The sequence below is a fragment of the Tasmannia lanceolata genome, unplaced genomic scaffold (assembly GCF_043159265.1).
Source record: "Tasmannia lanceolata isolate RefF3 unplaced genomic scaffold, GAP_Taslan_0.1 ptg000002l, whole genome shotgun sequence".
Classification (NCBI taxonomy): domain Eukaryota; kingdom Viridiplantae; phylum Streptophyta; class Magnoliopsida; order Canellales; family Winteraceae; genus Tasmannia; species Tasmannia lanceolata.
The window spans coordinates 30405834-30476657 of record NW_027518679.1 but is presented as its reverse complement, the minus strand read 5'-3'; the positions used below and the strand labels follow the sequence as shown (position 1 = coordinate 30476657).

The 70824-nt window shown below is 37.9% G+C and overlaps 5 protein-coding genes, 1 long non-coding RNA gene and 2 other non-coding genes across 9 annotated transcripts; 5 read left to right on the top strand and 3 right to left on the bottom strand.

Annotated features, from left to right (window-relative positions):
* The first annotated feature begins 1825 nt into the window (after window positions 1-1825).
* Window positions 1826-1922, top strand: LOC143845796 (small nucleolar RNA snoR69Y). Its single transcript, XR_013234532.1, has one exon. It is a non-coding gene; the product is annotated as a small nucleolar RNA snoR69Y (small nucleolar RNA).
* A 76-nt stretch (window positions 1923-1998) lies between these two features.
* Window positions 1999-2080, top strand: LOC143845838 (small nucleolar RNA snoR53Y). The gene has a single exon (XR_013234543.1). It is a non-coding gene; the product is annotated as a small nucleolar RNA snoR53Y (small nucleolar RNA).
* An 11129-nt stretch (window positions 2081-13209) lies between these two features.
* On the top strand, window positions 13210-21874 carry LOC143862394 (epoxide hydrolase 1-like). Its single transcript, XM_077373469.1, has 3 exons — window positions 13210-13722; window positions 18634-18872; window positions 21242-21874. Exons 1-3 carry the CDS (start codon window positions 13279-13281, stop codon window positions 21486-21488), a joined length of 930 nt encoding a protein of 309 aa, XP_077229584.1. The 5' UTR covers window positions 13210-13278; the 3' UTR covers window positions 21489-21874.
* Window positions 21875-24471: 2597 nt separating this feature from the next.
* Window positions 24472-30862, top strand: LOC143862311 (epoxide hydrolase 1-like). Its single transcript, XM_077373367.1, has 4 exons — window positions 24472-24672; window positions 25095-25449; window positions 28705-28943; window positions 30322-30862. Exons 1-4 carry the CDS (start codon window positions 24560-24562, stop codon window positions 30566-30568), a joined length of 954 nt encoding a protein of 317 aa, XP_077229482.1. The 5' UTR covers window positions 24472-24559; the 3' UTR covers window positions 30569-30862.
* Window positions 30863-39184: 8322 nt separating this feature from the next.
* LOC143862258 (uncharacterized) lies at window positions 39185-39874 on the bottom strand. The gene is made up of 2 exons (XR_013240245.1): window positions 39567-39874; window positions 39185-39401 (listed from the first exon to the last, which is right to left on the bottom strand). It is a non-coding gene; the product is annotated as an uncharacterized LOC143862258 (long non-coding RNA).
* A 156-nt stretch (window positions 39875-40030) lies between these two features.
* LOC143862024 (epoxide hydrolase 1-like) lies at window positions 40031-50862 on the top strand. Of its 2 annotated transcripts, none has more exons than XM_077373107.1 (4): window positions 40031-40236; window positions 40652-41006; window positions 44173-44411; window positions 50349-50862. In XM_077373107.1, exons 1-4 carry the CDS (start codon window positions 40124-40126, stop codon window positions 50392-50394), a joined length of 753 nt encoding a protein of 250 aa, XP_077229222.1. In that variant the 5' UTR covers window positions 40031-40123; the 3' UTR covers window positions 50395-50862. The 2 variants fall into 2 exon arrangements, with proteins under 2 accessions (XP_077229222.1, XP_077229160.1); XM_077373045.1 differs by lacking the exon at window positions 50349-50862 and adding an exon at window positions 45466-46008.
* LOC143862169 (Fumarylacetoacetate (FAA) hydrolase family) lies at window positions 47248-53646 on the bottom strand. The gene is made up of 7 exons (XM_077373208.1): window positions 53377-53646; window positions 53034-53199; window positions 51028-51080; window positions 48429-48491; window positions 48115-48165; window positions 47882-47999; window positions 47248-47663 (listed from the first exon to the last, which is right to left on the bottom strand). The coding sequence occupies exons 1-7, from the start codon at window positions 53479-53481 to the stop codon at window positions 47548-47550; spliced, it is 672 nt and encodes a 223-aa protein (XP_077229323.1). The 5' UTR covers window positions 53482-53646; the 3' UTR covers window positions 47248-47547.
* Window positions 53647-55196: 1550 nt separating this feature from the next.
* LOC143861947 (large ribosomal subunit protein eL18y-like) lies at window positions 55197-65050 on the bottom strand. The gene is made up of 5 exons (XM_077372949.1): window positions 64926-65050; window positions 64733-64822; window positions 64524-64652; window positions 63733-63915; window positions 55197-55536 (listed from the first exon to the last, which is right to left on the bottom strand). The coding sequence occupies exons 1-5, from the start codon at window positions 64926-64928 to the stop codon at window positions 55381-55383; spliced, it is 561 nt and encodes a 186-aa protein (XP_077229064.1). The 5' UTR covers window positions 64929-65050; the 3' UTR covers window positions 55197-55380.
* Between the last annotated feature and the right edge of the window lie 5774 nt (window positions 65051-70824).

Sequence of the window (70824 nt, the reverse complement as noted above, 5' to 3'; positions counted from 1 at the left end):
TGAGGAAAAGGATTGTGAGCTTGAGCGTTGGAACCTTATGGTGAGCTTGAGCTCTCAAACCAATGAGGCCCACATTGTTAGGATGATCCAAAGCATTCACTAGAAAGGGCCTTACATAGATAGGGTGTGTACAAAAAATCAGCTCCATAGGATCATCCTAACCCATCCATTTGTGGAGGTCAAAATGGACAGACCACAAATCTGCCCATTTTTGCCCTCCACTTTTGGAGGGGTTAGGATGATTCAATGGAGCTGATTTTTGGTACACACCCTATCTATGATAGAGCCTTGCAAATGAATTGTTTGGATCTCACAGAAATTGTGGGACCCATGTGATTGGTGCACTCAAGCGCTCCATTTGATGTTAGAGCTCAAGCGCACGAACATATTCCTCATGTAATATAGCAAAATTTGAATCAAACATTCTTAATTTTCATTATTCTTTTTATAGGATTCTTTTCATTACGGTATCAGAGCAATTATACTATCAACCACACCTCACTAATCTCATTCTCATTCATCATGTGAGCCTGCAAAAAACTAAGAAACAGCCGATCGGATTTTGAGTAAACCTTTTTTGTTTTCCGATATTTTGCCGCTTCTCATCATATGGAGATACTGGTTTCAGCCACTAGTTTCCTGTTTTTGTTTCTTGATTTTCAGCCACTTCACCCTCAACTCCATTTGAAACTGCAGTTTATCAAGGAAAAAAATAAATCATAATCATGGTAGCCAAAAGTGCACTTAAGGAAACAAATTTCCGTTTTTGTCCTGTAATTCAAACATGCCTTAAAAGTTAAAATAAGGTAAATGATAAATTCACACCCCCTGTAGGATAATTCACACCCCTGTAACGTGAATTGACGTTAAAAAAGTTAAAGTCTGCCATATACCCTCCTTTAAAGGCGTGCAAATTATCCTACAGAGGGTGTGAATCTATCATCACCCTAAAATAATTTGTAAACCCTTTTAGCATTTCTTTCACTAATATTTGACATCTCATAACCCAACAACTGGGGGTGCAACTCGGGTCGGGTTGGGTCGGGTTTGGGTCGGGTTGAGGCCAACCCTAACCCAACCTGAGATAGCATTCCCTCAACCCAACCCAAGCCTCGGGTTGAGGAGGGTCAACCCTAACCCAACCCGCCTCCAAATCGGGTCGGGTTGAGGATGGTCAACCCTAACCCAACCCGCCTCCAAATCGGGTCGGGTTGGGTTCAGGTTGAATAGAGTTGGGTTTAGGTTCATCTAAGGCCAAACAGAAAAATACAAGGAAAAAATATAATCCTAAGAAAATCATGAAAAAATTAGGTGACGGAGGTCGGGTTCGGGTTGGGTTGCCAAGGCCCTCAGCCCTAACCCAACCCAATATTAAATCAGGTTGGCTTTTGGCTTTTCCAACCCAACCCGAGCCAAAATCGGGTTGAGCCCGACCCAAGTTGCACCACTACCAACAACCCATTCGTCAAGTTGGCTCACTCGGTAAATTTGTGAAAATCCAAGGACTCTAGTGTAAATAGAAAGAAAGGTTGGAATGCTAGAACCCTAACCCTAGCTTCACTATTAAAACCCTTCAAGGCCTTTTTGTACTCAGACCGAAACAGAGGCCTTTCATCTGCTCGCCCAAGCAGAGGAATCGTCTTCTAACCTGTTAATTTTTATATGGGAAGATTGGTTTTTCCCTCTTACTCCTATTATCTACACCTTGCTTTTTAATTTTTCTAAATTTTTCTGTTTTTTCTTAAGTTGATAAGAAAACAACCCTCTTCTCCCCTTTCTCATTCTCTGTTTATTTTTTCTATTCATTTTTGTTCTGAAATTCTGTTGATTATGCGATGATGATATTGTTAATCCCAGCTCATTATGAGACCTTCCATTCGAAGGTCAGGGAAAAGACTTCATAACACAATATCTGAGTATCAAAACCCCACATTTTCTTTCTGCAAATTACAGAATTACAGATTTAGTAGCTGAAATTTGTATGGGTTTTTTTTTTGGGTTCCCGGTGATGATCATTTTTACCATGCTAATTCTGAGATTCGTCAAAGAATGAATACTTATACGCTATTCTGAGGGAACCCTTTTTTTTTATTCTCTGTTTTTTTTTTTCAAAGTTCCTCTGTATGTGTATTTTCCTTTTTAATTCTATGTTTTGCAAGTTCATATTAAGAAGAAATACCATTTTACAGAAGATAAAGGGGACAAAGATCTGGACTACATTCCTAGTATGCACTTGACATTTCTTGAGCTCCTATTAGTAATGGTGTCAAAAGAATTGATAATGCCAAAAGTGATATTGTGCTTAATAGGAGAGGTCCTTACCAAGCCCCATCATCCTCCTTATCAAAGGCCAAAACACTACTTATTGGATGTTGATGTATCATGGGTGTCATCCAAGTTTCCATCCATTGGAACCAAGCAAAGCATTCCATTAATTATCTTTTTGATTGCACGACATAGACTCATAGAGTAGTAGAATATGTAGTCAATAAGGAGGAGATAAGCACTAGTTTTGGTTAGAGAAAAAAACATCATTACCAATAAATCCACACAAAATTCTACCTTTTTTTTGAATTTTGGCTTGGATATCATAGGAAGGAAACAAGGGTGACACATCACCAAGCATGATATTAGTAGCCAGGGATGCCTCCTGAGATGTATGCTGTATTGGCAACCAAACAAGGGGTTTTGCTGATGTGGCACCCAAATGCCAAGCAAAACCCTTGAGCCCTCCTGGATTTGGTGCAAGCAGACAGACCCCCTAAAGGGATAAGAGATGCCGAGGGCATCTCTGATGAGAGAATCAGAATCTCGAGGCGGTCTCAAGGTTTGCTTAGGAGCTTTGAGAATGTCTTATGACACCACCACCATATCTGACAGGGAGATGATATTTTCACTCCTCATTACGTGCACGCTCCCCTTATAACCTGATTTGACATGAAAAGTGGGCAACTTTATGTCAAATCACGTTATTAGGGGAGCGTGCAAGTTATGCAAGGGGGTGAAAATGTCATCACCCTACCTGAAAACGGCTCTTCTTCCTCTCCCCACTTCTTCGCTGCTTGGGCAGCAAATTTTAACGTAAATTGTAATACCATTAAGGGGCAAGACTCCCTCTCAAGAATTCTAGGTTTCCCGGAACTTCTTTTGATATTAGATTGGGAGGCTTATTGCAAAACACAAACACAAGGTCTGTTCTCTTCACTTTCTCTTCTTCTAAGGTCCATCCTCATTTTCGATTCGTAATTGGAGGACTTTGTTACTGATTTGAACAAGTGCTTCCAGAGCTTCTGTGGAAATTTTTTCTCTGATTGATATCTACATGAACTAAAATTCTTGAGAATTTCGGTTTCTGTTGTCTAGTTCATGGATTTTTGGAGCTGGGGGAGCAAAGGGGAAATAGATTATTTCAGCTTCTACATATTTATGTTGAGTTTGTCGTTTTTTTATATTGGGTCTGGTTTTTCCCTTGTAGAGCTTTGCTCTTCTAGTGTTTGTTTTAGATTCTGTTTGTGGTGATTGGAAGATGTATACTAAATTCAAGTAGGCAATAAAATAAGTGAGGCAGATTGTTCAGGAAGATAATGCAAAAGATTATGTGAACGCACATGAGTGCTTCGGAGTATACTAAAATCCATTTAAAGGATGGGAAGAACTTGAAAATCAAAGATGTAATGACATAGAAATTCACTGAGTATCTAAGGTGGGTGGAGGATATTTGAAACCCTTTGTGAGATTTCATAACAGATTCGGACCCTTGGAGTGCGTGCCTGAGAGAGCCACATGGGGACTCATTCTCGCCAATTTTGGCAATGGTACGGTCCATAATGACCCATTTCATGTCGACTCGTCTATAGGGGCCTTGAGTCTCATCTAGTCCATCGTGGCTTCCTTTCGGCAACCGGCTTTGGCGTACATTTGGAAAGAAGCATCAATCAAGATTGAAGACCTTCTTCATTAGCTTGGTGTGCATTGCACCGCTAAGTGTGTTGGGGACATGTTATTGTAATCAATTTGGAAAATGTTATTGTAAACAAACGTTTATTGATTTTCAATCAATATACCTTTGAGGGGGCGTGTTAAGATTTGTCAGATTAGACCATTGGATTATCTTGGTGTAGATTAGGCAAGTGGGTTGAATGGGAAAGCTAGCTAGATTAGGTAGCTTAATTAAATTAGTAGTTAGGCCAATCTTAGTAGGTAGGATTTTTGTATTTATCTCTTGCCTTGGTTATCTCTTTCTATATTTAACCATTTGAGTGTTCTACATAATAACTCATTGGGCTCTTTGTAATGCATTGAATACATTAGTGAAATCTTCTCTATATTTTACACATATTAGAGAATGAAATCAAATCAGATCAAATATTATGAGATTAGAAGATTTGATTTGATTGGGCTATATTGTTTGGTTGGGTTAGATTAGGCAAGTGAATTAGATTAGGATAATGTCTTTCCACAATTATCTTATTCTCTTGCTATGTTTATCATTTCAGTGTTCTATAAAAACACTCCTTGTCTTCAATGTAAATCATCCAAGAAGTTAGTGGAATCTCTAAATTTTGACATGTAGCTTTATGTTCAATTTTTTCTTTGTATATAGTACAACAGCGGAAATTATACACAATTTACCATTTTCTCATAGTATTTGGACTTTTTTTTTTTCAATGTTTTTCCTTCTTTGAATGTGACAACTACGGCTTCACATTAAGTTGTTCAACTGTTGTGATCATCCTGTGATTGAGATCTTTGAACCAGGCTAATTTGTTGTGGGTACAACATAAATATAGAGCATATTCCAAAACATGACATCAATTATATGATCTTGAACATAGGTTCAGAATAGGGGGCATCAATGGATAGTCATAGTCATGGTGTGGCAAGGGTACCACTATGAAAACGTGTAGTGTAAGATGTGGCAAGGGTGTGGCAAGGGCACCATCACGAAAACGTGAGCTGTAAAATGATGGGCCCCACCCTATGCACAACTCATGTTTTGTATGGGTTTGGGTGGGGATTGTGATCGCCTGGCGAGGGTGCCATCATCGAAGCCCATTACCCATAATAGCAAGTTACGAATAGCTTTAGCCTAACTGTTTAGAGTTGTTATATGTTGTATGCCTAAGGCCCAAAACCCATACATATGAACATTTCTCTATTATGAATTAAACACCCTATCGATGTAGTTTTCTTCTTTAAAATTATAATTATCTAATATTTTAAGTCTTGGCGCTCTCTATTATTGCACCTTATGCTCTCTATTATTGCATCTTATGCTGAGATAGTTCTTTCACACTCTCTCTCTCTCTCTCTCTCTCTCTCTCTCTCTCTCTATATATATATTATATATATATATATATATATATATATATATATATATATATAATTTGGTGAATTATCTGCCTAAAATATCTTTATATATTAAAAAATATTCATTCAATAATAGGCCTTTTGATGTTAAATAACTTCCAATGCTTAACCCCGTGCATCGCACAGTTGGTCCCACTAGTATATATATATATATATATAAGGTAGGATGATTCAATTATGGTGGGACCTTTGGTAATATGTCGGACTCATTTTTTGTACACCAAATCAAAATACTTGATCAATTGTATGTGACACATGGAAAAGACTAAGACCTAACCTATAGGGGCGCCCTTGAAGCTGATTTTTGCAAGGGTGCCCTTCAGTCTATCATTCCTCTCGTATTAAACTCCCGTCCTTTTTTTTTTTTTTTTTTTTTTTTGCCAAATCATGTTTTGCTGACTATGGCTGTGAGATTGGGAAGAAGATTGAGACTTGAGGGAAACATAGGGGTGTCAATGGACCCAGACGGTCCGATGGATAGTTTGAATCCGAACCTTAATAGACAGGATCTAGGCACATTATAAGGATCCATGGATATATTTTGGATCCTCTTCATAAGATCCGAAAAATTTCGGATCGTGATCAAGACATGGCAAAAAAATCTGATGGATAATCACGATCCGAAGTCCTTTTACTAAAATACCCTCAAAATATTTCTTATATTAAATCTTAAAGGAGGGGTATTTTCATAAAAATGAACTAAATATTGCTTAGCTTCTGACTTTCTACTTCCCCCTCAATCCATTTTTCTTCTTGTGAACTTGCCACTCACCCTCAACAAGGATGAGTTACTAGAAAGTTTTATCATCACTCACCTTCGAACGTTGGGGTTCTTTTCAACAATATAATCATAATTTTTATCAAAATCATGGGTTGTTATTAGATATAGTGACTAATTCTTTTCTGAATTGAGGAAGTTTTGGAGTTAATTTCAAATGAAGAAATCTGAGATTTTTTGTTGTTTTGTAAGTAAGGCCTACTAGGACACTCCGATGGATGGTTCGATTTGAAATGGATCGTGACCGTGACACAAGAAGTAGGATCCGAAGAACACTCCGAATCCGATCCAACCGAAAAGGATTTGAATGGATCATGACTAAGACATTGGTGGATCACACCCTAGGGAAACATGAAAAGCTCCTAAAACAATGAAATTAAAAAACCAATTTTTAGTATTTTCTTTTCACTAGTTTTTAAGGATTTTTTATGCCATTTCTACTCCCACCAATTCAATTATCTCCCTCTCCTTCTCATATCCTCTCCCATAGTTGGGCCCACAAATATTCCATGAAATAATTTTTAATTGTTGCCAAACATGTCCTAATTGATTTTCTCAGTTTACAGCTGTACCATTTTTGATGTCTCTACCTTGTCTCCTTGCACGTGTCACCATACTGACAATGAGAAACCCTGTTTTTTTTTTTTTTTACCAAAGTAGTGTTTGCTTGTCAACCTTGTAAAGTAGTAGAAGGGGGTGTCAGTACCGATATAGAGAGAAGAGAGAGAGGGGAGAGAGAGAGAAAAAAACATAATTCCTAAGAAATCCAAGCAAAATCCCTCCTTTTTCTTAGTTTTGGGCTTAAGATACTATTGAGAGGGGACAATTGGACAACGGTGACACATCATGCAATGATTCACCAAAAGACATTGAAGTCTCCAGAGATTTCAATGCTATATTGACAACCAAAAAAACAGGAGACTTTTGCTGGCGTGGCATCCAAATGCCGAGCAAAACCCATATGCCATCCCGACTCTTGTGCAACCAAGCCCAGCTCGGCTCGTTAAGGGTTAGGATCATCCTATGGAAACAATCTTCTAGTGGGACTAACTGTAGACACCCCATTTTGACCGGACCCAAGTTCGCGTTATTTGTTCAAAACCTCATCAAATGAGTGAGTGGGTGCCCCAAATTTAACCATAGTGTAGATTAGGGTCCCTTCCAGATCCTCGCAAAATTTCGTCGAGATCTGAGCCCATTCACCTAGCCAGCGAGTTGAGCGGTGCGCACAATGCAATCCGAAAAGGGGGGATGAATTATCGGCATAAACCGGTTCAAAGCAAAGGGGGGTGAATCAACTCATTCGAGATCAGGCCAAGTTCGCGCGCTTATCATGTTGATGGTGCGCCCATCAATCTGTGGTGTGCCAATATCTCAACCTACATTTGGATATAAAAAAGAAAATCGAAAGAAAAAAAGGAGCGATGAAGGTGCTAGCCCAAGCCCATCCTTAGGGGACTTGCTCAGTCCAAATAGAGCTCCCCTCCCTTTGTATAGTAGACTTTAATAGTCTTTTAGACACCGATAGAAATTAGACCCCTACTAGGAGACATGGTATGTCTCATTAGGCCATGCTCCTTTGGAGACGAGCCTCATTTAGAGCCTACCCTCAGGGAGGTTGCCTTGATTTTGATAGATAATGTATCCATAGGAGGCATGCCTTGCCTCATTTATAGAGCCTCTATTTGGAGACAAATCTTGTCTCATTTAGAGGATTTCCATTTTTAGAAGGCTTACCCAGCCTTATATTAGAGCATCTCATTTTAGAGTCTTTGACTCATTCCTCCTTTAAGTTGTATTATTAGAGAGCCTTTGGCTCATTTGTCTTCGTTAGTGGTTTTTGTTAGAGAGTCGTTGACTCACTAGTCCTTTAGATAGCATTGTTAGAGAGTCGTTGACTCCCTCCTCCTACAGGTAGTGTTGTTAGAGAGTCTTTAACTCAGTTGTCTTTAGGTGGTTATTAGAGAGTCTCTGACTCATTTGTCCTTAGTAGGGAGTCTTTGACTCGGTTATCTTGCTAAGCAGTATTATCGGAGAGCCTTTGACTCATTCATCTTTTCGTGGTGTTATTAAAGAGTCCCTGACTCATTTGCACATCTCTTTAGTGTTATTAGTTAGGAGTTTCTCCTTTAGAGTTGTCATTATTCCACTTTGATTAGAGACTAACTCAGTCTTATTAGCGCTTTGCTTGTTTGAGATCTTAGATTCGTTTTCTCTGTTCTTGGGACACTTCTTTACGTGTTGTGGTTCGTCTCTTTGAGACGCTTGTTGTTTGTTCGAGGTTTCCCCTTTTGATTTAGGGCTTTGCCCTAGTTTGTGGTTATGCTTGCGTGTCCCCTTGAAGGGTGAAAACATTTAAGAATCCAAAAGCATTGGAATATTTTAAAATCCAAAAACATCAGAAATTCGAAACTCAAAAACATTTGAAAACTTTAAAAATGTCAAAAACATTTGAAAAATATTAAAAACCTTAAATCTTTTGGATTGTTAGGTTTTAATTGGGAGAGTTCGTTTCGAACTACATTGGCTTGATTCTCTTCCACGAGGTACGTAGTGCAGCTTGGGATTTATATCCCAAGTCCAGCCAAACTTTTGTAAATAAGATTTTAAATCTTTTTGAATAAGCAACCTTTAAAACCTTGTTTTCAAAAGATCTTCCTCTAGAGTTAGGAGTTTCTCCTAGATAAAGAGTTTTAGAGTTATGAGTTTCTTTTGATAGGTTGTTTAATTATTTGTTTGTTGTGTGCTTGTTTTAGAGTTAGGGGTCTGTCCTAGAGTTATAGGAGCGCCTCCGTCCGGTCAGTCGGCGATCCACATTGCCGAGTGATGACTAGAGTAGGATACACTAGTCCACCCTTTGTTTTCCTTAGGAAACGCAGCCTAGTTACACATAGGTTGTAGGAACCACCTGCATTAGCTTATGACTAATCTGCATTTAGTTAGGGCATATAGGGTGTCCTAAAATCCACAATTCATTAGAATTTAAATAATCGTACAAGAAACTTTAATAACTGGTCCGGTCTTTTAGATTGAGTCGAGGATAGAGGTCTAGGTGTCTTAGGCAGCATAGCTTAGAATAGACGCGAAGAACTACGTTGCCTTGATTCTCGTGGAGGCGGGGATACGTAGGCTTCTTTGGATGAATATCAGACCATCCGAGGACTCGGGCTAATTGTTTAGAGTCTTAGGATTTGTTGTGTTGTTATTGTATATTTTGATGTGTTTTCTTACTTTCCTGTACTGACCCTATACCTTTAGTTGTAGCATGCATGTGTTTGCACATCAGAACTTAGACACTAGTTAGGCATGTCACTCACAACCTAGTTGTCATTAGGTGACACATCTTTTATCTTGCATTATGTGTGCTTATTATTTTATCCCCGAGTCATGCATGATTAGGTAGACGTTCACTCGGGGATATTTATTCCCATTTCACATGATTTTTACCCAAACTTCTTTGGAGTTAATGAAAATGGCATAAGAGACCAAGTGCTTGCACTCGAACGAATTGGGGGTGCTCTTCAGACCTTCCCCATTCGTAATCAGGCACGGACCTTTTATATCTCTGGTTATCCGTTGCAGACAGAGCATTTATTTTGGTTTCATGGTGTATCCATATTTTAGGTATGTCTTGGTTTCGAGCCTTGGCTCCGGATCGAGACATATCTCTTTCTTTTTATATCGCCACTCGTGCTATGCTATGAGGGTGGCAACTGTTTCGAGAGTTCCTTGGCAGAGCTCTCCTTCACACGTGGATGATCCAGAGGGTGTTAGGGACTAGTTCCCTCGCCGCCCTCGGATCGGGGTCCACACTAACAAATGAATGGTTTTGATCATCTAAATAAGTGGGCCCACTGTGTATTCCGTGAAGATACACGCTTAAGGGCACGTTTTATAAATGGGAGATGATTTTTTCACCCCTGTAGGATTATGCGCCCAGTATATGTAGGATTTTGGGGCCCAATTGGCTCATTGATGAGCTTGGTAAGGCTCGCGAGCCTGGCCGAGCTTGAGCCTGGTTCGAGCCCGAGCTTGGGTATTTAGCTTAACGAGCCGAGCCAAGCTTGGCCAAGCCCAGCTCGTTTACACCCCTATCTACATGTTATATATGCATTTTGGTGATGTCCCACCAGTGTGGGTGCCCTTTCATCTTTTGCAAGGAAGACCTTGAGTTTAGCATTCCTCTCCTTTATAATACAACATGGAACAAACAATGGACAAAAATAATTGGAAAATGATCGGGAGATCGAGAGGACTATTAATGGAGAGCCCAACAACATGTGCCATGCGTACAAAAAATAGTTTCACTCTTTTTTGATGTTTGGAGAAAACCCATTTGTTACATCCCCTTTTCGACCCTACTCTTGGTCTCCCTAGTGTTACTCACAATAATTTTATGAAAATAAAGGGAAAAATACAGTTACACCCCCCTTAACTTTCTGACACATTTAACTATAACCCTGACTTTTAAAAGTCACCAACTACACCCCGGGGGTTTTTATTTGTATAGCGTAGACCCCCTCTTTTGAAACACTATCAATGCACCCCTCCAAACCCCATTCCCAAATCCAAACACTACCAAAAACATAGTGGGCCCACATTGTTTGGATGATCCAAAGCATATATTTGATGGGCCCGACATAGATAGGGTGTGCCCAAAAAATCAGCTCCATAGGATCATCCTAACCCTTCAATCTGTGGACGGACCGTCATACAAATTGAAACCTGGGAAGACCCTTGATTCTCCAAAGATGGGATCCGAATGTTTCGATGGAAAGGAAGAAAATATCGGAAGTTTCGATTTGGATCAAACTTCATGGCCTTCACCTAAAGTTCTAGAACTCTCACTGCCTTAGTAGAATAGCTAGTTTGATTGGGAAGCCCCTCTACATGGACACTCAAACGGCTGAATCCTCTAGGCTGAATGATGCTAGAATGTGCGTCTTAGTCAATGCCGAGCAAATTCTCCCTGACTTTATCAAACTTTGTTCTTCCTCGGGAGAGATCACTCAGCCAATAGAGTATGCCTGGAAGTCTAAAGCTTGTGTTCACTGTTTGGATTTCAGCCATGGATCAGATTACTGTCATCTCCAATCGATTCAACCCCAACCCCAACCCCAACCCAATAATGAATGGAGGCCGAAAAGTAAACCCCATAAGGAGACAGTTGTTGGTCCAGTAGATGTCCCTACTCCCCCCCCCCCCACCCCCCCCCCCCCCCCTATCTGCCCATCAACCTGAAAGCCATATAAAAAATCTCACTTCTCAAGCCTCTGTGGCCTTACCTTCAACTCTTCTAGATCAAATCCATCCAAACAAATTTGCAGTTCTAGAGGATGAAATCGAGCATGCTAATGAGAAAGGCAAACAGATTCAATTTGGCCATGATGACCATCCTGACTTTCAGTCCCCTTCGTCGGATCAAGGTGTTTGGCATAAGGTCCAGAGAAAAAAAAACAGATCGACCTTCAGCTTCCTTCCTGCTCCATACGGGCTCCCATCGTTCTCCAAGTTCTCCCTTGGACGAAGCATATGAGATCCCCATGCTGTGGATTTGTCTTTGATGGGCCTATTTGTATGTTTGTTTTGCTTATGTTTGCTTGGTCCTTTTGGTCTGTTTGCTCTAGCTAATGCTGGAGTGATTTCTGGTTTATGTTGTTTTCGTTGCTCTCTGAGCTTGTTGCCTTTTTTTCTGTTTCCCCCTGTGCACTGTGCTAGGGGTGGTCTTTGGGCTTTCATGCTGTATCTTTGTTCCTTGTTTAGTATATCTGGTAGGGGTCCTGCCTAACCCTAGCTTACCTATCAAAAAAAAAATTAAATTAAAACCTGGGTGTAGTCGGTGACTTTTAAAAGTCAGAGTTATGGACCTATGGTTGAGTGTGTCAAAAAGATGAAACGGTGTATCTGTATTTTTCCCCCAAAAAAGAAAGTGGACAAACAAAATATAAAGTAAAGTAAAAGGAATAAGTGTGTTTGGCGTACCGTTTGAAATAGCGTTTAAAACGCCATTTTGCAAAACGGTGTTTTGTCAAACGGTGTTTTCATGTTTGGTTGGCCAGATCAAAACGACATATTAAACGGCAAACGGAGGTATTGTGTGTTTGGTTGCAAATGCCACAAAACAGAGTTTTAGTGGTAAAATGACCAAAAGGGCATTGTTTGGTTGGCCTCAATGTAACTCAACTACTCTCTCATTAGGCCCAATATTAAAAGGTCATTAGGATCTCATTCAAATACTACTAAAATTAAACATCATTGCCAAAAAAATACAAAACAAAAGGTATAGGATATGCTAAAGAGGAGGTGGGGAATCATTTTCAATTCAGGAAAAAACAGACAAGTTTTCTCTTATTTCTCTTTCTTAATACCCTCTTGTTTTTTTTATAAGCACACATTTTCTCTCTATTTTAAGCTTCTTTGATTGGAATTTGCAACTCATTGGGTGGTAAAATCCAATTAAAGAACTACGGTCATGTTTGTATGGCAAGAATTTTGTGGAAAAGTTAGGGAAGGAAAAATATTTCTAAAATTTCTTACTTTTTTTAGGCTTGAAAAAAAGATAATCGGAACAAACCCAATTCAAATTTTGTTTAGAGAGACTTACAATTTATGATAATATCCTTCCAAATTAACCATAATCAGAGATTTTGTATGGTGTAATGTAAGCTCTTCCAAAAAAACAAAGGTGTAAAAATGGGTTTGGTGAGGGTAAACATGTATAAAAAACCCAACACCCAAAAACTCCGTTCAAAACGGCGTTTTGCAAACGGACCTCCCCCCCTCCGTTTGCAAAACGCCGTTTTGAGGGTTTCAAACGGCGTTTCAAACGGTGGCTGCGCACCCAAACACTCCCAAACGGCCGTTTGGCCCCAAAACAGTGTTTCAAACGCCAAACGGTGTTTTAAACGGTACCCCAAACACGCAAGCTATCAATGACAACAAGCAATCTAAGGACAACCTTCGTATTCAAGGTAGATTATCCTCCAATCAAATCCCCAACAATTCTTTCCCCTTCCTTTCAGCAATCTATCAATAAAGACACAAAAATCCCCCCCCCCCCTTTGCAGAGACAGAGAGAGAAAGGTAGAAAAAAAAAAAAAAAAAAATTGGAGGGAGGAATAGAGCATAGGATGGTCAGGGTTAATGGCATAAAAATGCACGTTGCAGAGAAAGGCCAAGGCCCAATAGTCCTCCTCCTCCACGGATTCCCCGACCTCTGGTACTCATGGCGCCACCAAATTATCGGACTCTCGGCCCACGGTTACCGGGCCGTGGCTCCCGACCTCAGGGGCTATGGTGACACAGACTCACCTCCTTCTCAGTCTCGTTACACAGCCTTTCACATATTTGGTGACCTAATTGCCCTAATTGAAACCCTAGGGCAAGATCAGGTGTTTGTTGTGGGCCATGATTGGGGTGCTCTTATTGCTTGGTATCTCTGTCTCTTTAGGCCTGATAAGGTTAAAGCTGTTGTTAATCTCAGTGTTGTATTTTGGCCAAGGAACCCTGAAAGGAAGCCCCTACCCAGCTTAAGGGCGGCCCTTGGTGATGACTATTACATTTGCAGATTCCAGGTTCGAACTTCTTATTCTTTCTCTTTGTTTTGTCTTTAGATTGATAAGTAGAAACATGAATTAGAGACTGATTCTGATTTTTTGTGATTTTTTGGGTGTAAGTCTAAATAGTCTGTACGGCCCACACTATGGGATGATCCAAACCGTCCATTTGATGTGCCATAACAGAAACAAGTTGTGCCCCAAAAATCATTTGCATGGGATTTATAGATGTTTTCATAATATGCAATTTCTCTATAAATGGGAGGGCTGACACTTAGGTTGATCCAAACCGTCCATTTGATGGGCCACATCGTAAATAGGTTGTGCCAAAAAAAAAATAATTCATTTCCATAGGATGGTCCCAACCCTCCAATCTATAGAGGTTTTCATAATATGTAGTTATTCTATAGATGGGCGGGCTAGGATCATCCAATGGAAATGATTTTTTTTTTTGGCACAACATGTTTATGTTGTGGTCCATCCAATGGACAGTTTGGATCATCCTAGGGTGTGGCCCGTACAGTACTTTTTGGGTTTCAATCTTTTATGTGTATAAGATGAGACTGATTCTGATTTTTTTCTTTTACCCTTTCTTTCTTGTTAGGTGTCTATCATGATTTAACTTGATTCAACTATGCATTGCATTGAACCCTTTCTTTCTTTTTAGGTGTCTATCCCTTCTATTATATGTTTTGCCCTTCTCTGTTATTGGATTTCTATCTTTTATGTATATAAAATGAGAAAATTATTTGACACTTTGGGTGGTTGGGAGAGTTTTTATGTTGCTAAGTGTACTGTACTGGAATGAGTTTTGCTTATTTTGTTCGCATTTTGCATATGATTTGGGTATTTTTGTACTTTCCTCAACCCAAAATGCTGTGGGATGTTTGGTGTTCTTGTAGAAGCACGGGTACTCTCCGGAGGCCCACGCACCCTTGTCGGGTGCGTGTCGGGTGCGGGTGCTCTTGGGTACTGTTTGGGTGCGTACCCGGTAAGCACCCAAACAACAAACAAAACGAAAATCCAGTTTAGGGGTTTGGGTACGTGTCGGGTGTGCTTGGGTGCGCACCCGGTTCAACTTAAATTTAAAATTACAGATTTACAATAGAAGGGTTGTCCCAATTAACAAAGGGGGTGAATACATCAAAATATCTATGATATGTGTAGGGAAATGATATCAACACTCCAATGTTTTAAGATCACACTCTATTAGCTTGTCTTTAGTATTTAAAAGGGTGTCAACAGGTTATTACAGTTCCCAAAAAGCTCTCACAAGCCCATTAAATACTAAAAGACAAGCAAGGAGAGCGCGGATATCAAAACAGTGAAGTGCTGATATCATTTCCATATATATATATATATATATATATATATATATATGAGGAAAATGATTGTGAGCTTGAAGCTCATATAGCTTGTACGTGCTTGAGGGCCCAAAAATGGAGGGCAAAATGGACAGACACCGTTTGGCACAAATCTGCCCATTTTTGCCCTCCGCTTTTGGAGGGGTTAGGATGATCCAATGGAGCTGATTTTTGGTACACACCCTATATATATATATATATATATATATATATATATATATATATGTGGAAACTGTTGGTGAGCTTAAGCTCACCAAACTTATGGTGAGCTAGCTTGCCCAATCACATGGGTCCCACATTTTGGGGAGTGATCCAAACCATTCATTTGCAAGGCCTTATCATAGATAGGGGGTGTACCAAAAATCAGCTCCATAGGATCATCCTAACCCCTCCATTTGTGGAGGACAAAAATGGGGCAGATTTGTGTCTGTCCATTTTTGTCCTCCACAAATGGAGGGGTTAGGATGATCCTAGGGAGCTGATTTTTGGTACACCCCCCATCTATGTAAGGGACTTTCAAATGAATGGTTTGGATCATCCTAACAAAGTGGGCCCCCATGTGATTGGGCAAGCTAGCTCACCATAAGTTTGGTGAGCTTAAGCTCACCAACAGTTTCCTCATATATATATATATATATATATATATATATATATATATATATGTATATATAAAGGAAAAGGATTGTACGCTCGACCGTACCTAAAGTTAGGTACGGTAGAGTGCCAAATCACATGGGTCCCCCATTTTTGGTGGGCATCTAAACCATTCATTTGCAAGGCCCCATCATAGATAGGGTGCATACCAAAAATCAGCACCATTGAATCATCCTAACCCCTCCAAAACTGGAGGCCAAAATGGGCAGATTTGTGGACAAACACTGTCTGTCCATTTTGGTCTCCACAAATGGATGGGTTAGGATGATCCTATGGAGCTGATTTTTGGTATGCACCCTATCTATGATGGGGCCTTGCAAATGAATGGTATAGATGCTCACCAAAAATGTGGGACCCATGTGATTTGGCACTCTACCGTACCAAACTTTAGGTACGGTCGAGCGTACAATCTTATTCCTCATATATATATATATATATATATATATATATATATAGAGAGAGAGAGAGAGAGAGAGAGAGAGAGAGGGAAATGATTGTGAGCTTGAAGCTCATATAGCTTATATGAGCTTGAGGGCCCAAACACATGGGTCCCACATTTTTTGTGGTGATCCAAACCATTCATTTGCAAGGCCCCATCATAGATAGGGAGTGTACCAAATATCAGCTCCATTGGATCATCCTAACCCCTCCAAAAGCGGAGGGCAAAAATGGGCAGATTTGTGCCAAACGGTGTCTGTCCATTTTGCCCTCCATTTTTGGATGGGTTAGGATGATCCTATGGAGCTGATTTTTTGTACACACCCTATCTATGTAAGGGCCTTTCAAATGAATGCTTTGGATCATCCTAACAATGTGGGCCCACATGTGTTTCGGCCCTCAAGCTCATAAAAGCTATATGAGCTTCAAGCTCACAATCATTTTCTTTATATATATATCCCGTGAAGTGCTAATATTAGATTTTGGTGAAGTAATATTAGAATTTGGTGATGTTATTGTTATTTGATTGTTCTCCAATTAAATTGTCTGAATTCTTTAACAAAAATATTTAATTTTTTAATTTTTATAAATATATAATAAAATATAAAACATATTATATTCAACGTACCCGTATCCTTTTTTTTTTTAAAATCACGTATCCACGTACCCATATCGTGTCATACCCGCACCCGTATCCGTGCTGGCTTGGAAATTGTTCTTAATCATTGAATGTGAAAAATATGACACCCTTTGCCTGATGGATGATTATGTGCAAGAAGTTTTGGATATTAATATCTTGTAGTCTAGATGGATATTTCTTCGCTGAAATGGTACAATAGATGCATCTTCATAGTTTCATTCTCTTTTTATGAACGGTGGTGTTGTTTTTTAGGGCTCCTCGGTTTTAGCTTGAGTTTGTGAATGCTACTGGACAGTAGGGTTTGTTTCTTTGTTATGTCCATACAGTGGAACCTGTTTGAGGTTAGATATGGGGTGTGTTTATATCCTTCAATCTTTAAAGAACGATATCTATATGGATCAACCTTGTGGTTGTGAATACTCACTTAGCCGAAAATTAGGGCGCAGATCGATGAGTCATCTAATGGAACAAATCAATGCCCAAATGATTCATTTGAGATTATAACGTACCCACTTGGTTCTTGACATGCTCAGAAGATGTCTAGTTAATCAGAGTGTAATGCTAATTTCTAATCCTAGGAGAGAAACATATTGAGAAAGGGGATGATTACTGATTAATCACCTTATATGAGATTAATCTCTATGAAGATATCACAGTAAATGCTCTATGTGAGGTGGTCTTCCGGGCATGTTAAACTTTGAAGCTGGAAGTCAACCTATGAGAACCCCACAAGCCTATAAAATATCCCCAGATCCTTGATACGGCAAAACAACACAACTCCCTTTGTCTCCGGAGCTTAAAATCTTCCATGAGTCTCGAGGCGTTTGAGGTGTTTGTCATCCCTTCAAGCCAATATAAATCTCTGTTCTATCATTGCTGAACTTGCAAGGTGTTTTTCACCAATAGGTTGGCTCTCATGAAGCTCAATTGCTCATTTAGAGAGTTGATATTGCAATTTTCTTCCAACTGGGATTCTCTTTTTGAGGGGTTTGATTTTATTAAACTTGCATGGTGAATAAGAACCCGCTTTATTGAGTTCATTCTAGAAATTCCACTTCTTTATTTTGTCGTTTGAATTGAACAATAAATGAGGGACTGCTTGAATAGAGTCTCGTAGATGTTCTTGGGTAGGATCTTTTCTTGTCGATGATAGAAAAAATAACATGCTTAACATGATTGAGATCAGTTTTGATCACAGCATACGGACTGAAGAAAATCAATAGGCATGATTGATACCATCTGAGGTAAAAAATTCAATGATGTATTTATTGATTACACATGAAGGCCATGTATTGTGTCATAAAGGAGTCAATCAGAAACTCTTTTGACTCGGCTGATTTAGGGAAAGATTGACTCCGCCAGCTATTGACTCCGCATCTATAACCTTCATGGTACAACTCATGTAAATACAAAATAGAGGAGAAAAGGTCCAAAACTTTTGTGTGCAAATCGCATAGAATTTGGTATTATCTAACAACTTTTTTTTGTTGTATGTAGTTTCAGTCTTATAAATATGGATCACTCCAATGAAACAGAAGTTCATTTTTCAGTAGCTACATCCCAACAGAAGTTCATTTTCCAGTAGCTACATCCCATTCCTTCAGTATAGTTCTTTGGTTTTGAATTAGCTAAAGCCATATTTATAAACACTCTCATCTGGCATTAAAAGCCATAAAATATTGAGACTAAGTTGACTAGTTGTGCCATTATGCTTTGTTGCTTCCTTCTAATTCTAATGCCTTTCTATGCTAGTCTCTGTAGGTGATGATTTTCTTTTTCCTCCAATAAACAATGATTTTCTTGCTAACAAATTTTAGTTAAATTATCTTGTAGGAGCCTGGAGAAGCAGAAGCGGAGTTTGCTTCCGTTACTACTGCAGAGGTAATCAAGATATTTCTAACGATTCGCGACCCAAGTCCCTTAATGATGCCTAAAGGAAAGATGAGAGATTTGGCTAGTAAAGAAATCACCTTGCCTTCTTGGTTGTCGGAAGAAGACATTAAATATTATGCCAACAAATTCATCAAGACAGGCTTCACAGGAGCACTTAACTACTACCGTAATCTCGATCCGTATGTTATCTCAACCTTTGATTTATTTGAAAACTAGTGCCTCTGAAACACGACTCAAATAAATAGTAATCCAATTTCTTCCATTTCCTGAATGAAATTCTTTTTATGGAGGAAGTTTGGGGCGCATGTAGTTTGAATAACTAGGTTTTGATTTATTTTCCTTTTAAAAATGTTTTCTTCCATAATTATTAGTGATTGAATTAGTGTACATATAACCATGTCAATTTTCGGGTATAGGTCATAGTTGTTTAAATATGAAAGTAAAGATTATTAGCTTGACATTTTCATCACAAGTTGCCTCGTGCTGAACCAAAAGTCATTGGACAATGGGTGTAAGTAACATATTGAAGGATGAGGCATTAGCATGCTCACTACAAATCAACTGTGTTGTTGAAGATGTGTCAGTGGAGATGATGTTTGAGAAACAAAACATACACTGGGGAGGGATGCCAACTCTCCCAGGGTTTGGGCGTTCAGTTGGACCACCTACCAAGACAAAATCCTCACGGTGGGCCACTTGCACAATCGCCAAATGCTTATCATTGACCACCGCGCTCTGTGTGGAGTCAGGTGAGTCAATGGTTCATATGCTCCTTCATTGTAGGTTTTCTAGAGAGGTATGGAACAAGGATCTCAGGAGATTCGATTTGGTTTGGGTCTTTCTGGATCGGTTAGTTGATCTCTTGGAGTGCTGGTTCTTTATCCCTTGGCGGAAGAAAAGGGAAGATTCTTTGGAATGTTGTTCTGTTGGCCGCTACTTTGACACTGTGGAAGGAAAAAATGGTAGGGTCTTCAAAGGATTGGTTAAGAGTTCATAAATTATCTTTTCGAAGGTGATTATGGGTGAAGATCCTTCCTTCTTTCAGGCTCATTTCTGCCTACGATCTTTGGATTGGGTGGAGAGAGATCTAGCAGCAAGCATGCTGATGCACCTATCCCGGGGTGGTCTACTTCTGGTCCAGGCCAGTTGAAGCTCAAATTTGACGGATCTAGCATGGGTAATCCAGGGCCAACAGGATTTGGTGGCGTTCTTCGAGACGAGAATGATTTGACCAGTTGGGCCTTCTTGGATCCTCTTGGAATCTTCGATTCAAATGAAGCAGGCGTGAAGGCAGTTCTTCGGGGTATCAAGATTATAGAACCGAGACTTGAGTAGATTGATCGTCGAGGGAGACTACATATTATCCGGTGGGTTGATGATTTGATGGTCTACGATGAAGAGAAGGCTTCCATTTCTCTCTAGCACATTAGGGATCGGCTAATTGTGATGCCGGCACAGTAGCTAAGAGGGATTTGGACAGAGATAGATAGAAGAATTTTTTTTCTCCCTTCTTGAGGGCATTCTTTTTCCATTGTTTCGCTACTTCTCCTGTGCATCTTTCTTATGTACCGCTCGGTCATGGGTTTCCTCCTCATTTTCTGTTAATAAAATCATTTTCATCATTAAAAAAAAGAAAGAGATGTCCATCATTCAAAATATAAATGAGAGTTGTTGGAGAGTTGTAGTTGATCAGTCAAAACTTAAGTTAGGGCTGGTGTCAATTGTGCCGTTGAAGATGTGTTACTGGACATGAAGTTTCAATGGAAAAATAGATAATGAGGAGGAGTTCTCCATTTGGTAAAAGTTGAAAAATGTAATGGTAGTTTTGGACGCGTAATCCTTATGTTGAAAGAAATCCTAAAGTAAGAAATTTCCTCAAAAAACTAATGCGAGGAGATGAAGAGCCTCGTAGATTCTAATAACATCAACATGCTGTTGTTTTTTTTATAACTAATGACCTTCATTGGAAGCAGCAAAATGGCTCTCAAGAATACACAAATTTTGGCGTGCCAGAGATTCCTCGGTACAAAGCTATGTTCTTGAGATACCTTAGCGAGAGAGAACCAGCCACCTCAATTTGCCCCTCAGAAGACGGAATCATCATCAGTAACATTAACATCATTTTCATCAAGATACCATTTAGCTTCAATAATGATTTGGTTTTTATACTTCACAACTATTATTAAATCTGTAGTTGTACTGGTTTCAATCTCTCATTCTAAATTTCTAAAATGAGTGTGTTTCACTCCAATGAAAACATGAGCTATAATCAACATATGTAAAAAATAGTGCGAACTAAATCTGAAATAGACGAAAAGGAGACGACAAAACAATAAAATGATTGAATTCTCAATTAGAGTGAGCAAGTTAATTCTGCTATTCACTGAAAATTTGAGTATGCTTTATCTTCATAGAGAATGCTGTATCATAATGATAAATATAGTTCTTCATTTGAAGTTTTGCTCAAGATGATCTCAAGTCCCTCCCATCTTTCCTTTCAGTGTCTCAATCTCGCTAACGACTTTTATTTTTTGTGACTAATGTGCAGAAACTGGGAACTATCAGCTGCATGGACGGGGGCGCAAGTGAAAGTTCCGGCCAAGTTTATTATCGGAGATCTTGACCTTAACTATCATACGTCAGGTGCCAAGGACTATATACACAAGGGGGGTTTCAAAAAATATGTACCTTTTCTGCAGGAGATAGTTGTAATGGAAGGAGTGGCTCACTTCATCAATCAGGAAAGAGCAGATGACATCACCATGCACATTTATGACTTCATTCAAAAGTTCTGATCAGCTTTGCTGATTCTCAGCTCTGTGTTTTGGTAAATTGGCTGTGTAGAATTCAAATAAAATGGTGGGCCCCACCCTATTCATGGGTCTGGTAGAGATAGGGCCTCCACCCAATCAAAACCTATAGTGTGAAATCGTAGGGTCCACCCCATAGAAACATGAAGTGTAAAGCGGTGGCCCACTGGCCCCATCCCATAATAACATGAAGTGTAAAATGGTGGGCCCTACAAGGAAAGAAAACTATGAACTATAACTAATTTTCAATGAGACCAATTTGTGACTTGGTTGGCTATTACAAATTCTGCCTTGTCTGTATAAACGTATAGCATTTCTTCGGTTCTCTTTGGTTGTCTCTTGATGGATGAATAAGGAAGTGATTTTGTTAATTCTTAGTGATTAAAAGTATTTATTCAGTAGACGATTGACTGTTTACATCTTGTATTATAAGATACATAAGTGCTGTTGAGACTCATCGCCGACTCTCCATGGCGTCAGAGGGGTCGGGCGACGCAGTGCAGGCCGGTGCACCTTCACATGGTTTAATGTTGGTAGTTTATAATTTTGTTTAGGAGTATGGTTTCTAATTTGGGTTTTATGATTAGCTAGTTTTTAAAAGATTGGAGTTTAGTTGTTTTAGGAAACTTAAGTGGTTTTCGAGTTTTTTTAGCAACGTAAAATTCCCATGGGAAAATTCCAAATATGACCTGATTGTAAAAACTTTGACATGCTAAATCATATTAGATTACGGGATTTGCTAGGGACCATCGCGGAAGGCATTTCGCGGTTTTGTCTTATTCATTTAATTCTTTTGAGGTGGCTGCTCTCTTTTGCAACAGCCGGTCCGCGAAATGCCTTTGGCAATGGTCCCTAGCAAATCTGTTAGATTACACACGTAAAGCAATGAAAATAAGATTAATATTTTAAGTGGTTCAAAAAGATTACCTACATCTATATAAGAGTTCATAACTTCCTTTATAAAAGAATATACGAAGATTGTAATCAGATTAAACTAAATCCCAAACCCAATCTTCTCCTCCCTAACCCAAAGATCAAACTGTTAGTGATTTTGGATTTTCAAAATCATGTATTAATGTTTTGGAAAAAGTTTTATAAAAAACGTTTGGGAAAAAGAAAATGTTTTCTTGGAAAAATTTGCTTTTACAAAAGGATGTAGAAGTGTAGTTGAAAAGATAGTCCCGTACCGGATGAGAGAAAAGAAAGAGAAGAGCTTATAAAGCACTACACTTTTCTATTACTTGTTTGATTGCACATTGGGTTGAACCCATGGTTGGACCCGCGGGACGGTGCAACGCACCGCGCGGCGTGGGCAATGGGCAATGGGCAATGGGCAATGGGCTATAGGGCGCATAGTGGCGCTTTTTTAGGCGCACTTCGCACGTACGCAACGTCGCAAGGAGCAATTGGAGCCTTTAATTTTTCCAGATTTGATCTGCATCGTTGGATCAAGATGAAGGTGGACCGGTTGGATGGGTGTGGGCCAAATGGTTCGTAAGCCCATCAAGCCGACCGGTTGGGTTGGGCTTTGGTTCGGGCCTAACGGTTGGCCCAACGGGCCCATAACTCCAACGGTCAAAGGGTGTGTTCAAATGGGTTGTGTCCCTTCCCCCAACGGTCAAGTGCCAAGGGGGTGCGATCCACACCATAGATGGTTGATCTAACGATGACTGGGTTGGAGAGAAGTTTTACTCAAACCAACAGTCACATCTAGGATCGAACAGGACCGTTCAATATCAATGGGTGCGATCTAACGGTCAGATTTCAAACATTCTGGAAAGGTGCCCTGTAGAGGTGTTTTTCACAGTGAAAAGACACCAGGTGGTCTATAAAATGTGCAGAATTGGGTCATTTCAAACAGAAATCGAATTGGCAATTCTGACAGACTTTACACTCTCTTCTACACTCCTACAAAAATCCCCAAGTATTTCTACATACTGTTTTTCTTTTGTTTACTGTTCTAGATACTGTTTTTCTGCAGAAACAGAATCTAGAGATTTCTCTAAGGCTTGAAATTTCGGAAGGGTATTTCGGGTTTGATTCCGCTAGTGCTACGCGTCATCAAATATTAGTAAGGCTTCCCTACTAGGCTTCATTGTATCTTGGAGGCAATTCGCGGATCCCCTTTGCACACTACTAGTGGGGGTGAATCTTGTCTTAAGGAAAGTGATATCACGCCTTGAAGCAACAAGTTTCTGTTTTATATCATCAACAGTACCCTCAACAAGTTTTTCCAACAAACCCCATGGTCTACGCAGCGTTTAACTGAATCTCTTTCTACTTCCCAAATATCTTTACTTCAACGAATGGAAATTCAAGGGACTGTTCCTACAAGTCTACAACAACCCAAAGTGGAGGAATGGTCTAGGTTGCCTAAAATTCATGAAAACTCTATTCAGAGAAAGTCAATAAGGATCCTCTTGGAATTTCCTAAGTTCCCTCCACCTTAGGTTCTCCTCCCCATTAATTCAATAACATGGAGGGCATGGACTAGCTCAAAATGAGCATTCCAACAAAAAGCCAACCGAGAGACATTTACCCATGCTTTTGAAAAGCAAGTGGCACTGGGCCTCTTTAGAAATGTAATTCATCCACAAGTAGCAACGTGAGGGACAATTCAAGAGCGTAGGTCTAGGGCCACCGTTCTTAAGAGATGCTGAGTATGTGGACATAAATGTACTCTCTCACAAGCATTTAATTAAACACCAATAAGCTTCACTGGAGGATTTAACTATTACCGTAATTTCGATCCGTATGTTATCTCAACCTTTGATTTATTTGAAAATTAATACCTCTGAAACATGACTCAAATAAACAGTAATGCAATTTTTTGTAGGCCAACGTTCTTCTCAGATTGTGACAACCAATGTCAATGTTGAGGGGCCCATCCAATAATACGAAACATAAAGATTCTTACCCCTTCCTTTCAGTAATCTTTTTTTTTGAAGAAAATTCCTTTCAGTAATCTATCCCCAACAAGACAAAATTCCGCTATGTAGCTTCTACAAAAGCCCATAAACCAAAAAAGATGAACTAACAAAGAGATAGAGAGAAAAATGGGAGGTGGAATAGAGCATAGGATGGTTAAGGTGAATGGCATAAACATGCACGTTGCAGAGAAAGGCCAAGGCCCAATTGTCCTCCTCATCCATGGATTTCCCGAACTCTGGTATTCTTACAATTTTTATAACCAAAGTTTGGTTTGGATTAGCCAAAGATCAGTTCGCCTTATATCTGAATTATATTATTTAAGACCCAGTTCATTTCAGATTATGACAACCGATGATGGGCCTCCAAACTTATTATTGGGCTCAAAATTACATTAATTTTGAGTCCAATAATCAGCCTGGTGCTCAAAATCAGTTATCATAATCTCAAACGAACAGGGCCTTAGTTCGCGATTATATCTGTGTTATATTATTTAGGGCCCTCTTCATTTTAGATTGCAAGAAGTGAGAACTGATGATGAGCCCCCAAACTTATTATTGGACTCAAAATTGATCAGTCTGGGGCTCGCCATCGGTTATCATAATCTCAAATGAACAGGGCCTTAGTTCGTTATTATATCTGAATTATATTATTTTCCAACAGGTATTCATGGCGCCATCAGATCATGGGCCTCGCGGCCCGTGGCTACCGAGCCGTGGCTCCGGACCTTCGGGGCTACGGCGAGACCGATGCACCTCCTACTCAGTCTAGTTACACTGTTTTTCACATAGTTGGTGACCTAGTAGCCCTGATTGAAACCTTAGGGGAAGATCAGGTGTTTGTTGTGGGACATGATTGGGGTGCTTATATGGCTTGGTTTCTCTGCCTCTTTAGGCCTGATAGGGTTAAAGCTCTTGTTAATCTTAGTGTTGTATTCATACCAAGGAACCCTAAATGGAAGCCTGTACAGGGCTTAAGGGCAGTACTTGGTGATGACTATTACATGTGCAGATTTCAGGTTCAAACTTCTTCAACTTCTTCTCTGTTACAGTTGTTTTTTCCTATTTTGCTGATTTCTATTCCCTATTTTGCTTCGGGAAATGTTATCAGCACAGCCATAATTTGATACTTGCGCAATCCCAACAGTCTTTTCTTCTTTAAGTGATTTGTGTGAGCTTTTTGGGAAATGTAATAACCTTTTGACAGCTGTATTAATACTAAAAAGACAAGATGGTTTGTGAAAACAACAAAATATGGTAGTGCTGATATCATTTCCCTTTGCTTTTTCTAATTTCTATGACATTTAGATGGGGCAGTGATAACACACCTTTGCTTTTTCTTCTTCTTCTTCTGTCTCTTTCTTCAATCTTTTATGGAGATTGATAAGCATAAATATGAATTAGAGACTGATTCTGATTTTGTGATTGTTTTCTTTTATAGTTTCTTTTTTGTTAGGTGTCTATCCTTTCTATCTTTTGGCCTTCCCTGTTATTAGGTTTCTATCTTTTCTGGCCGTTTGGATACATGGATTTTATAATCCTGGATTTTGCAACCTAAAACTGAATTTTATAAGTGAGAATCTAGATTTTATAAGCTAAGCTGGGATTGAACATGCGACCTCTAGGTTGAGATACAAAGCCACAACCATTGAGCTACAGATCCAACCCCTAAAACCTAGATTTTACAATCCCGGAAATGCATAAGCCAAGCTTTAACTTATAAAATCCAGATTTTAGCTTGTAAAATCCAGGATTTTACAATCCTAGATTATAGAATCTTTGTTTCCAAATTGCCCCTTTATTTATATAAGATGAGAAAAATTTGACCCTTTGGATGGTTGGGGAGTTCTTATGCCACTAAGACTTAGTCACAATCCATTCAAATCCCTTATCGATTGGATTGGATCTGGAGCGTTCTTCAGATTCCACCACCCGTGTCTCAGTCTAGGTCTTTTTCAAATCGGACCGTCCACCAAAGTGTCCTAGCGGGTCCTTTTTTTAATGGCAGTAGGTGCTTCTTTGTAAGATCTCACATCAGAAAGGGAGGTGGGTCCTTTTTTTAATGGCAGTAAGTGCTTCTTTGTAAGATCTCACATCAGAAAGGGAGGTGGGTCCTTTTTTTAATGGCAGTAGGTGCTTCTTTGTAAGATCTCACATCAGAAAGGGAGGTGGTTCGTAGTGAGTATGGGTACGCCATAGGAAGGGTAGATAGGATATTCTGTCATAAAGCAAATGTAATCTTGACTATATACGAAATACTTATGCAATTGAATATGTGAAAACTACCCTGAGTTATTTGAAGGTCCAATCTCATCCTAATCTACTTGGTTAAAATATGATCTGTGATTTTGTTAAAGATCGTCATTTTGTGCTTTGTATGTTGAGATAATACTGGGTAACAACATTAATTTGCAGAAAACTATGAAGACCCAAGTAAAAAGAAGGTAGTTGAATTTCGGTTAAGGGGGTAGAATGTAAAGACCGACCCGACTTGGGTCTTTACTGTTATTAATTTTTACTTTTTTAGTAAACATTCTACATAAATCCCTCTTGATCGACAGCCCTACATGCCCGATCTAAAATTGGAGCATTTAGGACCGTCGGATCAAGCATGATACGGGAAAACAACACTTCAACTCCACTCTTGGTCTCCATGGCTCAAATTCTTCCATGAGAGTGGAGGCTTTTGAGGGGTTTGTCATCCCTTCAAGCCATTATAAATCTCTGCTCCATATTTGTGAACTTCTGAGGTATTTATCACCTCACCTTCTTCAATATACTGGCCTCTCATGAAGCTCAGTTGCTCATTTAGAGAGTTGATATTACGATTTTCTTCCAATTGGGATTTTCTTTTGAGGTGTTTGATTTTGTTAAACTTGCATGGTGAATAAGAACCCTCTTTCTTGAGTTCATTCTAGAAATTCCACTTCTTTATATTGTTGTCTGAATTGAACAATAAATGAGGGACTGTTTGAATGGATTCTTGTAGATGTTCTTGGATAGGATCTTTGCTTATTGATGATAAAAAAAATATCATATTTAACATGATTGATATCAGTTTTGATCCCAGCATACCATTCAAAAAAAAAAAAAAAGTTTTGATCCCAGCATACCAATTGAAGAAAATCAAAAGTCATGATTGAGGCCAACTGAAGTAAAAAATTCAATGATTTATATCTTGATTACGCTTGAAGGCTTAGTTCATTGCATCATAAAGATCATGCTTCCTGTATTGCATATTGTATCAAAGATGGAGAGGCCAAAAGGTTGAGAGAACAACTCAGAGGCGGAGGTTCCAGCTGCTCACCAGGGTATTAAGCTGTTGGAGAGAGAGAGAGAGTTCTTGGATAAAATTATCATTGAAGGTGATTCCCTAAATGTTATTCGATGGCTCAGGGGGTTCTCACTCCTTTCCTTGGAGATTCACCTCTCTTTTTTGACAAGATACAGGATCTTGTGGGGGACTTCTCTCCATCTTTCAGTCATGTCAGGAGATCGGCCAACAGGAAGCCAATAGTCTTGCTAAGGCAGGGGTCTACAAGGAATCCTTTGAAATGTTACTTTCTTCCCCATTAACTTTTTGTCCTCATATCTTTTCCTCTGCTCCATTGGGAGGAATCTAGGTCGTTTCTGTATCTTTTTCTCTATGTTTTGCATTTTCTTTGTTGTATCGACCATCTCGGTCTTGTTTTTCCTATCAATATAATCTCTTTACCATTCAAAAAAAAAAAAAAAAACTTAAAATGTTGATATGATTCGTTTTAACTTTAATTCAATGGCTGCAGGAAATCTGATCCATTTATCTGCTCTAATGCTAGATGTGCAAGTGTGAGGGGAAAAAATCAATAATTACTTACTAGATAGTGTACAGGATTCCAACGACTGTTTAAAAAATCCCCAAGTCTATCAATGACTTACCAGAGTCGACTTGGTTTTACCTTGGACGAGTACTTGCCCGAGCATCTTTATCATTTATGGTACCACACTTGTTAGTACAAAATAGAGGAGAAAAGTTACAAAAATTTTCTGTGCAAATCACATTGAACTTAGTTTCAGTCTGACAAATAAAACATGGATGTCACTCCAATGAAACAAGAGCTCATTTTTTAGTAGCTACATCCCATCTTTGGTTTTGAATTGGCTAAATCCATATTTATAGGCACTCTCATCTTGCATTAAAAGCCATAAAATATTGAGACTAAGTTAACTAGTTGTGCCATTATACTTTGTTGCTTCCTTCTAATTGTAATTGTTTGCTCTGCTATAACCTGTAGGAGCCTGGAGAAGCAGAAGCTGAGTTTGCTTCCATTAATACTACAGAGGTTATGAAAATATTTCTAACACTTCGCGACCCAAATCCCTTAATGATGCCTAAAGGAAAGATGAGAGATTTGGCTAGTAAAGAAATCACATTGCCTTCTTGGTTGTCGGAAGATGACATTAATTATTATGCCGACAAATTCAACAAGACGGGCTTCACTGGAGGATTTAACTATTACCGTAATTTCGATCCGTATGTTATCTCAACCTTTGATTTATTTGAAAATTAATACCTCTGAAACATGACTCAAATAAACAGTAATGCAATTTCTTCCATTTTATTAATGAAATTCTATTTATGGAGGAAGTTTCCACATGTTGTTTGAAAAATTAGGTTATGATTTATTTTCCTTTTAACATGTTTTCTTTCATTGAGAAAGAAAGCTGTGATACCCGGACAGTAGTGTATGCCCAACTTTTCATGTCATACCTATACTTGTATTAGATACTTCATTGAATCTTTTTTTTTTTTGAACGGTTAACCCCGGACAGTAGTGTATGCCCAACTTGTCATGTCATACCGATACTCGTATGAGATACTTCATTGATACTTATGTTGATTAAAGTAACCGTACCAGAAAGTAACTATCATATTTCAAATACATGGTATTCCATGCCATTCAAAAATAAAAATAAAAAAAAATCGTGTCACCCCATTCCAATTAACTATCACTCCTTTTCTTGTTAGTGTAGCATGTTTTCAATTATAATGGTAAGTCATATCGATGCTACTTCAAATTTATTACTTATTCCATCTAAAGATAAATATAGTTATTTTTTATGGTGTTTATTTACATATGTTTTGAGTCTTGTCTCATAGTATTGGGATATCCATACCCATACCCGTATCAGTGTCCATGGAAAATGTCGATTAACGTCTCAGTTCTAGTGTCTCTGTCTGTATAGTATTCCATATCTGGGTATCATAGAAATAAAGACCTAAGATGGCATAGTGATTAGACAATAAAGAATATTGGGGAGAATGTTTTGCAATGGACAACTAGAAGGAACAATATATTATGGAGAACATGAGATGTGTTGGAGAGTTGGTAGTTGACCAGTTAAAACTTAGTTAAGACTGTTGCGAATTGTGCAGCTGAAGATGTGTTAATGGACATGAAGTTTCAACAGCAAAATAGGTAATGGTGAGTTCTCCATTTCGTAAAACTTGAAGAGTGTAATGGGAGTTCTGGATGCATGATACACGTTGAAAGAAATACAGAAGTAAGATATTCTCTCAAAAACTAATGCTGAGAGATGAATAACCTCATAGATTGTAATAACATCAACATTCTTTTGTTTTTAATAACTAATGGCCTTCATGTTGTCATCCTTAGTTTCATAGTAATCATGGAATTTTGAGTAAAGAGTATGCTTTATCTTTATACACCCATGTTGTATCATAATGATGAATAGAGTTCTTCATTTGAAGTTTTGCTCAAGATGATCTCAGAGCCCCTCCCATCTTTGTTTTTGGTGTCTCAATCTCGCTAATGACTGTTCTTTTCTTCTTCTGGTCTTGTGAGAAGTTTGTTGATCGATCTCAAGTAACTTCTGTGACTAATGTGCAGAAACTGGGAACTATTAGCTGCATGGACTGGGGCACAAGTGAAAGTTCCGGCCAAGTTTATTATCGGAGATCAGGACCTTACCTATCTTATGCCAGGTACTAAGGATTATATACACCAGGGGCGTTTCAAGAAAGATGTTCCTTTTCTGGAGGAGATAGTTGTAATGGAAGGAGTGGCTCACTTCATCAATCAGGAAAAAGCAGATGAAATCACCATGCACATTTATGACTTCATTCAAAAGTTCTAATCAGCTTTGCTGTTTCCCAGCACTGTGTTTTGGTAATTTGGCTGTGTAGGATTCAAATAAAGTAATTGGCTATCCTAACTTTTGGGTAGGATGCTATTGGACAGAAATGGATCTGTGTGCTATTTCTTACTGTGGAAAGGTAGCAGCCTTACTGCTTTCTTCTGGTTCCGTAAAATTTGCCTTGTAGGCATCTGATGAAGGTTTTTCTTGAGTGAGAAATGTAGTAATTGTTTCGCTCTGAACAAAAGCGCTCAGATTTGTTAAAAAATAAGTAAATAAGGCTGTTTCCTTCAACGATTCTTATTGTGTGTTCGAAAAATCAGTGGTTTTAGCCACATGGAATCAAGCCCCTACAGAAACGGGCAGAATGGGCCGAGTTCTGCAAATGTCATTACAATTTATTTCTTTTTAAATCTTTCCATTCTACGCGATGAAGAAGCCACAGAAATGCTGCCCATGAGGGAATCATTGTATGACACTTATTGGGGCGTCTGCCTGTTTGGATGTGCGGCATAGACTCAGAGAGTGGTGGAATAATTAGTCAACAGATAGGAGACAGGCATTAGATTTGCCTGGAACTTAGCTCGGAGAATAGTGGTTAGTGTTTTGTTGTCAACCTTGTAGTGGTAGGGGATTTAATTACCGAGAGAGAGAGAGAGAGAGAGAGAGAGAGAGAGAGAGAGAGAGTACATCATTGCCAAGACATCCATGGAAAATCCCACCTTTTCTGTGGTTTTGGGCCTTGGATAGTATTGAGAGGAGACAGGGTGATCCATCATCAGACATGCCATGTAGGGCTGTTCATTCGGTTAAAACCAAACCGAATTAGCCAAAAGTAACCGAACCAAAATATTTCGGTTAGGGAAAAAAGATAACCGAAACCGAACCGAATTAATTTCTAACCGAACTTGAACCGAAACCGAAAAAAAATTTGGTTCTTCGGTTAGTTCGGTTATAACCAAAATTCCATAACCCAGAAGAGATCAAACTATCAGTCTATCCCCACCCAAATCTCACCCATCTTTAAACCCATCTCCCACACCACCAAGAAAAACCCAATTGAAACCAAAAACCAACAACAAAACCAAAACCCCAAATTCCATAACCCAAAAGAGATCAAACTATCCCCATGCAAATATCACGGATCAATATAAACCCATCTCCCATACCTTCTCTTCCTCTCTCTTCTCTTTTTATTTTCCCTCTCCTTCCATGTGGGTAGCCTACCTGATGATCCCTCGAAGTCATATCTCTCTCTATTCCATCTTTTTTTGATGATTTGGGTTCTTTGAACAAGGGAGAATAGAAGAGGGGTTTTGGATGATTTGGGTTTTTTGCTTCTCTATATTTGCCCTTGCTAGTTTGGGTTTGTTTTTTTGGAAGAAGGGAGAAAAACAGTAGTAGAAAAAATGGGTGTTTTCTTATGCTTCTCTCCCTTCTCTTTCTTTTTGCTGAGAGAGTCTTGCAGGCGACTCACGTGGGTTGTCATAACTTTCTTGGAAGATGTAAAAACAAGCCCATGGTTTTGAATAGACCAGCGGTTTTGGAGAAATGGTATTAGTGCTCGAAAGCTGCCAAAAGGCAAAAAGCATTTTGAATTTCACTAAAAACAAATGGGCAAAGATAAAAAAGGACAAACAAAAGAGCAGATTGAATCTTAACAAAAGCTACTATACGGTTAATCGGGTATAACCGATTTTTTTTAACAAAAACCGAAGCCGAAACCGAAAACCGAAATTGGTACAACTTGTTAACCGAAACCAAACCGAAGCATAAAAAAACCGAACCGAAATAACCGACCAAATTCAGTTCGGTCGGTTATTTCGATTTTTACCGTATAGTGAACAACCCTAATGCCATGCCTAACCAGGGGAATCTCCGGGGATTTTTTATTTATTTTTTGTGGAAAGGTAACAAATGTTTATTCCAAATTAAAAGATGATACAAGGGGGCAGCCCAAGAAGGCAGTACAACGATTCCCGGCACATGAACATAAATAAAAAGTAAAATCAAAAGACAGGAAAATTTCCATGTTTTAATAGCGACGCATTCTCACTTTGTCCTTTATCATATGATATCATATATGTAAAACGGAATCCTGGACGACGTGGGTGCGCCACGTGTCACTCCTTGTATACCACGTTTCCTTTTCTCACAAGATTCTCTGATAGGAAACAATCGATCTCGGATTGGAAAGCTTTGATTTTAGGATTTCGTGTTGATCTATCCAACTAGTATTTGCAAAATCACCAACACTTTGCTTCCTAAAAAATTTCTCATCTAAATCGAAGTAAAAGTTCTCACATTCCTAAAAACTCTCTCAAGAGACTTGCTTATTTGCTTCCTAAAATTTTTCTCATCTAATCCAATCACAGCCGTCCTAAAAGTTATCAACATCCCTAAAAACTCTCTCAAAGAGTCCAAACTATCTGTAATCGCAAATCCTCCTAACTTAATATGGCAATGTTATTGCGGAACAACAATAAAGAGATTTGGTACAATTCATCCTCCATTTCTTAATACGGTATTGTTCCATGTAAGATTATTGATTCAGGAGAAATGAGCACCAAGTTGGAGGTGGTTCTAAGGCGAGATTTGGTGTGGTAAGAGAGGGATTTTACCGATAAAAAAAGGTCTTCTAATTTGCATTCATCTACCTTTCCAATTTTCAAAGTACTTGGTCTCTAAAGTAAGTGGCCTTTGCCATATTTTCATGTATTTTCCATCATTAGGTTATGAATACCCTTCTCTGGTAGCATATATGCATCCAAAACTCATTGTGTGGCTACAAATATTTGATGCATCCTGAAAATGTGACATAAAATTCATCTGATTGACTAATACCAGGCTACATCTGATCGACTGATTTCATACTTCGGTGGTATTCAGGAAACAATTTGGGTCCATTAATAATTGAGGGTGATTCTACGAATGTAGTTGCACGGGCAAAGAATGTATCTCCTGGACCATGGGAACTTCACATAATTATTGTAGAAATTAGGGACCGGATTCGTATGATTTGCCCCAAAATTTCCCATCGAAGGAGGTCGGCAAATAACATAGCTGATCAATTGGCAAAAGAGGGGGCATTCTTGGAATCGACCGCTATAATCATACCCGACTTTCATTTGGAGGATGTTAATGGGTAGTTTTGGATGTATTCTTTTTGTTGTTCTATGCTTCTGATGTAATACTTGATGGTGACAACTTGTTCCTGGCTTGTAATTTTTATCATTAGTATTATACAGTCATCTTTAAAAAAATATATATGTCGCTGAATTTAATTATTTTTTCGTTATTCATGCAAACTTTAACTCTATCAGGCCCTGTTTGTTTTGAATTTTTGATGACCAATTGGGGCAATGGAATTGCAATTTGCACGCAATTACCTTTCTTCATTTTAGATTACAGCTACTGACACATGGTATCACATTACAAGACAAAAATAACATATGAGAGAATGCTCCATACAGGCATAAACATAAGAACATTCGTAAATTTCAACTTAAAAACAAGAAATTAGTGATTCACTTTAACTATCGAAGACCCAGTTCATCACTCAGAACTGGAAAAATAAAATAAAAGTACTGCTCATAGCATTGATCCAATCATTTGATGTTTATTAATTTTGTTTTTATTATTTGCTTCCTTTAGTTTGCAAGGATTATGCCCGGGATACATCATAGTATCTTTTTTTCCTATTCTTTATAAATTGTAAAAAATTTCCTATTTATATGGAACAAGTCTGGCTCTTTATCTTTCTCTTGCTTCACCCAACTCACTTGCATACCTGATAACACAGCTCCACTATCCATTGTCAACTTTTAATGTCTCTCGGTTTCTTTTTAATCTAAAATAACATCCACCACTACGTGAGTGCGCCATGTGGCACCCCAGTTTCCTTTCTCCACAGATTCACGATTAGAAAAAGTAGCTATTTAGATAAGAACAAGAGGAATACGATTAGAATTGGAGACTTAAGAAATGTTTTGTGCTTTAACAGTTTGTCTGAGAGAGTGATTAGCTATAGAGTAAACTAATGAAGCTTTATGACAAAAAAAATTGTAGGAAGTTTAGAGGCTTTTTAGGATGTTAATTGGATTGCTTTTTGGGTTTAACTTCCTCTCCTATGCACCTAAGATTAGAAGTTGGACGCAAGGTAGGCTTGGTATAGAGTTTTAAGGAAAGTTTTTAGGAGGTAGTTGAAAAGTTTGGCAATGTCTAATAGAAAATTTGCATTCATAAGGTTTAAATAAGGTTGGGTCACCCAAAATTTTCCACTTTACATGAGTATAGTTTCTTAAACACCATGTGCATCACACGGGGCTGTAGCTAGTTATTTAAGTAGTTGTCAAACGCTATTACAATTCCCAACAAGCCATCAACAACCAATTAAAAAGGAAAAGACAAGGTAAGTTTTTGTCCTGATCAAAATATCGTAGTGCAAATATCAGTAGCTTTTAATTAATTTATAAGGAAGGACCACTCAATTATGGTGGGACCTATGGCAATAGGTATGACTCAGTTTTGTCCACCAAATCAAAAGACTTGATCAATTATATCCAACATATAATTTAGCAACGTGGAAAATTCCCATGGGAAAATTCCAAATATGACGGGATTTGCTAGGGACCATCTCAGAAGGCATTTCGCGGTTTTGTCTTATTCATTTAATTCTTTTGAGGTGGCTGCTCTCTTTTGCAACAGCCGGTCCGCGAAATGCCTTCGGCAATGGTCCCTAGCAAATCTGTTAGATTACACACGTAAAGCAGTGAAAATAATAAACGCAATTAAGCACAAAAATAAGATTAGTATTTTAAGTGGTTCAACAAGATTACCTACATCTATATAAGAGTTCATAACTTCCTTTATAAAAGAATATACAAAGATTGTAATCAGATTAAACTAAATCCCAAACCCAATCTTCTCCTCCCTAACCCAAAGATCAAACCCCATAGTCTACGCAACGTTTAACTCAATCTCTTTCTACTTCCCAAATATCTTTACTTCTCTCTCCATTTCTCATCTGATCTCACATAAGTTATAAATTGAGTTAGGTTAAAACCATGATTTTAAAAGGTTTGTGGCCGTAAAGTCTCAGTATTGTTCAAAATGTACAGTGGGGTCTGCATCATAGGAAAATCCTACGGAAACCTCTATATCGGAGGGTTAGTATCATTCTATAGAAATGATTTTCCGGGTACAACTTAATTACATCGTGGCTTAACAAATGAACAGTTTGGATCATCCTATGTATGAAGTAGGCCTCACTGTAGGGCTTCACGTGCCACGGAGTATATAAAAAGATGTCTCTTTGATGGATGAATTAGATTTGATTAAAATTGTTGATTGTTGTTAATTCTTGGTGATTAAAAGTATTTATTCAGTAGCCAATAGGCTAACATGCAATTCATGTTTAGATTGTGTATTATACATAAGCACAATTTCAGTGGCTGTGATAGATCGAAATCTCGAAAGTTTCTAGAAAAGAAAGGCGTGGAAACACGAAGCAAGAGAAAAGCAGACATCTGATAATGAGAACTTATATAGTGCCCGACCGTCAAAACATAAAGGTGGAGAGAGAGAACCCCTCCACCCTTGATTTTCAATCCAGCAAAAGCAGCTTTTTTTTACTTTTTGCTGGATCGCAAATCAAGGGCGGGAGGGTTTGTCTCTCTCTGCCCTTTATTTTGACGGTCGGGCATCATATAATTTCTCGCGTAACACGTGAGGAGAAGAGGAAAGCGGTGATTTTTGGACTGTCAGGGGCAAGTAGGCGGTGAAATGACGGGAACTTAAAACATTCTCGCTTTTAGTATAGTAATGATAAGGACAATTTTCATACTAGGGGCAAGTAGGCAGTGAAATGACGGAAACTTAAACATTCTCGCTTTTAGTATAAGTAAGGATAAGTACAATTTTCATATTTGAACGCACTTTTAAAACGGAATCCATGTTAATTGAAAAAGTCCAAATGTCAGAATTTGGGATTAAGCATGTAGCTTATTCAACGAATGGAAATTCAAGGGACTGTTCCTACAAGTCTACAACAACCCAAAGTGGAGGAATGGTCTAGGTTGCCTAAAATTCATGAAAACTCTATTCAGAGAAAGTCAATAAGGATCCTCTTGGAATTTCCTAAGTTCCCTCCACCTTAGGTTCTCCTCCCCATTAATTCAATAACATGGAGGGCATGGACTAGCTCAAAATGAGCATTCCAACAAAAAGCCAACCGAGAGACATTTACCCATGCTTTTGAAAAGCAAGTGGCACTGGGCCTCTTTAGAAATGTAATTCATCCACAAGTAGCAACGTGAGGGACAATTCAAGAGCGTAGGTCTAGGGCCACCGTTCTTAAGAGATGCTGAGTATGTGGACATAAATGTACTCTCTCACAAGCATTTAATTAAACACCAATAAGTTAGCAAAACGTGTTTCGGCAAAAAAAAGGGGACGGCAAAAATTCGAGTGTAATACGGTACCGGTTCAAAAAAAAAAAAAAAAACACGTACTGAAAAAACTGGAAAGTTGCCCAAAAAAAAAGCGTTTAAAACATTTGCCTAACAAAACAGAGTTTTTTTCATCGTAAAAGTTTTAAACGAGTATTAAACGGCACACCAATAACACGAGTTCTTTTTTCAAAACAACGTCGTTTAAAACGGAGTTTTGCTAACTATGGGCTAGACTAATTCAGCTGAAGATCCCCCTTGCTTACACAAATTCAAGGTGTCTTAACACAACGGTAACATTTCAAAGGGTTTGGACATTTGCGATCTAACCATGGAGTACCCTCTTTTTTTTCATCTTCATGATGAACGTACTTGGAGGATGGATTGGCAATGAAAATCGAAGAAACCTGGTAATAGTCGTAGCCAATTTCTTCTTCTAACCCTCTATTACAAATGTAGGTGTCCAGTCTGTGCAATTAATTAGCTACTCCCCAAATGGTTTTCAAATGGTTTTTATACTTAACTTTTTATATCTTTGGAAACCATCAACACACTCAAAAATGTGTTTGAAAACCTATGACTTAAGCCCAAAGACCATGGCCCAAAATTCCTGAATTTGTAAAGTTAAAATGAAATTTTACACAGGGCTGGTCGACCGCGGCAAGGTAGTTGGAAATCCGGCACTTGCAAGAAAAGAGAGGGTTCTCTCGGTCGACCGCAGAAATGGTTCTATGGAATCAGAATCATTCCATCATGGGTTTGGACGGGCGACCACGATAGGGTTTTACGCTTAAATGTTGAGCGGACAGGTAGCCCTTGCCGGGCTACCGCCATGGGGCCGGTCGACCGCGACGGTAAGAAATTTGAAAATTAAAAAGGGCGCCCGATATGGCCGGATGACCACGGTGGCTCGGTCGACCGTGATAGTCGGGCAAACTAGCCGTTGGGGCTTGTGCAGGTTGACTTTTTAAACCCAGTTTTTTATAGTTTTACCCCCAAACGGTCATATTTTCAAATTAGCTATATATACATCATTATAACCTATCTAAACAAGCTTTTGAATATTTTAGAAAGATCAAATCCCATTTTTCTTTGAGCTAAAACCTTCTATCAAAAGCTAAACATCTTTGAACTTGATTTTTTACATTTTATCAAGAGGAACTCCTTAGGCTTTACATTTGTATCTTACCTTGGAGTGTTTGTGAGCAACAAAGTTTGTAATCCGCCTATCAAGAGCAAGAGAGAGTTCTATTTTTATTTTCTTCATTTGTATGAGAGGGTCTTCTCTTCGGCCCGTTAAGAAAGGTGATGACATAGAGATGATCTACTCTTCGGCCCGTTAACAAAGGTGAAGATATTGTAAGAGGGTGTGATCCCCCACCAAGGCTTCGTGTAGAGAGGGTTTGTTCCCTTTAAAGATTGGAGGAGTTGGGTGTACGGCTTCGAGATTTGCCCTTTGAAGAATCTCATTCTTTTAGTGGAGCGCCCCAAGAAGATAAACTTGGAAGAGTGGAGTAGGTCTTGTGATAGACTGAACCACTATAAATCTTGTGCCTTGTAGATGCTTTCTCTCCTCCTTTCCTTTGCACACTGTGGTGATTGGTAAACTTTAACATTTTCTTATATTTATGTTTTATTGAACAAGGGTTATGACAAATAGGCTTAAAGTAACATCTAAACCCTAGCTCTCATTATATTGATTTTTTAAACAAGGGTTAGATTAATTAGTGCTTAATTAGTAAATTAACTTTAATAATCCACCAATTAAGCCTAAAATTTTTAATTAACCAATTCACCTCCCCTCTCTTGGAGTGTCACACCTACATTTCAATTCATTTCCGCTGCAAAACATAGTGTAAAGGACTTGCAGCCGATCAAGAACTTGAGACTCTTATTACTTGAAAGGAAACTACAGTTAACGAACGGAGATTGATGGAACCAAAAACACAGGGTTTCTTTCCAATTGACAGGGCAACTGGATCTTACCGAGTTCTTCAAGATACACAAATAACTACTTACATTGGGGAAGATAAAAGGAGTCCAAGAAGCTGACATTTCACTTGGAAATTTGCTCCTAGAATACTCCAAGATGCACAATCTGCTGGAATTCTGTCCAAGAAGAAAACCCCAATTCTCTAATACAATGTTTTGTAAAAGTCTCCTAAAATGAAAGAAAACCCTCTATTTATACTAACCCTAGCTAACATAAAAGACAAAAACACCCATCATAAGACTATCACTTACATTAGCATTTGTTACAAGTGATAAAAAGAAATATCCCCCCAAAAAGAAATATCCTCCCTCTCCCCCCACAAAATTGCCCATACTCTTTGGCCGGTACCTGCTCGACATCATTTGTCCCCTCTTAACTTTCAAACCAAAGTCTGCAAAAAAAAAAGAAGAAAATGGATTTTGGTTGAAAAATATTGAGAATGATGCTTTTTTCTCTCAGCCTTTCTTCCTTTATCTTCACTCCCTATATCGGTAATAACACTCCTACTTATTCCTATACTTTCCTAATCTATGGTGCACAACCAAACACTACTTACCACTATTCTCAGAGGTAATTCCAGACAAATCCAATGCTCATCTCCTCCCTCTTGACTTCCACTACTCTCCAACCCTATGCCGTGCATCCAAACACACTGAATCTTTGCCTGTCTCCACTGTTCTCCGAATCAACGTATGTCTCTTCAATTCTCCCCCTCTCTTTCCAGCCTTCCTTCTCCACCCATATACTTGGGCTCCTAAATATTCCATGGTTGCCAAACATTTTTTTTCTCCATGGTTGCCAAACATGGCCTGACTAATTTGTTCGGTTTCCATCTCATCCGTAAAACCTGTTTTGATGCCTCTGCCTCGTCTTCTTCTGCAAGTGCCACGATAACTATAATCAGCAACCATGTGTTTTTTTGTAGGCTAACGTTCTTTTCAGATTGTGACAACCAATGTCAATGTTGAGGGGCCCATCCAATAATACGAAACATAAAGATTCTTACCCCTTCCTTTCAGTAATCTATCCCCAACAAGACAAAATTCCGCTATGTAGCTTCTACAAAAGCCCATAAACCAAAAAAGATGAACTAACAAAGAGATAGAGAGAAAAATGGGAGGTGGAATAGAGCATAGGATGGTTAAGGTGAATGGCATAAACATGCACGTTGCAGAGAAAGGCCAAGGCCCAATTGTCCTCCTCATCCATGGATTTCCCGAACTCTGGTATTCTTACAATTTTTTTTAACCAAAGTTTGGTTTGGATTAGCCAAAGATCAGTTTGCCTTATCTCTGAATTATATTATTTATGACCCAGTTCATTTCAGATTATGACAACCGATGATGAGCCTCCAAACTTATTATTGGGCTCAAAATTACATTAATTTTGAGTCCAATAATCAGTCTGGTGCTCATCATCAGTTATCATAATCTCAAACGAACAGGGCCTTAGTTCGCGATTATATCTGTGTTATATTATTTAAGGCCCTCTACATTTCAGATTGCGAGAAGTGAGAAGTGATGATGAGCCCCCAAACTTATTATTGGACTCAAAATTGATGGCTCACCATCGGTTATCATAATCTCAAATGGACAGGGCCTTAGTTCGTTATTATATCTGAATTATATTATTTTCCAACAGGTATTCATGGCGCCATCAGATCATGGGCCTCGCGGCCCATGGCTACCGAGCCGTGGCTCCGGACCTTCGGGGCTACGGCGAGACCGATGCACCTCCTACTCAGTCTAGTTACACTGTCTTTCACATAGTTGGTGACCTACTAGCCCTGATTGAAACCTTAGGGGAAGATCAGGTGTTTGTTGTGGGACATGATTGGGGTGCTTATATGGCTTGGTTTCTCTGCCTCTTTAGGCCTGATAGGGTTAAAGCTCTTGTTAATCTTAGTGTTGTATTCATACCAAGGAACCCTAAATGGAAGCCTGTACAGGGCTTAAGGGCAGTACTTGGTGATGACTATTACATGTGCAGATTTCAGGTTCAAACTTCTTCAACTTCTTCTCTGTTACAGTTGTTTTTTCCTATTTTGCTGATTTCTATTTCCTATTTTGCTTCGGGAAATGTTATCAGCACAGCCATAATTTGATACTTGCGCAATCCCAACAGTCTTTTCTTCTTTAATTGATTTGTGTGAGCTTTTTGGGAAATGTAATAACCTTTTGACAGCTGTATTAATACTAAAAAGACAAGATAGTTTGTGAAAATAACAAAATATGGTAGTGCTGATATCATTTCCCTTTGCTTTTTCTAATTTCTATGACATTCAGATGAGGCAGTGATAACACACCTTTGCTTTTTCTTCTTCTTCTGTCTCTTTCTTCAATCTTTTATGGAGATTGATAAGCATAAATATGAATTAGAGACTGATTCTGATTTTGTGATTGTTTTCTTTTATAGTTTCTTTTTTGTTAGGTGTCTATCCTTTCTATCTTTTGGCCTTCCCTGTTATTAGGTTTCTATCTTTTCTGGCCGTTTGGATACATGGATTTTATAATCCTGGATTTTGCAACCTAAAACTGAATTTTATAAGTGAGAATCTAGATTTTATAAGCTAAGCTGGGATTGAACCTGCGACCTCTAGGTTGAGATACAAAGCCACAACCATTGAGCTACAGATCCAACCCCTAAAACCTAGATTTTACAATCCCGGAAATGCACAAGCCAAGCTTTAAATTATAAAATCCAGATTTTAGCTTGTAAAATCCAGGATTTTACAATCCTAGATTATAGAATCTTTGTTTCCAAATTGCCCCTTTATTTATATAAGATGAGAAAAATTTGACCCTTTGGATGGTTGGGGAGTTCTTAAGCCACTAAGACTTAGTCACAATCCATTCAAATCCCTTATCGATTGGATTGGATCTGGAGCGTTCTTCAGATTCCACCTCCCGTGTCTTAGTCTAGGTCTTTTTCAAATCGGACCGTCCACCAAAGTGTCCTAGCGGGTCCTTTTTTTAATGGCAGTAGGTGCTTCTTTGTAAGATCTCACATCAGAAAGGGAGGTGGGTCCTTTTTTTAATGGCAGTAGGTGCTTCTTTGTAAGATCTCACATCAGAAAGGGAGGTGGTTCGTAGTGAGTATGGGTACGCCATAGGAAGGGTAGATAGGATATTCTGTCATAAAGCAAATGTAATCTTGACTATATACGAAATACTTATGCAATTGAATATGTGAAAACTACCCTGAGTTATTTGAAGGTCCAATCTCATCCTAATCTACTTGGTTAAAATATGATCTGTGATTTTGTTAAAGATAGTCATTTTGTGCTTTGTATGTTGAGATAATACTGGGTAACAACATTCATTTGCAGAAAACTATCAAGACCCAAGTAAAAAGAAGGTTGTTGAATTTCGGTTAAGTGGGTAGAATGTAAAGACCGACCCGACTTGGGTCTTTACTGTTAATAATTTTTAGTAAACATTCTACATAAATCCTTCTTGATCGACAGCCCTACAAGCCTGATCTAAAATTGGAGCATTTAGGACCGTTGGATCAAGCATGATACGGGAAAACAACACTTCAACTCCGTTCTTGGTCTCCATGGCTCAAATTCTTCCATGAGAGTGGAAGCTTTTGAGGGGTTTGTCTTCCCTTCAAGCCATTATAAATCTCTGCTCCATCATTGTTGAACTTCTGAGGTATTTATCACCTCACCTTCTTCAATATACTGGCCTCTCATGAAGCTCAGTTCCGCATTTAGAGAGTTGATATTACGATTTTCTTCCAATTGGGATTTTCTTTTGAGGTGTTTGATTTTGTTAAACTTGCATGGTGAATAAGAACCCTCTTTCTTGAGTTCATTCTAGAAATTCCACTTCTTTATATTGTTGTCTGAATTGAACAATAAATGAGGGACTGTTTGAATGGATTCTTGTAGATGTTCTTGGATAGGATCTTTGCTTATTGATGAAAGAAAAAATATCATATTTAACATGATTGATATCAGTTTTGATCCCAGCATACGATTCAAAAAAAAAAAGATACCAATTGAAGAAAATCAAAAGTCATGATTGAGGCCAACTGAAGTAAAAAATTCAAAGATTTATATCTTGATTACGCTTGAAGGCTTAGTTCATTGCATCATAAAGATCATGCTTCCTGTATTGCATATTGTATCAAAGATGGAGAGGCCAAAAGGTTGAGGGAACAACTCAGAGGTGGAGGTTCCAGCTGCTCACCAGGGTATTAAGCTGTTGGAGAGAGAGAGTTCTTGGATAAAATTATCATTGAAGGTGATTCCCTAAATGTTATTCGATGGCTCAGGGGGTTCTCACTCCTTTCCTTGGAGATTCGCCTCTCTTTTTTGACAAGATACAGGATCTTGTGGGAGACTTCTCTCCATCCTTCAGTCATGTCAGGAGATCGGCCAACAGGAAGCCAATATAGTCTTGCTAAGGGAGGGGTCTACAAGGAATCCTTTGAAATGTTACTTTCTGCCCCATTAACTTTTTGTCCTCATATCTTTTCCTCCGCTCCATTGGGAGGAATCTAGGTCGTTTCTGTATCTTTTTCTCTATGTTTTGCATTTTCTTTGTTGTATCGACCATCTCGGTCTTGTTTTTCCTATCAATATAATCTCTTTACCCTTAAAAAAAAAAAAAAAAAACTTAAAATGTTGATATGATTCGTTTTAACTTTAATTCAATGGCTGCAGGAAATCTGATCCATTTATCTGCTCTAATGCTAGATGTGTAAGTGTGAGGGGAAAAAATCAATAATTTCTTACTAGATAATTGTACAGGATTCCAACGACTGTTTAAAAAATCCCCAAGTCTATCAATGACTTACCAGAGTCGACTTGGTTTTACCTTGGACGAGTACTTGCCCGAGCATCTTTATCATTTATGGTACAACACATATTAATACAAAATAGAGGAGAAAAGTTACAAAAATTTTCTGTGCAAATCACATAGAACTTAGTTTCAGTCTGACAAATAAAACATGGATGTCACTCCAATGAAACAAGAGCTCATTTTTTAGTAGCTACATCCCATCTTTGGTTTTGAATTAGCTAAATCCATATTTATAGGCACTCTCATCTTGCATTAAAAGCCATAAAATATTGAGACTAAGTTAACTAGTTGTGCCATTATGCTTTGTTGCTTCCTTCTAATTGTAATTGTTAGCTCTGCTATTACCTGTAGGAGCCTGGAGAAGCAGAAGCTGAGTTTGCTTCCATTAATACTACAGAGGTTATGAAAATATTTCTCACACTTCGCGACCCAAATCCCTTAATGATGCCTAAAGGAAAGATGAGAGATTTGGCTAGTAAAGAAATCACATTGCCTTCTTGGTTGTCGGAAGATGACATTAATTATTATGCCGACAAATTCAACAAGACGGGCTTCACTGGAGGATTTAACTACTACCGTAATTCCGATCCGTATGTTATCTCAACCTTTGATTTATTTGAAAATTTCCTCTGAAACATGACTCAAATAAATAGTAACACAATTTCTTCCATTTTCTTAATAAAATTCTATTTTATGGAGGGAAAAAAATCACATCACATGTTCCAATTAACTATCACGCCTTTTCTTCGTAGTGTAGCATGTTTTCAATTATAATGGTAAGTCATATAGATGCTGCTTTAAATTTATTACTTATTCCATCTAAAGGTCAATATAGTTATGTTTTATGGTGTTTATTTACATATGTTTTGAGTCTTGTCTCATGGTATTGGGATATCCATACCCATACCCATATCAGTGTCCATGATTTGGGAAAATGTCGATTAACGTCTCAGTTCTAGTGTCTCTGTCCGTATCAGTATTCTGTATCTGGGTATCATAGAAATAAAGACCTAAGATGGCATAGTGATTGCATAATAAAGAATACTGGGGAGGAATGTTTTCCAATGGACAACTAGAAGAAACAATATATGATGCAGAACATGAGATGTGTTGGAGAGTTGGTAGTGGAGCAGTTAAAACTTAGTTAGGACTGTTGCGAATTGTGCAGCTGAAGATGTGTAAATGGACATGAAGTTTCAACAGAAAAATAGGTAATGGTGAGTTCTCGACTTCGTAAAACTTGAAGAGTGCAATGGGAGTTCTGGATGCATGATGCTTACAACGTTGAAAGAAATACATAAGAAATGTGCTCAAAAACTAATGCTGAGAGATGAATAGCCTCGTAGATTGTAATAACATCAACATTCTTTTGTTTTTAATAACTAATGGCCTTCATGTTGTCATCCTTAGTTTCATAGTAATCATGGAATTTTGAGTAAAGAGTATGCTTTATCTTTATACACCCATGTTGTATCATAATGATGAATAGAGTTCTTCATTTGAAGTTTTGCTCAAGATGATCTCAGAGCCCCTCCCATCTTTGTTTTTCGTGTCTCAATCTCGCTAATGACTTTTCTTTTCTTCTTCTGGTCTTGTGAGAAGTTGGTTGATCGATCTCAAGGAACTTCTGTGACTAATGTGCAGAAACTGGGAACTATTAGCTGCATGGACTGGGGCACAAGTGAAAGTTCCGGCCAAGTTTATTATCGGAGATCAGGACCTTACCTATCTTATGCCAGGTACCAAGGACTATATACACCAGGGGGGTTTCAAGAAAGATGTACCTTTTCTGCAGGAGATAGTTGTAATGGAAGGAGTGGCTCACTTCATCAATCAGGAAAAAGCAGATGAAATCACCATGCACATTTACGACTTCATTCAAAAGTTCTAATCAACTTTGCTCACTTTGTTTTCGTAGTTTGCTGTGTAGAATTCAAATAAAGTAATTGGGTATCGTAACTTTTGGGTAGGAAGCTATTGGAAAGAAATGGATCTGTGTGCTGTTCTTACTGTGGAGAGGCAGAAGCCTCATTGTTCCTCTTCTGTTTCTGTAAAATTTGCCATGTTTGCATCTGATGAAGATTTTTCTTGGGTGAGAAATGTGATAATTGTTTTTCTCTCTGAACAAAATCTCTCAGATTTGTTTTTTTTTTTTTTTTAAGTAAATAAAGCTGCTTCCTTCAACAATTCTCATTCTCTGTTTTCGAAAAATCAGTGGTTTTAGCCACAGCGAATCAAGCATCTAGAGAAACGGGCAAGACAGGCCTGGTCTACGAAATGCCATTCTCTTCTTTTACTCCCTATCTTTCCATTCTCCGTAATGAAGTAGGCACAGAAATGCTGCCCAGAAGGGAATCATTGTTCGACACTTATTGGGTTGTCTGCCTATTTGGTTGTGCCTAGAGAGTAGTGTATAATTAGTCTACATGTAGGAGACAAGCATTAGATTTGCCTAGAACTTACCTCGGAGAATAGTAGTACAGTAGTGTTTGGTTGTCAACCTTGTAAGTATGGTAAGGGGTGTCATTGCCAATATAGAGAGAAGAGGAAGAGAGAAATATAGAGAGAGAGAGCATTCCGAAGAATTTCAAGCAAAATTACACCTTTTTTGTGGTATTAGGCTTGGATATTATTGGGAAGGAATAAGGGTGACACATCAACAGACATACAATGATTAACCAAGAGATATATCCCTTAGTCTCCAAGGATCGCAATGCTATATTGGCAACCAAATGCCAATATAGCAAGTAAAACTCCTAAGCCATCCTCGCTTTTGTGCAACCAAACACACTTAAGTCGAGCCAAATGCATTGAGAACACTTTGATTGGATGATCCAAAGCCCTTGATCCCTCAAGCCTCATTTAGAGTTCCATCAAATTGTCGGTTTTGCCTTTTACCATTGATAGTAAAAATGTCTTTTTTAGCTTTTAGGCGTTCTCTCTAGTACATATCTTGTTGTCGGAATAGATTTCATTGAGTTTGAGATGTTGCAAATGATCTGCCTCGGGCGGGTTTCATCTCTTCAGTAGTGTTATGGAGGGGAAGACATAGTTTGGCTATTTGTTAAATAATTCTTTCTAATTGGAAATGATATTTCCACCCCCTTGTCCATCAGTTCATCCCATTTGTGCGTTTTTTTTCTAAAAAATGACTGCATTTCTGCCTCCTAGTTGAGTTCTTGAAAATGGACTTATATGGGAAATGATATTTCCACTCCCTTTCGAACATCTCCACCCTTCTTCCACTCTTTTCACCCCATTTGTTCGTCTTTTTTTTTCTAAAAATGACTGCACTGTTGCCTTTTATTTGTCTTTTCTTGAAAATAAAGGTCATTTTCAAGAAAAAAAAATAAACAAAAGGAGTGGAGTAGAGCCATGGTGGATTGGTTGGTTTATATGTCTGCAGCACTCCTAGAGCAATGCCAATGCAAGAACTTATCTTCATATTCAAGTGACTTGAGATCATAATACATGTAACCGATTACATTTTACTGTAGTTGTGTTCTATTTAGAAACTAGATCAGAAGATCTACAAGCAGAAAAAAGAAACAGATTATTGAGGTTTTATTAAGAGAAGGGTATTTTTCAATGGTCAGTACAGTTCCACATGGTTGTTTCTGGCGTTGAAATGGTGTGGTGTCACTGCAGTCTCTGCCTCTTATTGGTACTAGACAATGGGAACAATGTCTACCAAAACTGTCTTTGCTACAGCTACTTATAAGGATATCAACAACTTACTGGCCTCGAGCGCTTCTGAATGTCAAAGTATACATCAATCAGGCCTGTTATGCCCGCAGTTATCTTCTGCCCTACTCTTACTGGGCCAACTCCCTGCGGAGTACCTGCAAGAAGAACACCAACAGCTCTGTGAGCTATTTTCCTACGGGACGGTGTAATACAGAAACATTTGGATTTAGTCTTTGCTCTTGCTTTTGAAATTTTCGTGTATAATTAATTTCTTTTTACAGCTAAGTTTCATCAAGCCTCAAGATCAAAGGACTTAAAAGGCAAAAACATAAGACAACAAAAGCACCAAAACATAGAGAGGAAAACAACATACCAGTCAGTATGACATCTCCTTCTAGAAGAGTCATGATGGAGCTTATATGGCTTACAAGAAATGGTATCTTAAAAATCATATCCCTGGTTAAACCCTTCTGTCTGATTTCGTCATCGACCTATAGGAAATCATTCAGTTCTTTAATTATTCATGTGAGAAATCACACAGCGTAGATGGAATACCTTGTAACTACTAATAAAGTCAGGTAAGAAAGCAGAGACAATCTAGCGAACCTTTAGCCATAGCTCCAAGTTATCAGGATCCATCACCATTGATTTGGGCAGCTGCAAAGAAAGGATGAATCGGTGAGCGTAGTGCACTTATGCAACAGATAAAAGAAAAAAAATGGAAATCTTTTGAACAGAAAATAAGATTTTAAAGCAATTCAGAGTGGTAGACAACTAGACATACCCTCCAGCTTGTGATGGGGGAGCGGACATATATCCATGTTAAGTATAGAGAATCAAATTGTTATATTTATCTATTTCTTTTTTCATTATAATATAAGTGAAGTAATTAAGCTATCCAGAGATACATATTTTCTTACAACTTGACTAATAGGAGTGAAGGTGTCCTGCCCTTTAGCCACTGTCCATGGAAGACCTGCAGCCTAGTCAATAACACAAGAAAGGCTGTATCAGAATGTGAAGAGCCAAAGAGCATATTAGTACATACATATGATGTGTCCCCCATCAGAAATCAAAGACTACATGTGAATAACCTTTTTCATTGTTCAAATGCCACTGGCTCCAACCAACCTAAGTTGACACCCTCAGCTCTATCAAAGACAGACTTCAACCCATTCTTGGGCTTCAGCTGGCCATGCTGTGGCTCCACAGATTGCCATACTGAACTGTACCAAATCCATCATTTGCAAATAACATAGCTTTTAATGGATTATATTCCATAATGTAAATAAATGCAACGTATCACAAATTTGGAACACATTCTTCCTCATATCTGTTAGGGTCAATCAACTATTGGGCAGTTTACGTCTCAGGTTCATAAATACAGCATCATGATCAGTTTGTGGAGCGATCTCTTAACCATATTGAATCTTCTCATCACCAAGCAGGGAAGTGTTCGTATTAAGAACTGACCCAAGGGATATACCTCTATTCCCATGAGTTGGAAATCACTGCCCACAAGTTGCAAATTGGGAACTTCAAAACTTCAACATTGTTATGTGTGCTTGACCCTATTAAGGTTAGCACCTGAATGAGACAACTGGAATTTCTAGACTGTTCAACTTTGGAGAGTTGCATCTTGCAGAAAAAACCCCTGCTGGAGTTCCATTACATCCAGAGACTGCAAAACGGGTATACCACAAACGTACTCTGACATCTCTCATGTTACACAAACACCTCTAGGATCCTCGGCAAGGAGGGTTAACACCAACCTACTATTGAAGCACATCTTTCTTGGTGTACTGTTTCCAATTGACTATGCCTCCTTTAACACATATTTTCCTCTAATTTACTTTATTTATACATTCAAATTTGCAACTTTTTTTTGGTTAAATGAGGTCGCTAAATCTCTGGATTGCTTTGTGCCGTTTACAAAAATAGGCATCTACTTTGGAGCAAACAGAATCAAATAACCTAAATAATTAAATTTTGTTTCTAAAATTTTTTTGGCTTGTCCATCATTTTCAGTTTAGTTTATATTGTTTCAATAAATTGTTTGGGTTGTTCATCATTTGCACTTTAGTTCATACACAGTATATTTTTATGCTTGTGCTTAGTTATTTATGCATGTAACTGATTATATGCTCCATATATTGAATTCTGTTTTCTTTCTGTCACATCATATTTTGGCTGATAATCCCACTTTATGAAATTGCATTCAGTGCTTGGGAAATAGTTGGTATTGTCAATGTTTTATTTTAATGATAGGTCCATATTTCATATAACACAAGAATGACACCATAATCAAGAGTAAATTGATTTATTTCTCATTCACTAAGCAAGAAAAGATTATCAAGTTAAATATTTGATTTCTTTCTTTCTTTCGTTTTTTGAATGGTTATATATTTGATTTCTATGACGATATGTCGAGAAAAATAATCTAATCTGCCAGCTTTTCAGAACATATGGCTTCTCACACTTCTGTTATGCATTCTGGTTCAAGTCCCCTTCAGAAAACTATGGACAAATCGTTCCCAATTGAATCCTTATTTAAAACTGAGATGTTTATACCAATGTAGTTTAGTTTTCCATCGCCTGTAAACCTAGCCGTGTGGCAAGGATGTTTACAATTGATACATTTTGCATGCAAGTGGGTTTAGGTGCCCATCGCATAGTGAGACTTCTCTCTTCATGCCAAAAGAATCAAACTAAAGATACAATGCATTAAGGTGGCAGAAGCACTTAAGGGATCTGGATCTTCAATTTTGACACTCCATCCTTAGCTGAGACCCTCTATCTTGTTATGTGTCGGTTATATATTGTTATTATCTACGTTTCAGGTTTTCTTTCAGTGTTACAGTCCAAGTGCCAGCTCAAGTACTATGAAAGTGATCCTCGACAGATCAGAAGGACATTTTTCACTTAAATGCCATGTGTCACTCTTTGAAAATCATAACAAATCTGTGACATATATTGATAACGTTAAAGAATTCTTCAAAAGGTTCAGGAATTTCTGCAAGAGATGAAAAGGATACATGTAGAATGATTTGATTGATCAACTGTGCAAAGGCATTGTTTTACTCGTGTATCCCATTCTACATTGGCATATTGCTTCTATGAAGTTCTATGACCATTCTTATCTTTCAACCTCTAGAAGCCAGTCACTCAGCTTAGGCTAGATCACTTGGATGACCATTCTGGAATGACTCGAGAACCGAAGATGGATTACCCTTTGGTTAGAATCATATCATGATATTTATCTTGTCTTGTGAAATTATGTTGACAAAACTTACTTGGAATCTCGACATCATCACATCCCTATACAAAGGTAACATCATAATTTTGTTTTTCTTATATTGTGAGCTAAATTCAGGGATATAAGGCACACAATTTCCGACCAAGAACAAGTACTGTAGCTCATTTACGTTGTAAAATCTCAAAGGGAGGTTCATACTTTACTGGAAAGGTGTCTCAATACATGATTCTTTTTTCTCAAAAGAATATGAAATAAATGCCTACCTTAGCAGAAGATTGGATTTCCCTTGCAGTCATATCCAAGGCAAGTGCATAACCTGGAACATGCACAGCCAGCCAAATGACCATCAATGTCATGGCATTTACATGTGAGATTCAGAGCTGTACTCAAAACTTAAATAGTAAGATTCAGAGCTGTAAACATGCTATATTCATGGCTCTTGTTTGGTCACTACTTTCCCACATATATGCCATCTTCATATAACATTAAAACATTAAAAAGAAAATACCAATTCAGAACACGTAGGGAAATTTGGACAATGATATTTTTTTCAGAAAATGATAGGCAATAAAACCCACTTATATACAATTTATAGCATAAAAGCCGGATATGTTGAATCCTGCAATACCCAAGGTTTTAAATTTCGGCCGAAATCTGAAATTTAGGATTTCAGTGAGGACCGAAACTGAAACGTTCCGAAACCGAAATTTCCGAAATTTACAAAATTTCAGAAATATCGGCGAAATTTTTGCCAAAATATTAATTTTTTATTCCTTTACCAAATTTCAGCCGAAATTACTGAAATTTTGGGATTTCGGTTAAAATTTAGGTTCTGGTTAACCCCGAAATTACCTCCGAAACCAAAATTTAAAACCTTGGCAATACCTACACAGTATACAAAGTTGGAGCTGCAGTATGCTATCAACTACAAAGAGTACAACAGAGTAGACTTAATTTGATTTAGTTCAAAAGCAAGTGACAAAGGATCTTTTGACACTTTAGAACAATGACAAGATGATCTCGTTTAGATACAGGCAACCTGTACAAAATTTTAAAGAAATTCGAAAGAAATCCCATGAAAAAGAAGTACCCACCTAGGTCTCCCAAGACTTTGGAACTTGAACAAGGAATCACACTATTGAATTGACAATTCTACTAATTCATGGTCTTCCTATTGGCATGCCTAAAACTAGTAACTGCAATTCGCTTCACAATCACCATAGACTCTACTAAACCAAGTCATAACTGTCATAGAGGTATATCAGACCACTAAAATCCGATCACTAGAAGAGAGACAGCTTCAATCTAACCATTTAAATTTATTACAATAAGATTAACATCATCTGCCCTGAACAGGTGCTTAATATTTTTTATTTTTTCAATAATAGAAACCATAATTCCAAGTCAGCAGAACAACTCTTCCCTAATCTTGAGGTCACAGTTCATCCATTATGAATAAGATTTGGGTAAGAATAATAAAGAAAAATTGACATAGAGCACCGAATTGAGCCTAACAAGCTTTAAATAGTCCAATTCTGTGATGAATTGGACCATATTAATTTAGAAAACCCAGTGTCATCTTATTCCGTTTGATTATCCTCATCATAAAAACGGAGCATCTCACAAAATTTCTTGCATTTGGTCACAAAGGAGCAAGTTAGATATGATATGTACATGTTATGGGGTATATGATGTAGCTACAAAGTAGTTATTATAGGATTATGCTTCTTAGATTAGTGGGTGTTAGTTACTCATTATGTGTCATGTAAGTGTGTAATTGGGTTGGTGATGTGCCACACGGCCCACACCTTTGTGTTTGTATTTAAGGAGTTGTATCTTAATGAAAATGTAGATAATTTAGCAGCCAAAACAGAAACTTATGTTTCAGGAGTGTCATGGTTCCTCTCGAATTGAACCATTAGGAGGTCCGGTTGCCTCGAACAAGCCCTTCCCATCTTATTTTTTGTTTATTTGTGTTAAGGCCAATTAGACCTGTTTTGGTTGCAAATTCTCTACAATTTCATTAAGATACAACTTCTCAAATACAAACACAAAAGCTTGTCACATCACCAACCATTTACCCACTTACATGACACATAAAGCATCATGGTTCCTCTTGAATTGAACCATTAGGAGGTCCGGTAGCGTCGAACAAACCCTTCAATTCCCTTTTCCCATCCTATTTTTTGTTCAATTGAAATTGTTCTTCAAACAGATTCAGCTAGATTTTTCAAAATAAAAAACACAAAAGAAAGGAATCAAACCATACCTCCAACATAATCCATCGCAGATCCCTCCCCAACATCGCGAGCTTTCTTGCCAATAACAACAGCTAATTCAACTTCATGATCTAATGATTCCAAAGGGTGAGGAACTTCTATAGTTCCTCCATTCTCCAGATAAGATGAAGTAGGCTTTAAGAACAATACAGGCTCCTGAATCAATTAAAAAGCAAATCATTTTAAAGAACAAAAAAAAGCAGAATTCTAATTAGACATTGAACTGGAAAATAGATGATTATGATGATGATGATGATTATAAGATGCAAACAAAGAGCATGGTTGAAAACCCTAACCCTAGATCTGATGGGGAGAAGAAGGGGGAGGGGTAACCTTGGGAACAGCGTTGCCGAGTTCTTTAGCGTGAGCTGCGTAGTTTCTACCCACGGCAACGATCTTAGTTCCTATGCTTATTAGTTTCTGAGATGATGTCGCCATTAATGATGCCCTAATCGAAAAACAGAGACGAGAAGACGAAGAGGAAGAAGAAGAAGAAGCAGAGACAGAGAGAGGAAATGATGGGCAAGGAGTTAGGAGAAATGTCTAAGCAGAAAGCCACTTCCACTTGTACGCAAATTTTGGGTCCCAAAAGGAGAGCAAAATCCACACTGTTGATCTTGTAGAACATCATGAAATTACTCTGATATAATCATATAATGGTCATAAGAATTGGAAAAGTAAATGAAGGTAAAGTTAGTAGGATGCGACTTGATTATAGTGTAATGAGGAATGTCACAACCAAGGTTTTAAATTTCGGTTTCGGGGTTAATTTCGCACCTAGCCGAAACCAAAATTTCCTCCGAAATTCAGTAAAGACACATGAAATGTCAGTTTTTTGGGCCGAAATTTGGTAAAGGAATAAAAAAAAATTTCAAATTTCGCTGAAATTGACCAATATTTCGAAATTTTGTACATTTCGCCAATTTCGGTTTCGGTCCCAAATTTCAGATTTTAGTTGGGACCGAAACCGAAATCACAAAATCCGAAATTTCGGCAAGAGTACCAAATTTCAAAATTTTCAGTAATTTCGGCAGAAATTTAGCGAAAATGTGACTTTTTAAAATTTGTTTACCAAATTTGGTGTGATTTTTTACCAGATTTTGGCCGAAATTGAATTTAAATCCATGGTCACGTCGACATATGGGATCTCGCCTGTGATTGATTTGAACCGTTTGATAGGGTTTGCTTTCGATCGATCTCCTATGCCCCAAAAATTAGACCAACCATATCCTAGGGTAGGGACCATCCCAGAAGGAATTTTTGAGGATGGACTATTATTGCATGTGAGAGCAGCAACACTGTTAGAAGCAGAGTTATGTTACCATTAGAGTCCAGCAATTATGTTAACGTTAGAGTCCAGCCAATAATGAATTGAGTTCAGTTAGTAGTAGTTTAAGAGTCCTAACTTGTAGGGAAGTTGTTATTATGGGTTGAGTCATGGAATGAAGAATCCTGACGTGTAGGGAGTCTGTGAACCCAACCAATAACCTCTGTGTTATTTGAGGCCTGGTTTCCTCTGTTAAACCAGTATTGTAACAGATGGCTAACTAAGGTCCAAGTAAGAAGGGACCTCACTTTACTTTCTGAAGAATAAATGACAAATGGCATGTTTGTTAAAGGGCTGACAAAATAGGGATGGTTCTGAAAATTTAATTTAAGACCACCTCTTGGGGCACTAAGCAGATTCCGGCCTTTTCCCCTTTGGACTCCACCCTCATATCATCTTCACTCCCTGATTCCATTCATCTTTTGAACCAAATGCCGAAATCAGGTGGAATCAGAATAGGATGTCAATTCCAGCACCTGTTTCAGGCAATCCAACTGTGCACCCCTAGTAGTACAGTTCCAATCATGGTTTTAAATTTTGACTGAAATCCGAAGAAACTGAAATCGCCAATACCCAAAACGGCACCGGATGATCCGAAATTTCAAAATTTTATTTCATCCAAAATTTGGAGAAAATCAAGCCAAAAATCTCAAAATTTTTAACCATTCAGAAATTACCAAATTACCAAAATTCTGGAAATTTTGGGCAAAATTTGCTAATAACTAAAATATATTTTTTAATGGGGCACCCTATTTCGGCCGAAATTTCGGTGAGGGCCGAAATGCATTCCTAAACTGAAATTTAAAACCATGGTTCAAATTGAAAATGACAAACCCAAACTGTTCTAAACCTGAACCGGGTGATTAAGGAAAGAAAATCACACAAAGTTCAACAAAAAGACTTGAAAGTAGCAACATTCAAAACCAAAACTGGATGAAAAGGTAGAGTTCAACATATAAACTAGAAAGTAATAGCATAATGGAAAGCACAGTAGGTAAGGTTTTCCGTTCCTAAACTCTGTAGCCTCTGCTGTTCCGGCGGCCACGTGCCCTCTCAAATTTTCTCCCCTTGGAGCGCACGTAAGGTTTGGTATGACTGTGAGGAACACCAGGTGCCTTTCCAAAGTGTTTCAAGGCTTCCCTACTCTTCGGACCACGAAGGAGAACCTGCAAAAGCCCACAAGAATTCAACATCAGAAAATTCACTCTCCCTTCTATCCTTATATTATATATTCTTTCAGAATCATTGACAGTATCAGAAGCATTTCAAAACACAGGTTTAGTGTCCTGCAAGACGCCTCAAAAGTTTGTCCCTTATAGACTGCTGAGCTCGAACAGTAGACAAAAATGGCGAGCTCTTTAAGACATCCAAAGAGTATATCACCAATTTAGGGTGTCCTCAAAGGGTAACCCCTTTCAAGAAATTAAATGGCAATATCCAAATTTAGCAACCACACACTTTCAACTGAATTACACGAATTTAAAACAAAGCATATGCTAGTAAAAAATTAAAAATACCAAGAATGCTCTTAACTGTTCAAAGATTCAGCATTTCATTAAAATTCACGTCAGCATGAGAATAAATGTAAAGATCAACACCACACTGAACTAGCAGTCACCTTACTGATCTCATCAGAAAGATAAAACTCAATATTTTAACATGATCTCAGTAGAGTGAATGCGGGTCAAGCCAACCAAAGCTTAATCTAGATGCCGCAGTACATTGAAGCTAATACAAATTGATATATGTCATGAGAATAGAAGAGTTATGTTCAGTCCTCAATATCACCATAACCCATGGCTACTTGTCAAAAGTAGGGGCTTCACCTATAATGTTTTGTCATCTAAACATCACTATCAGTATAAGCTTATCACGTAAAAGGAGACTCTGAGAAGACAGAAACAATAGGCTTTGTTTGTTGCCTATCAAGAGTCTGACGAATCAACCTGCGTCACAGGTGCCCATAGCCTTTATGGTCATGTTTCACTACCGTTGCCACCGAGGATAGGTTAGTGAGCTGTTAAGTTTGTAGAACCATATTAACTAGACCTTGAATTTTCTTATCAAGGTCAAACATGTCTCAGACCTTGGTTTCCTGACTTAAAAACCCTCTTTCCTCTTCATGGTTTGGAATTTGGACTACTTGCTCAATGAAATTAAGAAAGAAGAATACTTATTCATGCATGCAAGCACGTGTACCAGTATTCTACAATTACTAAGTCAGAAATATAACTAGTAGTGTTGACTGCTAGATTCAGTTGAGACTGTCATTTGAAGTGAATAATGACCCGAGGAAGGGAAGGTTAAGTGTCTGCGGAAGGTGATTATCAGTCAGTAAAAATCTCAGGAAAAGAGGCATGGGAAAGGATAAAGCTATTGAAGGCATGCGCCTAGTTCGGAGGGGCAGAAAAACCATGGAAGGTCGAGGAGATGCATCAATGGGTGACAAAACAATAGAATATCCCATTTCTCCTAGAGCCGATAAAACTGAATGGAGATGAAGTCCTAATCAGTTTGGAATCAGAGACTCAAGCATCAAAAATCCATTATACGGGCGGTCAAGCACTAGGACACAAGTTGGCGATCTTGTCTGCTGCTAAATCTGACAAGGGAACCAATACTGGTGTAGGTCATACAGACTTTGTAAAGAAGAGTTGGCGATCTTGTCTGCTGCTAAATCTGACAAGGAAACTAATACTGGTGTAGGTCCTACAGACATCGTAAAGAAGAGCTGCTTGTTTGAAAAGAGTCGTTTTAAGTTTTACAATTAAGACAGGATGAAATGGCATGTATGAGAATCCATGTGACCGACCAATGAGAGAGTGCTTCAATGAAAGCGTCGGTCAGATCGCTTAGGCCTAGCAGATCTCTTTAAATTTTACGAGAAGTTAAAGAAACTTGAGGATAAAGGAATGGAAAAGGACATCTGATAAAAGAACACAAATCTTAGTAAGGGGGAAATACTAAATTAGATTGAAAGCTTGGATGTCATGGAAGAGGAAGAACATCTTCATGAAGACTTGGCTTTGCAACGGAAAAACCTCGAGATGGACTATGAAAAAATGTTAAAGAGCGGGAATAAGTCAGACAAATATCGAAGGTAACTTAGCTTAAGTAGATAAAAATGTGCCTTTCTTTCACCGATAGCAAGCATGAAAAGAAAAGATGCAATTTATTGCTTAGTACAAGGAGAGAGAGTTGTGTGTGTGTGTGTGTGTGTGTGTGTGGGGGGGGGGGGGGGGGGGGGACCTGACCCAGGTGGTTTCTCCATGGAATTCTACCAAAACTTTTGGGAGGAAATCAAAGATTAACTAATGGAATTCTTTATTGAATTTCCTAAAGGGAAGGTGATGGAGACCATCCAAGGGCTCGTACTCTAATTTTTATATGTCTTTTAGGTGTTTCTAAGTCCTTTAAGCTATAAGATGGGTACCACGGTCTTTTCATTAAGTCCTTTAAGCTATATGATGGATGCCACGGTCTTTTCCCATCAAAATCCCTTATGTTCTTGGAGTTACGAGTGTTTTAAATAGGTCGCACATATTTATTACGAAAATTTTACGACATTAAGTCATTACAAGGTATTTTAGTCCAAGGTATTAGGTTTCTATTTAGGGTTTTAGAACTTTTCTAGTTCTCTTTATTTTATTATTTATATATATATATATATATATATATATATGGTGAAAATGTTTGTGTGCCCGAGCGCACATAAGCTATATGTGCTTGAGTTTTTAAAAAGCTCCCCATTGGCTGAAAAATATGCTCCCAATAGCGTTATCGCAAAAACTTGATCGACTTCTTCTCTGCTACACCTCACTTATTGAGAGAGAGAAAACCCAAAGAGCTTCTCTACTTCGACTCGCTTACCGCGCGAGAAGAAACCTTAAGAGAGAAGGTTTTTCAACATCCACCGCCATGCAGAGGAAGAAAAAGGAGCGTTTTGAGCGTGGTTAAAATCCCAGGTTGGTTTTTTTTGTGATGTATAGTTTTTAAAACCTTTAACGTTTTGTGTTTCTGATTTAGGGTTTCTGACTCTTTTCTTTCTAAAATCGATTAGGATTTTGAGCAAGGAAGCAGGATTCTTCCCTGGGAGCCTTCGATTCCCACATTTAATTCCCGTTTCGATTCCCGCTCTGGCAACCTTGAGCAGGATTCTTCCATGGGAGCCTTCGATTCCCGCTTTTGATTCCCGTTTTGATTCCCGCTTTCGATTCCAGCTTTGGCAACCTTGGTTTTGAGTCTAAATCTGAAACCCTAAATCAGAAACCCTACATCACAAAAAATGGCTATCTGTGAGTGTTTTTTGTTTCTGATTTAGGATTTCTTTTATTCGAATTTCTTTTTTAAATCGATTTAGGGTTTTTGTATCAACGAAGATTTAGATTTAGGGTTTCTGTGAGTATTTGTATAGTGTGAATGGAATCAAATGAGATGTTGGGATCGATATCAGATAGTGTGAATCGAATCAATGGAGATTTAGGGTTTTTGTTAGTGTTTTTTCTAAATTCGATTAGGGGGTTTTGAGAATAAATCGAAAACCCAACATCATAAAAAATGGCTTTTTGTGAGTTTTTTTTTCTCTAATTTAGGATTTTCTTTTTGAAATCGATTTAGGATTTTTATATGTTCTTATAACAACCCAAAATCGATTTCAGATAGGGTGAATGGAATCGATGTATACAATGGATTGGTCTCAAGGTGACTGACTTAGTCAATAGCCTCGGTCATTTGCGAGATCAGAGTAGAATGGACCATGTACATCCAAAATAATCTAGACTTGATGCTGACATAACATTTTTCTTTAGATTAGTTTAGCTCTATAATTGTGTGAGTGTGTTGATTTTGCTTTTCTTTGATCAGCAAAATAGAAAAAAGCCTTGTTTATTTTTTAACTAACATTTGATAAGTTAGCCTTAATACAGCTCAACAATTGCAGTTACTATTTAGAAATTTTATTTTGTATGAATATTTTAGGGTGTCTTATTTTTTAGTAATTGATCCGAGTTTATTTGACATGGAGATAGTTGTCGATGTTTTTGTGGAGGAATGAATCACAAAATTTTCTTTTATTGGCTCATAGGATTGCTTAATTTAAATGGTTAATGTCATTGAGATTTGCTTGCTCTCTTTATTTGAATGATTGAGTGATTTACTTATTACTATTAGTTGGGTGAAGAGATCATTACCTATTTCTTCCGTTCGTTTCTTTTCTTATTAATGCATTTTTATTTTTTTCCTACATGTTAGAGTAACGTAACAAATGGCTTCCTCAAGCAACAATAGTGCTAACTCACGTGGCACACGATCAACCTTCAAATACTGTCAATGTTATTAGTTCTGAAAATTACCTAAAGTGACAAAAATAATAACAAAGGCTCTCGTACTACAGTTGAGGTGAAAACAACATGAGTAAACATTAAATAAATGTTATTTAGTTTGCTAATTTGTCAAAATTTTAACGTTTAAACATGCAGAGCTACAAGTGTAATTTTTTTTATTGGGATGATTTTGAATTAGACGAGATTGAGAGAGGCAAGGACTCAAGATTTAATAATAGATGCGAAAGCAGTAGCGAGAATTGGACGGACCAAGATCGCTTCAAAGCACTCAAGAATGAAATTACCATGCTTAAAGTGTTAGAAATTATAGTGTTTTTATTCTTGTTTTTCTTGTATATTTCTTACATTAGGTGAGTAAAATTCGAAAGAAATTTGATTTACGTAACGTTTGATATGTTTCTTAGATATAAAAGAAATTTAAAAGAAACTTATATCTTTTGAGCTTTGTGAACATATTCAACTCTTCCACAGTAGATGGATCATGTGGATTTGTAAGCTTTGTGTATTTTTATCTCTCTCCATCTATCTCTAAATATCTCTACAAGACTCTTCCACAGTAGATGGATCATGTTGATTTGTAAGCTTTGTGGATTTTTAATTCTCTCCATCTGTCTCTAAAAAAAACTCTTATCAACCAAAGTATCCTTCTTTGTAAGCCCATCCTACCTACAATTATTATTATTATTATTATATTTCATTTGGTTGTTTTTATAATACTTATGTAAGCTATGTGTATTTTTATCTCTCTCCATCTGTCTCTAAATATCTCTATGATACTCTTCCACAGTAGATGGATCATGTGGATTTGTAAACTTCGTATATTTTTACTCACTCCATCAGTCTAATTATCTATACAAGAGTTGTATATTTTCACAAAGCTCAAAAGATGCAAGTTTCTTTCAAATTTCTTTTGTGTCCAATAAACACATCACAGATTACGTAAATCAAATTTCTTTCGAGGTTTACTCACCTGGTGCTAGAAAGATACAAGAAAAAAAGAACAAAAACACTATAATTCCTAACACTTTAAGCATAGTAATTTCATTCTCGAGTCCTTTGAAGCGGTCTTAGCCCGTCCGATTCTCGTCACTGCCTCCGCGTCTATTGTGAAACCTTGAGTCCCTATCTGCCTCGGTCTCATCTAACTCAAAGTCACTCCAACGAAAAAATTTACACCTGTAGCCCTCCATGTTATTTAAACGTTAGAATTCTGACAAGTTGGCAAAAAACTAGATAACATTTATTGAATGTTTACTCGTGTTGTTTCCAGCGCAACTGTAGTGCGGGCGGCCTTTGTTATTATTTCGGTTGCTCTGGGTAATTTTCAGAACTGCTAGCTAATCACAATGACAGAACTCTGCGGTTGGTCGTATGCCACGTGAGTTAGCCTTATTGTTGCTTGAGAAAGCTATTTGTTACGTTCCTCTAACATGCAAAAAAAAAAAACAATATGCATTCACAAGAGAAAATAAATAGAAGAAATAGTTAATGATCTCTACACCCAACTAGCACTAACAAGTAAATCACTTAACCATTCAAATAAGAGAACAGGCAAATCTCAATCAAATTAACCATTCAAATTAAGCAACCCCATAAGCCAAAAAGGATAAGAAAATTTTGTGATTCATTGCTTTACAAATACATTTATAGCCATATGTATGTCAAATAAACCCGGAGGAATTACTAACAAATAAGACACCCTAAAATATTTATCCAAAATAAAATTTCTAAATTGTAACTGCAATTGTTGAGCTATATTATAGCTAACTTATCAAATGTTAGTTAAAAAAACAAAGTTTGTTTGTATTCTGCTGATTAAAGCGAAACAAAATCAACATAAGATAACATACACAATTGTAGAGCTAAACTAATATAAAGAAAATTGTTATGGTAGCATCAAGTCTAGATTAATTTAAATGTGCATGGTCCATTGCAATGTGATCTACCAAATGAGAGAAACTATTGACTCGGTCAGCCACCATGAGACCAATTTACTGCATCCATTCACTATCTGAAATCGATTTAGGGTTGTTGCTATTAGAACAAATAAAAACCCTAAATCGATTTCAAAAAGAAAATCCTCACATAAACCCTTAATCAGAAACAAAAAAAACACTGATGGAAAGCCATTTTTTGTGATGTAGGGTTTTTTATTTATTCTGATTTAGTCTCAAAACCCTAATTGATTTTAAAAAGAAAACACTCACAGAAATTCTAAATCTCCATTGATTCCATTAACTATCTAAAATCGATTTAGGGTTGATATAAAAACCCTAAATTTTCATTGATTCCATTCACACTATACAAGCACTCATAGAAACCCTAAATTTAATTTGAAATGCTTCTTAGGTACTTGTTAAATTTACCTATCAACTCAAGAACCTAATAAGACGATTTGGACAGGGACGCTTAAAGTGCATCTCTGTTTGCCCCTTTTTCTTAAGTATTTGGCAGGAAGACGATGGTAAACCACCTCTGGCAAAGGTATCACACTCAATTGATCCACCGAATGTGGTAGTTTTCACTTTGTCGATATCTGCAAGGAAAATTAACATGCATGAAAATAAAAAGAAGTTTTAACTATCGAGTACGGATGTATTGTGCTTGAAGGAAGAGGAAACAATAGATCATCTGATGATTCATTGTCCCTTTCCAAGGACGTTGTGTTCTCTCGAAAAGTTTTTGGCACGGCGTGCATGGTTCATAACACCGATATCATATAGGTCACATCAAGTCATATGTATCATTATCAATCGTGTCCAATATGATAGACATACTAATACATGAAGTCACAAATATTGCACCCATACCGATTCAATATCGACCGTATTGACTGTGACAAATATAATGAACATATATTGTGCAAGTGTGTCAACTTATAGTTTAAATGATATGTGAGGTAATAAGCTATTCAGTACAAACTTATGTTATAAGTTATAATAATCTATGTTAGTTTGCTAGTAATTTAATTATAATAAATTATTATTTATATCTTAATATGTTATAATATAATAATCTATGTTAGTTTGCTAGTAATTTAATTATAATAAGTATTTTTATGTTAATATGTTATAACTTATTAAGATGGGTGATTCCCTTTCTTCTAGTACATTGCCAAAAGAATCACAAGCAAAGGTTCAAATAAAATATTGACACTCTTACACCATCATTTACTTAAGGGCTGATATTGAACCTCTAAGTCATCTGATCACAAAACCACACTCATCCATTGGGTTGCAACTTCGCATATTGCTGTCCAATCCCTCTTGACCAACAAAACTTCAAGAAATCACACAAAACTATTTTACGGATATCACTTGGCTCACTTCCATCATTTGGAATGTTAAATCTGAAAGAAAAAGCAATTACAAAACTTTAACACAGAAGAGATGAGCCCAAAGTGTTTCTAGTCCAAAGAAAACACACCATATGCCAATGATCTCCTTCACAAATAGAAACATCCTCAATATTTCAGAGTTTCACCAACAGAATCAAAATCAACCACAAAGAGCCCATAACTGATCAAAAGATAATAGGGATGACAATTGACAGTACAAATAAATTTCAAATTCTAAGAAGCCGCCAGTCCAATTACCATTGACCCAGGCTAAATCCATAATCAGATTTTACGTCGCTACATTCTATAGGTATCACTAGTCTCAAACATGGAGTGGGTTATGTGAAGAACAAACACTCAAGAAAATGAACAAACAATAACAGTTTGAAACTAATATATAGCAAGGCTTTTCCGAAATTAAGAATGCAAACAAACAATAACAAATTGAAACTACTATAGCAAGGCTTTTCCTAAATTACAAATGTCGATTGCCTTAATGAACATACTATAATGCTACCGTATTCTTACTGAGGGGAGAAATGAAACTAATAGATAGCAAGGCTTTTTCCTAAATTAAGAATGCAGACAAACAAACAAACAATAACAATTCGAAACTATTATACAGCAAGGCTTTTCCTAAATTTCGAATATAGATTGCCTCCATGAACATGCTAGAATATTACCGTGTTCTGACCGAGAGGAGCACGGAGCGCAAGCTGGTCAAATGTCAGGCACTCTCCCCCGGCCTTGAGAATCCTAGCCCTCGCACGCTCAGTAAACCGCAGGGCCGTCACCTTCATTGCAGGGATTTCGGCTATCCTATTATCATTAGTTACAGTCCCAACAAGAACAGCAATCTTCCCCTCCTGAAAACAAAAGCACAAAATCAATAAATATCCTTTTTTTTAATGGTCAAATCAATAGATATCCCTAAATATAACTTTCATAGAGATACATAGAAACGATATCAGCACAACCATGTTTTATATTTTCACTAACACAACTCTTTTAGTATTCAGAGAACATTCAAAAGGTTATTACAGTTCCCAAAAAGCTCTCACAAGACAATTGAAACAAAAAAGACCAGCTACTTCCTTGCAATTGGGACTTGTTAACGAGTGCCCCGGGGGGCATTCGTTAAGGTGTATTGAAAATGTAAATTTACAATAAATTTACATAGGGATTGAGATTTTAAATAGCTTTTGAGTCTTTTTACTCAAACAATGTGTAGATTTACATTTTCAATGCACCTGAAGTAGTGCCCCCGGGACACTCGTTGAGGTGCATTGGAAAAGAAATTTTACAATAATTTTACATATGTTACATGTTTTAATACTTTTATATCAAACCCATGTGTAAAATTTCTTTTCCAAAGCACAAAATCAATAGCAAAGTTAGCAAAACCCTTTGGGGCATATAAATAAACAGAAAGAAATAGAGAAAAAAAAATCGAAAGATCGATGAAATTACCGACCTTGCCATTCATGAATCGAGTCATTCTCGAAAGGGACATGGGGGGTTTATTAACTTTGCTCATAAAAAGCCTCTTTAAAATTACAGCATTGAATTTACTCCCAGTTCTTCGAACAAGAAACCTGTAAAGCTGATAAAAAAAAAACCCATCGATTCAGAGAGAGAGAAAGACAAAAGAAAAGAGAAAGAAAAAGAAAACAAATTTCAGACCTTGACGAGAAGCTTGAGATAAATATCATCTGATTTAGGAGCGGTTCTCTTAGTCTTCTTCCTTTTGCCTCCAGCTACAAGATCGATACCCTAAAAGACGAGAAAAATTGGGGAAAAAATGGTTAGTAGGGGAAGAAGAAGATGAAGATCGTTGTTAGGGTTTTTTTGGGACAGAAATCGATTAGAGAAATACCATTTTTGCCGCTGGAACTGTTGATCGTCCTCACCTCCTCGAAGGAAAATGCGTCTGAGTTAGGGTTTTGTGTGAGTCTGAATATTTATATGAGAGCTAGGGTTTTCTTTTACTCGGTGGTTTTTAGTAGTATATGAAGTCATGGGACTACTGAAGTTAGTAGCCCGCCCTACTATAAATGCTCATTGGTCATTTGTTAATGGGTTTTTTAAAAGGGAATGATAAATTCACACCCCTGTAGGATAATTCGCAACCCTGTAAAGGAGGATCTATGGCAGACTTTAACTCTTTTTTCCGATGAAGTGGTACGAATGAGCTTACAGTTGGTGCGAATTTATAATCATCCTTTTTTAAAAACTATCTGTTTGATGGAGTATTCTAAAATTGCCACCTCTCATTTGCAAAAGACTCCCTGCTATTTGAATTTTTTTGTTAAAACACCATATGTATGCAGCTCCTCTATAGATCGGAGGGCTAGGATCATCCCATGGATGTGATTTTTTGGGCACAACCTATTTACGTTGTGGCCAATCAGATGGACGGTTTGGATTGTCCTATGGTGTGGGGTGGACAGTACTTTTTGACTAGTGACTTAATGGGCTTGCACCATATAAAATTATATTACCACATCTTGGGGCAGGAAATAAATTATTTTGGCATTTTCCCCCCTTCAATTTCACCTCGAGCTCAATTCTAGCGCGTTGAATTGGTAATCCAACGTTAGGTACCTAACTGATACGCCACAAGCACCATAGTTGATGGAACGTGTTAGGCTATGCCTTTTAAAGAACTCAGTGATCTCATCTCCTTATCCCTTGCAGCATGCCCCAAGCTAGGCTGGATCCCACATAGTCCCATACCTAGGCAAGCCCCTACTCGGGACTGTAACATTCCACCATGCTTCCGCATTTGAAATCCTCGGTGGCCTATTCTGCAGCACCAACTCCACAGCACCTTCACTCTGGCTTTTTTCCCGAGCATCCTTAGAAAGAATGTCAAATTTGTTGTATCAATGATATTACCAATCAACGAACTGCTAGTTGGAGAGGGGGGTCCATTACGTGTTAGCTACCTTCCCCAAGTCTCCCCTTCCGTAACTCAAACACATGACATGGTGGCTAATTTGATACCAGATAGCATGTACCTAACAAATATGCCAAAAGCTTAAGAACTAATGGAAATACAGTAAGCTAAGGCTTTTAAACATCTTCCATACTAAGTTGAGTCCCACCTAGTCTCATACCCAGGCGGCGAGCCAACACCAACCAACCACCCCCCACCCCCCTAATCCATCTAAATTAAGTTTGATAGGCATTTGCCATGTTTAGTTTTGTCAGGGCTCAACTTGCTAATAGAAAAGGCCCAGGCCAGCTTCGTTTCTACTTCATCTCTAGGCCCATCAAATCTCATGAGCAAAGGGCTATGCTAAATAAGAACAATGGGCAAGTTCTGAGTCAATCAATAGATCTATTCATCAGTCAGGTTCCAACTGATATCCCCACAAAGTTGGGCTGCAATTGATTTTTCATTTCAGTCTATCTTATATGGGCTGGATCTGGCCCAAGTTTTTTCTTTCACACCCCCAGGCCCAGCCCATGTTTCTATTTTGGCACAGAAATTTCAGATCATAGACTGAGTAAGCCCTAAACAAAAAGACCCATTAATCTCCGCAGGGCAAAAAGAGCGAAGATAGAGCTCGACCTCAATTGCAATCTGGGCCCAGGCCCAAGCCCAAGCCCGATACATCCGCACAGTAGCAATGCCAACAACAGCCGAAATGTAGTAAAGTTTAATCTGTTTGGATGACAGGAATTAATGAACAAGTTAGGAAAAGAAAATCTTTTCCAAAATTTGTTGTTTTCCTAGGCATGAAAAAAAGTAACCTGAACCACTGTAATTCAAGTTTTATATAGAGAAAACTTCAATTTATAACCTTGTCATTTCCCTCTAGATATTTTTCCTGCAATCCTGACAGGGTCTAATAGATGCCATGGAGGGACCATCTGAGAAGTTGGAAGAACTTTAGAGACTTAGTAAGAATACCAACGTCAGAGTACATTGGAAATGAGTAGCAATCTGTGTGCTCTCTTTTGATGAGATCAGGAGAAGAAAAAACTGTCGTCTGAGGAAAAAATAATCACAGAAAAAAGAGAACCAGATTCATTGGTATTAGTCCTATACCCACCAAGAATATGTCTGCATGCATGTGAAGAAAACTCCAAAAGCTAACAGTAATAGCGGAAGAAAAGAAACAAAGAGAAGAAAGTTTTTTCTTCATTAAAGTAGAATAAAGCGTTTGTGAGGACCATTTCTCCTTGTAAAGAATAAATAAAACAGAAAACCAGAGAGAGAGAGAGAGATGGTATTGCCTAAGAAGAACTTCCACATTGTTACTTTGTTTTCTATGTAAAATTAAAGAGGAAGTCTAAACTGAAAGAGCCCTTGCAAAAAAGAGGTGAAAGGGAGCCCTTTCACCTCTTTTTTGCAAGGGCTCCCTTCAGTCTAGAATTCCTCAAAATTAAAATATATCAAACTAAAAAAAAAAATTAAATTGAGAATATTAGTCTTTCTAAAATTAATTAAATTAGAGTGATTAAGTGGACAGTCACTGTCCAGATTAATGGTAACAGATAACTTTTGGGTCTCACAAGGAGACAGTATATGCAATCTAGACCGTTGATCATGTTGAACATCATGAGATGGCCCACATCGTCTTGATCCCATCCCAAATGGGCATCCAATGCGTAAGACAAAGGGTTTGCCCCGGCGTTCTAGAACGCCGGCAAAAGGTGAGCTATCCGCCGGTGAAACATTTCCCGGTGTATATCCGGCTGTCACACAACCCTAAACGAGGGTTGATGGGTCAACGGGTTCGGATCATCCAATGATCAAGCTGTTCTCAAAGGCATTTGGCCGGAGTTATTAGTGTGGTTTGCCGGATCCGATCTCTTATATTGGGTAAATACGAGGCCCAATTAGTGTTTGTTAGGAAGGAGCTTACAAGCCCTAACTTTTTACCATTTTCCAATAAATATATATTAAGGCAATCTGCAGCGTATCTACTTGCACTGGGCATCAAATGGGCTGAGCGAACTTTAGATTTGTGGAGGCCCAGGCCTGCCCAAATTTGCCAAGGCCCAAGATGTTACTTGCTATTCTCTGTCCCTATTTTTAGACAAGGGGAGTGATAAATCGACCCCCAAATATCTTAAATCGACCCCCTATCTATCTCCTCTCTCTCGAGAGAGAGAGATAGACCCATAGGGGTCAATTTAAGATATATGAGGGTCGATTTATCACTGCCTTGTGTGCACAATTTTAAAACTTATGCATTCACAGAGTTGATGGATAATGGGGGTCGATTTATCACTGCCTTGTGTGCACAATTTTAAAACTTATGCATTCACAGAGTTGATGGATAAATGTTTTAACAAGAAAATGGCACACTCGAATACTATTCGTGTGAAAAATATGAGCTTCTATGGCTAAATTTTTATGGGGGTAAACCTGAGTTTAAAAATGTAAATTATTCAGTAGCTACAATGAAATGAAGTCGTCGTATCCTAGAGGCATACGTTGGATAACCCATGTGCACTGGCGATTCATCATATGTTCAGGCAATAATTTTCTTAAGGATTGCGGATGTAGATATGTGCGTCGATTCAAACGGTAAGCACTCTTTACTTCTTCACCTTTTGATGATTTTTATTATGGTCTATTCACCTTTTGCGTTTTACAACTTTATTTACTTCATTTGATTTGTGTAATCCGAAATCGCTAAAATTATATACAACAGAGTAATAGGATTTGTGTCTCCCTTATCTCTCTCTGCTGTACAAGGAGACTACTAACCCATCCTAACAACTAAACACAATGTGAGGTTCACCACTGCACCAGAAGTTTACTAGTACCTCACTGCTCTACTAAGACGCTTGGGGCATCAAAACATATCCTTATACTTTATAGAAAGATTAGTTGTATAAAGCATGTTTCATATTGTTTAATCATTCTTTTGCACCAATCATATGTTCCCATCCTTATGTCTTATATATTCCAATGAGAACTTATATGATGCCCGACCGTGAGATTATAAAGTGCGGAGAGAGAAAACCATCTCTCCCTTGATTTTTAATCCAAGAGAAAGCCTTTTTTCTGACTTTTCCTTGGTTTAAAAACTAAGGCAGCAGGTTTTGTCTCTACCCGCCCTTTACATTCTCACGGCCGGGCATCATATAATTTCTCTATTCCAATATACATCTTATTTGCTGTCAAACCTCATGTAGCGGTTCTCAAAAGAATTGAAAGTATTTTTGCAAATTTTTGGTGGGATGCTACGGATCAGGAAAGGAAACATCACTGGATGACTTGGGATCATGGTTTTAAATTTCGGCCGAAATGTTTCGTTTCGGTTGAAATATTTCGGTTTCAGTAGAAACGAAACGAAATACACATTGTTTCGGAAAAGTACCAAACTTCGCCGAAACGTTTTGTTTCGATGAAATTTCGGAAATTTCGATGAAACGTTTCGGTGAAATACAAAATTTCACCCGAAATTTCAAAAATTTTGGTGAAATGTTTTGAAAATTTTGGTGAAACGTTTCGGAAATTTTTACAAGATTTCATTCGAAATTTCATACCGAAACCGAAACGTTTCGGTTTCGCTGATGACTGAAACCGAAACCGAGATTTAAAACCTTGCTTGGGATAGCCTTTGAAAACGTAAAGAAGAAGGTGGCCTCATAATTAGATCTCTCTATGACTTATGTAAGGCCTTCAGGATCAAGAGCATCCATAATTTGCATGTGAAATCGAACTTATTGACCGAGTTCATGAAGTCTAAATATTTGAAGGGTGGTTGCTTCCTTTTAACAGCAACCAAAGCTGGTGATTCTAAACAATGGAAAGACATGGTAAGTTTGAAAGATGAGTGGCTTAGAAGTAGCATATGGATGATTGGAAAGGGGCGGGGAGTAATTCTAATTAATTCGGACAAATGAATGGTTTGGCAATAGTCTCATCGTCAGTCATGCCATAAGAATTGATGAGGTGAACCTCGACCTTAAAGTTAAAGAGGTGGTTAATGATTCCGAAGAGTGGAATCTATCTGTGGTTGAGACCAATATTCCTCAAGGAGTTACTAATGACATTAGAGCATCAAAGGCTTAGCTATGTGAGCTATGTGGTACAGAGGATGAGCTCGTTTGGACGCTAAATAACTCTGGTCGTTTCTCCACCAAATCATCATGGAATTTGTTGTGAGAGAAAATGCTGAAGAAAAGATGGTCTATGTATATCTGGAATGATTTACCCCCTAAAATAGGGTGTTTTAATTGGAAAATCTTCTTAAATGTGGTTCCGATTGATGATGGGCTTAAAGATATCTTTATTCCTCTTCTATCTATGTGCATGTGTTGCTACTCACCTTTGGAAGAGGACTTGAACCTTCTTTTTCGTTGAAAGTGACCTGGCTAGAACCATGTGGGGGTACTTTGTGATGCGGACGAAAATAACTAAGAATAGTTCGGTTCATTGGCGTGGAACAACTTTCTTATTTTTTAATTTGTATTTTCGTAATTTTATTTGCAGTATTTTTTTAGAACATCAAATCTTGTTCTTTGGGCCTAATTTTGGTGTTTTTAGAAAGGTTTTTCGATTACCTATCTAAAGAGCCAAAGATTACGCGATTTGGACTTAATTTGGCTAAGTTATAGGCAGTTTTAGGATATGGTAAGTATCTATTACGGGATTACTAGTTTAGGTAAGTTTTAGGTTTTATTTATGTTATTTTAGATGGATGGCTATGATTAATTGCTTGGGTATTAAGTTAGTGTTTAGGGTTTCTTTTCTTATAAATATATGTTATGTAAGCATTGTAATGGACTTTGAATTATTGAATGAA

Bases quoted from the DNA above. Each gene is read 5' to 3' on its own strand.
- LOC143862394 (XM_077373469.1), top strand. From the start codon at position 13,279: ATGGTCAGGGTTAATGGCATAAAAATGCACGTTGCAGAGAAAGGCCAA. The intron at 13,723-18,633 runs GTTCGAACTTCT...ATTATCTTGTAG, and splicing joins ATTACATTTGCAGATTCCAG to GAGCCTGGAGAAGCAGAAGC. The intron at 18,873-21,241 runs GTATGTTATCTC...ACTAATGTGCAG, and splicing joins TACTACCGTAATCTCGATCC to AAACTGGGAACTATCAGCTG.
- LOC143862311 (XM_077373367.1), top strand. From the start codon at position 24,560: ATGGGAGGTGGAATAGAGCATAGGATGGTTAAGGTGAATGGCATAAAC. The intron at 25,450-28,704 runs GTTCAAACTTCT...TATAACCTGTAG, and splicing joins ATTACATGTGCAGATTTCAG to GAGCCTGGAGAAGCAGAAGC. The intron at 28,944-30,321 runs GTATGTTATCTC...ACTAATGTGCAG, and splicing joins TATTACCGTAATTTCGATCC to AAACTGGGAACTATTAGCTG.
- LOC143862024 (XM_077373045.1), top strand. From the start codon at position 40,124: ATGGGAGGTGGAATAGAGCATAGGATGGTTAAGGTGAATGGCATAAAC. The intron at 40,237-40,651 runs GTATTCTTACAA...ATTTTCCAACAG, and splicing joins CATGGATTTCCCGAACTCTG to GTATTCATGGCGCCATCAGA. The intron at 44,412-45,465 runs GTATGTTATCTC...ACTAATGTGCAG, and splicing joins TACTACCGTAATTCCGATCC to AAACTGGGAACTATTAGCTG.
- LOC143862169 (XM_077373208.1), bottom strand. From the start codon at position 53,481: ATGGCGACATCATCTCAGAAACTAATAAGCATAGGAACTAAGATCGTT. The intron at 53,200-53,376 runs GTTACCCCTCCC...TAATTGATTCAG, and splicing joins TCGGCAACGCTGTTCCCAAG to GAGCCTGTATTGTTCTTAAA. The intron at 47,664-47,881 runs GTATGTTGTTTT...TTCTTCTTGCAG, and splicing joins AGGAGATGTCATACTGACTG to GTACTCCGCAGGGAGTTGGC.
- LOC143861947 (XM_077372949.1), bottom strand. The intron at 63,916-64,523 runs GTCGGTAATTTC...TTTTGTTTTCAG, and splicing joins CTCGATTCATGAATGGCAAG to GAGGGGAAGATTGCTGTTCT. The intron at 55,537-63,732 runs GTAATATTCTAG...GGGCTTTTGCAG, and splicing joins CTCCTCTCGGTCAGAACACG to GTTCTCCTTCGTGGTCCGAA.